The sequence below is a fragment of the Nicotiana tomentosiformis genome, chromosome 4 (genome assembly GCF_000390325.3).
Source record: "Nicotiana tomentosiformis chromosome 4, ASM39032v3, whole genome shotgun sequence".
NCBI lineage: Eukaryota > Viridiplantae > Streptophyta > Magnoliopsida > Solanales > Solanaceae > Nicotiana > Nicotiana tomentosiformis.
In genome coordinates this window covers 25,941,295-26,013,383 of record NC_090815.1, presented here as the reverse complement: position 1 = coordinate 26,013,383, position 72,089 = coordinate 25,941,295, and the positions used below count along the sequence as shown (strand labels likewise).

General features: G+C 36.1%; 3 protein-coding genes across 5 annotated transcripts; 2 read left to right on the top strand and 1 right to left on the bottom strand.

The window, feature by feature from the left end:
- The first annotated feature begins 11,839 nt into the window (after positions 1 to 11,839).
- On the top strand, positions 11,840 to 13,125 carry LOC138910613 (uncharacterized). Its single transcript, XM_070201845.1, has one exon. The coding sequence runs from the start codon at positions 11,840 to 11,842 to the stop codon at positions 13,091 to 13,093; it is 1,254 nt and encodes a 417-aa protein (XP_070057946.1). The 3' UTR covers positions 13,094 to 13,125.
- A 5,266-nt stretch (positions 13,126 to 18,391) lies between these two features.
- LOC138910611 (uncharacterized) lies at positions 18,392 to 19,679 on the bottom strand. The gene has a single exon (XM_070201844.1). It carries the CDS (start codon positions 19,643 to 19,645, stop codon positions 18,392 to 18,394), a length of 1,254 nt encoding a protein of 417 aa, XP_070057945.1. The 5' UTR covers positions 19,646 to 19,679.
- A 20,112-nt stretch (positions 19,680 to 39,791) lies between these two features.
- LOC138910610 (uncharacterized) lies at positions 39,792 to 40,762 on the top strand. Of its 3 annotated transcripts, none has more exons than XR_011415744.1 (4): positions 39,792 to 39,992; positions 40,072 to 40,168; positions 40,236 to 40,330; positions 40,415 to 40,762. XR_011415744.1 is itself a non-coding variant. In XM_070201843.1 (4 exons), exons 1-4 carry the CDS (start codon positions 39,954 to 39,956, stop codon positions 40,655 to 40,657), a joined length of 474 nt encoding a protein of 157 aa, XP_070057944.1. In that variant the 5' UTR covers positions 39,792 to 39,953; the 3' UTR covers positions 40,658 to 40,762. The 3 variants fall into 3 exon arrangements, 1 of the variants encoding a protein (XP_070057944.1); XM_070201843.1 differs by having other exon boundaries at positions 40,072 to 40,164; positions 40,232 to 40,330; XR_011415743.1 differs by lacking the exon at positions 40,236 to 40,330 and having other exon boundaries at positions 40,072 to 40,164.
- Positions 40,763 to 72,089: the final 31,327 nt, after the last annotated feature.

The window sequence follows — 72,089 nt, the reverse complement described above, 5'->3', positions numbered from 1 at the left end:
TGTGCTACTTGTTGCGAGGGATACGTACACACGAGGTGTAACGACCCAGCCGGTCGTTTCTAGTGGTATAACCCTGTTTCCCCATTTCTGCTTCTTTTTATGCAATTCAGCTATATTGTGTTATACCGTGTTAGTTGGTTCGGGTCCGAAGTGGTTTCAGAGTGAATTAAGACACTTAGTCTTTTTGGGATAAGCTTAAGTTAGAAAAGTCAACCGGATGTTGACTTATGTGTAAACAGTCTCGGATTTAAATTTTGATGATTCTGTTAGCTCCGTTAGGTGATTTTGGCCTTAGGAGCTCGTCCGGAATGTGATTTGTAGGTCTGTAGTGGAATTAGGCTTGAATTAGCGAAAGTTGGAAATTTGGCGATTTCGGTCGGTAGTGGAAAATTTGATATCTGGATCGGAATGAATTTACGGAAGTTGGAGTATGTTCGTGGTGTCATTTCAGACTTGTGTGCAACATTTGAGGTCATTCGGACGTGGTTTGGTTGGTTTCGGCATCGGTTGTCGAATTTGGAATTTTAGAAGTTCTTAGGCTTGAATCTGAGGGTAATTTGGTATTTTGATGTTGGTTTGAGTGTTTTGAAGACCCCCACTTGCTCGTTCCTCAAGCATCGGGAGTTGATTCTTGAGGAGGCCCACAGCTCGCGGTATTCCATCCATCTGGGTATCACAAAGATGTACCGGGATTTTAGGCAGCACTATTGGTGGAGGCGGATGATGAAGGATATAGTTGGGCTTGTAGCTCGGTGTCTCAACTGTCAGCAGGTTAAGTATGAACATCAGAGATCGGGTGGCTTGCTTCAGAGGTTAGAGACCCTAGAGTGGAAGTGGGAGCGAATCACCATTGACTTCGTAGTTGGGCTCACATGGACTCCGAGGAAGTTCGATGCTATTTGGGTGATTGTGGATCGGCTGACCAAGTCCGCGCACTTCATTCCTATTGGTACTACTTACACTCCAGAGCGGTTGGCTGAGATTTATATTCGCGAGATTGTTCGCCTGCATGGTGTTCCAGTTTCCATCATCTTGGATAGAGTTACTCAGTTCACATTGCAGTTTTGGAGGGACATGCAGCGAGAGTTGGTTACTCAGGTTGAGTTAAGCACAGTTTTTCACCCTCAGACGGAAGGACAAACTAAGCGCACTATTCAGATATTGGAGTACATGTTGCACGCTTGTGTTATTGACTTTGGGGGTTCATGGGACCGGTTTTTGCCGCTCGCGGAGTTTGCATATAACAACAGTTATCAGTCGAGCATTCAGATGGCTCCGTACGAGGCTTTATATGGGAGAATGTGTAGATCTCCAGTAGGATGATTTTAGCCGGGTGAGGCAAGGCTCTTGGGTACAGACTTGGTCCAGGATGCATTAGATAAGGTGATATTTATTCAGGAGCGTCTTCGCACGGCGCAGTCTAGGCAGAAGAGCTATGCAGACAGAAAGGTCTGTGATGTGTCTTTTGTGGTTGGGGAGAAGGTTTTGCTGAAGGTATCACCCATGAAGGGTGTTATGACGTTTGTGAAGAGGAGAGAGTTGAGCCCCCGGTTCATTGGGCCTTTTGAGGTTCTTCAGAGGATAGGGGAGGTGGCTTATAATCTTGCCATGCCACCCAGCTTGTCGGGTGTGCACCCAGTGTTTCATGTTTCCATGCTCCGGAAGTATATTGGATATTCGTCCCATGTTTTGGACTTCAGCACGGTTCAGGTGGAGGGTGATATGACTTATGATGTGAAGCTGATGGCCATTTTGGATCGGCAGGTTTGAAAGTTGAGGTCAAAGGACATAGCTTCAGTGGAGAGGTCAGCCTGTGGAGGAGGCCACCTAGGAGACCGAGCAGGAGATGCGGAGAAGATATCCACACCTATTTGAGAATCTAGGTATGTTTTAAGACCCGTTCGAGGACGAACATTTATTTAAAAGGGGGAGGGTGTAACGACATGGCCGTTCGTTTCGAGAGTTATAGTCCCGTTTACCCCATTTCTGCTTCTTTTTATGTAATTCAGCTATATTTTGTTATACCGGGTTAGTTGGTTCGGGTCCGGAATGGTTTCGGAGTGAATTGAGACACTTGGTCTCTTTGGGAAAAGCTTAAGTTGGAAAAGTCAACCAGATGTTGACTTATGTGTAAAAGGTCTTGGATTCGAATTTAGATGATTTTGTTAGCTCTGTTAGGTGATTTTGGACTTAGAAGCGCGTCCGGAATGTGATTTGGAGGTCCATAATGGAATTAGGCTTGAATTGGCGAAAGTTGGAAATTTGGCGATTTTGGTCGGCACTGGAAAATTTGATATCGAGGTCGAAATGAATTTTCAGAAGTTTTAGTAGGTTCGTGGTGTCATTTTAGACTTTTGTGCATAATTTGAGGTCATTCGGACGTGGTTTGGTTGGTTTTGGCATCGGTTATCGAATTTGGATGTTCAGAAGTTCCTAGGCTTGAATCCAAAGGTAATTTGGTGTTTTGATGTTGTTTTGAGTGTTTCTAAGGTTCGACTAGGTTTGTATGTTGATATATGACTTGTTAGTATAGTTGGTTGAGGTCCCGAGGGCCTCGAATATGTTTTGGGTGGTTAACAGATCAATTATTGGTGTTGGGAGTTTGCTAGTTTCTGAAGCTGCTGGTGTTTTCCGCACCTGCGGAAGGGGAGCCGCAGGTGCGAGGTCGTAGGCGCGCGTGGGAGTTCGTAGGTGCAGACAGTGATGAGGTAGGCTGGGTCCACAGGTGCATAGGAGAGGTCGCATCTGCGAGTCCGCAGATGTGGATAGGTGCCCGCAAAAGCGGAAGTGAGGAGGTCAGACAGTGGCCGCAGGTGCGAGGTCATATCCGCACATGCGTGGTCGCAGATGCAGATACGGAGCGCAGGTGCGAACTTGGGGGTTTTAATGATTTTCAGCAGGTGCAGAGGTTCTTTCGCAGATGTGGCACCGCAGATGCGGCACCGCAGGTTCTCATATTTAGCCGCAAGTGCGAAAGACCTGGGCAGAAACTATAAATAGATAACTTCGCGAATTTTGGTTCATTTCCACCATTTTCAAGTCGGTTTTTGGAGCTTTTGGAGTGATTTTGAAGGGATATTCAAGGGTTTTCAGTGAGGTAAATTGCTTGGTCTCTATTACTCCTATCTATAGTGTTTTCCCTATTGTATTATCATCTAATTAGTGGAATTTAGAGGTGAAAATAGGAGGTTAGGGCTTGGGATTTTGGAGAGTTTAATTTAAGGATTTGAGGGACCAAATGATGTCGGAGTTTGATAATTTTTGTATGTATGGACTCGTGAGTCAATGAGCTTTCAAGTTTTATAACTTTTTTCGGATTTCGAGGCGTTGGCCCGGGGGACGGGTTTGAGCCAATTTCGAGTTTTGAGTTTAATTTGGTAATTTTTCTTGTGGAATTCATTCCTTTAGCGTATTCGGAGCATTTGAAGGCCGAATCGAGGCGCAAGAGCATAGCGGAATACAGATTTGCTCGATCTGAGGTAAGTAACGGTCTTAAATATGGTCTTGAGGGTATGAAACCCCGAGAAATTCATATGATGCTGATATTAGAGGTGACGCATACGTTGGGTGACGAGCGTGTGAGCATGCACCGAGTGGGATTGAGACTTGGTCCGTCCCGGTAGACTGTAAAGTCAAATACACTTTGTTATTACCTGTTCACTCTTGTTTTCGAGTTATTGACTGTCTAAACATGTTAGAAACCATGCTTAGGTTATATGGAAACCCTGTTGGGACCCGCAGTGGTCGTGAACTTGTTGTATTGACTGTTAAATTATTGTCTTGTACTCAGTCATTGTTTTCTTATGCATTTTGTCCCAGCTCTCTCCCATGATTTGATTTATACTTGTTATAGTCTTTGTTTGGATTGTTGTTGTGATAATTGTGATGCTGGAAAGGCTAGTGACTAATAAAGGGCCTGAGTGCCGGGTTGAGAGCTGCGTGAGATATGTTGGATCGGACTGCGCACCGCAGTAAATGTTGGATCGGGATGCACGTCGCAACAAGCCTTCGGTCCATGATATTGGATCGGGCTGTACGCCATAGCAGTACTTGGATCGGGCTGCACGTCGCAGCAATATATGGATCGGGCTACACGCCGCAACAGTATTGGGTCGGGCTGCACGCTGCAGTAATATAGCGCTTGGGCTGTAGTAGCCCCTCCGGAGTCTGTACACCCCCAGTGAGCGCAGGTACCTTTGATTGTGAGTATTGAGGCTGAGAGCCGAGTGATTGAGCTGTTATATATAGATGATTAGCAGTAGTCCTGTGAGGTTGTACTTGCTCTTATTTTGTTGTATCACTTCATTGCTATTTGTTATTGTTGTGAAATTTTCTAGAGGGCTTATATTGTTGTACCTGAGCTCGAAATGTTTTGAGTTAAAACACCGAATTGAAAGCATGCCTACTTTTCTTACTGAAATGAACTGCATTTGTGTAGCTCATCACTGCTTCTCAGTTCCTTATTTAATTTTGTTACTTACTAAGTTGGAAGTGCTAACATTACTCACTGCACCTTGTGTGCAGATTCAGGTAAGCCCGTTCGCAGAGATCGTTGAGTCCGTGCACTTGTGGTTGTCGGAGACATACGAGGTAGCTGCCAACGTCTGCAGCCCTTGATTCTCCTCTATCATTATCTTTTCTTTCTGTTTGGGTATTATTGGAACATTGTAAACTCTGATTCTAGTCTGATTTAGATGCTCATGACTTAGTGAAACCCCAATGTCGGGTTATTTTTCCGCACTTATGTTTAATTGGATTTTACCCCGCATTTATGAGAAATTTTGGTTATTTTAAATGTCGTAATTCATTTCTGTTAAATTTTAAAAGTGTTTTGAAAAAGTCGGCTTACCTAGTACCACGATAGGCACCATCACGACGGGTTAGGTTTTGGGTCATGGCACGAGGTGACGAGAGTACGTGCATAGTTAGATTTATGTTATGTCCGGGTAGACTTAGGTTTCCGTCATGCTATAACTGTACTATTTGAGTTATCTCTTGCCTATTAAATTCCTTTATTTTATGTTGCGACTTGAGACTAGACTTGTGTAGAGTGATAGACTTGGCATTGTAGAGATTCGACGGGCTTCATGATTAGCCGCAAAACAATTGTACTCCTTTTACGAATTTCTCCCGCGTTATGCGTTTTCGTCGAAAGGTTTCCCTTAAAAGTTATAACTTACATGTCTATTCGTGAGTGGGGTCAAGGACCCGTCAAAGGTTCCTATTCTAATGGTATCAAGTCGTTTGCCTCGGCAAGATAGATATATCTATAGTTCGTGACGTTCGACCCTCGGTTGTACGCACATTATGATGGATCGGGCCGTACGGTTCAGCAAGATTATGTATCACACTCTCATGGGAGCGGGTCGTTCGCCTCGGAAATATAATAGATGTATCTATGGTTCGGAAATATTATGATGATTCGGGTCGTACGCCTCGGCATTTCTATAAAATACTCTTATGAAATTGTGCGTAATAATAAGAAGGTAGTATATCTGTGAGTTTTTCTGATTTGAACTGTGGCGACCTATCTGGTGAGGTCCATTATATATACTCCGATTTAGGAGGTAACTACTAGATGAGAGTTTGAGTTATTGGTGAGAGGAGAACTTTACCACATATTTATGCTTGATATATCGTTTATATTCTTTGACTCACATCTGTTTACTTCTATTGGATCTGTCTTATTGGACCACTAGTAAGTGTTGATATCGACCCCTTGTCACCACTTCTCTAGGGTTAGGCTAGATACTTACTGGGTACGCATTGATTTACATACTCATGCTACATTTGCTGCACTTTTTGTGCAGACACATATATGTCTGATGGTCTTTTGGGCACCAAGACACGGCTATTGCGGGAACTTTACCATGAGTTGCATTTCATGTTACGATCCGCAGTCTGTAGAGTCTCCATCAGAGTTATTTATATTCTCATGCCTAATTTGTATTCCGGACAGATATTGTATTTTATTATATTCCCTAGTTGATTCTCTTGCACTTGTGACATCGGGTTTTGGTGGATCCTACGAATTATCCATTATTGTAGTTCGTGTAAATATTGCCATTTATCCTGTAAATTCTATTTCATACTATTTAATTCATGGAAATTATGATTTCAAAATACTAAAATGAGTAATTAAGGGATCAATCACTGTTGACTTGCCTAACGGCGGTGTTAGGCGTCATCACGACCTTTAATGGATTTTGGACCGTGACAAAATGTAAAAAAGGTTTTTAAAACATTTCAAATATAATTTATGGACATATTTTTGTAGAAACCTAAGAGGGACCAATGTAATAAATAGTTAAAGAGGGAAAGAAATTGGCCTTCAAAAGATGACTGCACGCGTGTACCAAGAGAAGTGCTAATTAGCTTAGGTTATTTTCGTGCATGTGCACCAAGTATTATTAGGTAGACCTAGAATTTGAGAATAGCAGGGCACCTAGTTTCACTAGAAAGAGGGGAAAAGAAAAATGGAAAAAAACAGCATTGTTAATGTTGGGTTTCGATCTTGTGTCAGAAAGTGAAGGCAAAGAGCATACTCTTTGCTAAACAAACACAGCCATCCACCATTTGCCTTTTTGGGGCACAATAAAATTATATAACGGGTCCTTAATGCACATACAAATATGTATACACAATTATTACCGATATTAACGAGTTTCAGTTACCCCTCTATCATCAATGGTAGTCCGCCCCTTATTATAAAAAGCAATTCAAGAACGTGGAATGCTGGAATAATAAAAGACTAATATAAAAGAATACCAAAGAACCCAAGATATAGAATATATAGAATATATATTAGAAAGCTTAAAAGAAATAATTAGACTAATTCCATTACAAAAAGAATATTATGAAAAAGCTTTTACATCTGACTGAATTATAAATGAAATTAAATAAAAATAGAAAGGACCGTAAAAATGGTATCAGAGCTATAGATTAAAAATGAACAAAGAAGAATTTGCCATAGACGAAAAAACATATGAAAATCAAGATGGATTGAAAATAAAAATAATATTTTCAAATTTAGGCAGAAGATATAAAAAAAAATGGGAGACCAATTATACCTAATGATAGAAAAAGAAACAGCAAGATTAGAAGATAGCTTAACAGCTATGACGAGAATAAGTAAAGAAAATGAAGAAATTGATAAGAAAAAAGAAATAGAAATTATTAAAAATCAAGCAAACAGGGAAATACAACAATTAGAAGAAACTAAAAACACAAAAATTATAGCATTAGAAAAAGAATTAAACATGTTAAAAGCACTATATGAAAACAAGCAAAGAGAGAAAAATAAAGAAATAGAATTAACAGATGAGATAAATAAATTTAAACAAATATTACAACCAGAAGAAATTCCCAGAATTGATGAAATAGATAGAATTGAAGAAATAGATAACAATATAAATGACCAAAAGTCAGAATCAAGTGAAATAAGTGAAACATATACAGAACTTTTAGAAAATATAGAAAAAATAAAAAATGTAGAAATAAATACAGGAGATGTAAATATGGAAGAAAAACCTAGTACATCAGGTGTAAAAAATCCAAAGGGATTAAACCCAAATTATTATACGGTTAACTATGAACAATATGATGGAAACAATACACTATGGGATAGTAGACTAAATAGAAAATGGACACCAAAACCAATATCTGAACAATATAATTTCTTAGATTTAGATTGCGTAGCAGATATAAATAAAACAATCCAACTATGGATAGGATATGTATCTAAACAATTGGTAGATAATAAAATAGAAATGGCAGAAACACCAGGATATATAGAAAGAACACTCATAGGAACAGTAAAATTATGGTTGCACAATTTAACAAAAGAAAGTATAGATACCTTAAGAAGTAATAAAAAATTTAATGGTGAAATAGCAACAATAAATATAGAAATATTATATAAATATGAAATAGCCATAAGAAACGAATTTAGTAGTATGACTACAGAAATTGAAGAACAAAATAAGAAAAAACAAATAAATAGAAACCTAATAACAAAATTAGCAATATGTAATATGTGCTATATAGACGAATATACTTGTGCATTTAGAGAATATTATTATAAAGGAACATATAATACAGAAGAAGGCAAAGAAATAAGAAGATTATATTTCACAAAATTACCAGAACCTTTTAATTTTAAAATAATAAAAGACTGGAATGAAGCAGGAGTAATAGATACTTTAGGAGCTAGGATAAAATTTCTACAACAATGGTTTGTACAGTTATGTGAAAAATATAAAGAAGAAACAAAAATAGAAAGAATATTAATAAAAAACTTAAGATGTTGTAAAAATAAAACAGCACCACAATTTGGATGTACAGATACAGATAAATATAATAAAAAATGGAAAACAAAGAAATATAATAAATATAAGTCAAAATATAAAAATAAAAAACCAAGAAAAAGATATTATGTAAAAAATTATCAGGCTAAAAGACCATTTAGACCAAAAAAGAAACTAACAGAATGTACTTGTTATAACTGTGGAAAATTAGGACATATAGCTAAAGACTGTAAAGCACCTAGGAACTTAAAGAAAAAACAAATAACTGAAATCATAATTAATGATGAAGAATATATGCAGATGGAATATATAGATTATGAACTAGATAGTGAAGATAGTGTATATGAAATATCAGATATAGAAGATGAAATAGAAGATGAAATAACTAAAGAAGATGATGAAACCTAATGACTGAAAAAGAAATAGAAGTAATAACACGAGAAGAATATAAAGATGAAGAATCCTCAGAACAAAAAATTATATTTGATAATAATATATTTGAACAAATAAAAGGAAAAGAATTAGACCTCAGTGTCGAAAAAATATTTGAAGTACCTACAATAAAAAATTGGTTCAAAAGACAAAAAGAAGAATATTACGTGGTTAGCCAAAAAGAACATATAATTGACTGTAAATATACAAAAGGAAAAGCCAAAATACCAATAATAAACAAAAGAATAATAAATAAAGAAATACAAGATATAAAGGCAAAAAACTCAATTAAATATGTACACTTAGGAGGAACTGAAATACTAATAAAAGCATGTTTTAGGGAAGGAATAGATACCCCTATAGAAATATATTTAGCAGATGATAGAATAATTCAACCTATAGAAAAAAGCATAATAAGTGCAATAAAAGGAAATCTCATATATCAAAAATTCAAATTCATAATAAGTGCCAATTATTCAATAGCAATAAACGATAAGAATATAGACAAATCATTAGTATTATACTGGAAAATGTCAGGAATAGAATTAACACCTGGAAGTAAGATATTTACAGCTAGATGTAAAAATCTATACGTCTTAACAACAAAACATAAAATAGCAGCAAAAAATAAAATTAATAAAATCAAAATAGAAAACCCGTTTGAAAGAATAGTTACAGTTATTGACAATAATGAATATAGCTATAAAGAGATTGACATGGAAGAAGATTTAGAAATAGTAAAAGAAAGATTAAGTACATCAAGTATACCAAACCAATTAACTTATGAAACACCAACATCATCAAGAATAAGTACATCAAGAAGAGAATATATAATCCCAAAAAATTTAATAAGAAACACAAAAGAAAAAATAAATACATACCACTACTATATAACTGGAATCATGGAACAAAGAAAATATCAAATATTGATAAATACAGGACAAGAAGAAAACTATATTACAAGAGAATTAGTAACATAAACTGAAATAATAACTCCTGAACAATTATGCCCTGAATTACCTAAAGAATTAATAATAAATGAAGAAATAACAGAAAAAGAAATAATTATTGGAGGAATACCTCTAATAATACAATTTAAAATATATCAAGAAAACGAAAATGAAAATATTACACTAGGAATAAAATGGTTAGAAAAGGTAAAACCATACAGTCTAGGAGATAAGCAATTAACCATAACATACAAAGATAAGAAAATAATAATAAAAAGAACAGAAGAATGAAAATATATATACTCGCAAAAGTCATAGTAGAAGGATATTATAATAGATACTATACACCAATGATAGATACAGGGGAAGAAGCTAATATATGTAAATATAATTGTTTACCAACGGATAAATGGAAAAAATTAAAAACACCTATGGTAGTAACAGGATTTAATAATGAAGGTAGTATGATTAACTACAAAGCCAAGAATATAAAAATACAAATATGGGATAAAATATTAACTATAGAAGAAATATATAACTTTGAATTCACTACGAAAGATATGTTACTAGGAATGCCATTTTTAGACAAATTATACCCACACATAATAACAAGAACACACTGGTGGTTTACCACACCATGTAAAAATAAAGTAGGAGCAAAAAGAGTAAATAATAAACAACGAAAAACTACAGAATGGATACGAGAAAATGAAAAAATCACACAAAAATTAGAAAATATAAGTAAAAATACAACTACTCAATTAGAAATTATCATATTTACAATAGACAAAGTAAAAATAATCCAGAATGAATTAGAAAAATTATATAATGATAACCCTCTAAAAGGATGGAATAAACATAAGACAAAAATAAAAATAGAATTAATAGAAGAAAATAGTATAATAACACAAAAACCCTTAAAATATAACTTTGATGATTTAGCAGAATTTAAAATGCATATAAAAGAATTATTAGATAACAAGTATATACAAGAAAGTAATAGTAAACATACAAGTCCAGCATTTATAGTAAATAAACATAGTGAACAAAAAAGAGGAAAAAGCAGAATGGTTATTAATTACCAAAATTTAAATGCAAAAACTAAAACATATAATTACCCAATACCTAACAAGATATTAAAAATTAGACAAATCCAAGGATATAATTACTTTAGTAAATTTGACTGCAAATCAGGATTTTACCATCTAAAACTAGAAGATGAATCTAAAAAACTAACAGCATTTACAGTACCACAAGGATTTTATGAATGGAATGTTTTACCATTTGGATATAAAAATGCACCAGGAAGATACCAACATTTTATGGATAATTATTTTAACCAACTAGAGAATTGTATAGTATATATAGATGATATATTACTATATTCAAGAACACAAGATGAACATATAAAATTATTAGAAAAATTCATACATATTATAGAAAACTCTGGTATAAGCTTAAGCAAAACCAAAGCAGAAATTATGAAGAATCAGATAGAATTTTTAGGAATACAAATAGATAAAAATGGAATAAAAATGCAAACACACATAGTACAAAAAATAATCAATCTTGATGAAAACATAGATACAAAAAAGAAATTACAATCATTTTTAGGATTAGTAAACCAAGTAAGAGAATATATACCTAAATTAGCAGAAAACCTAAAACCTTTACAGAAAAAACTAAAAAAGGATGTAGAATATGGGTTCGATGAAAAAAATAAGGAACAAATAAGGAAGATTAAAATATTGTGTAAGAAACTACCAAAATTATACTTCCCAGATGAAAATAAGAAATTTACTTATATTGTAGAAACAGATTCGAGTAATCATAGTTATGGAGGAGTTCTTAAATATAAATATGATAAAGAAAAAATAGAACATCATTGCAGGTATTATTCAGGATCTTATACCGAACCACAAGAAAAATGGAAAATAAATAGAAAAGAATTATTTGCATTATATAAATGTTTATTAGCATTTGAACCATATATAGTTTACAACAGATTTATTGTAAGAACAGATAATACCCAAGTAAAATGGTGGATAACCAGAAAAGTACAAGATTCAATTACAACAAAAGAAATACGAAGACTGGTATTAAATATATTAAACTTTACATTTACAATTAAAATAATCACTACTAACAAGAATGTTGTTGCAGATTACTTGTCAAGACAAAGCTACCCAAACCGACCCAGATAATACAATGAAAAATCTACTCTTAGCCATGACTACACTTTGTAAGAAAGTGAAAAGTATGGATGAAGAGATACAGATAATAAGAAAAACAGCTAGTAGTCAGCAGCATGACTCAAAAAATGCGGAGATAAGACGATCGGAAGTCTCTAAAATTCCAGAGCTAGAAGGTGACGTTGAGAAACACCTAAAAACTCATAACAGTTTGTTAAATACAGTTGCAGGAAGCAGCACAACTAGCAGTTCATCTGCAAAGAAGAAGGAAGAAATTAAACCTAGATACACAAACATAAATATGAACAATTTATTTTCAAAACCATTCGTACAGAAAAATATCCAAAATACCCAGAACGAAATATTCCTACCACCACAGATAAATACCTACAAAGAAAGTCTGAACCAAGCCAAAAAGACATACAACCATATAACCCGTACATATATAGACAACATACACAAAATACAAAACTTTTTAAACAAAAACCCAAGATCCCAAACTACCCAGAATCCAAATGAAGATTATATTACCCATTATCTAACAGGATACAATAAATTAATAGCACTACCAAATACAAGTGCAAAACTAATAGCCACCTGCTACAATTATGGATTACTAGATACTGTATATATACAAACAGGACAGGAGATAGCTACCATACCGGAGCTACACAGAGCATTTATGCAATACAAAAGAATAACTAAAGGAACATTATTCTATATACGATTTTATTCAGCCACAACAGAGATATTATATGAAGAGATAAAGCCTATCATACAAGTTATCAAGATCGGACTGACAAGGGAAATGCTAGTACCAGAAAAAATAGAAGAACAAGAAGAGATAGAAAAAATAAATATTCCAGACTTTTATGCAAATAAAAGGATTATTGGAATATCCACTATACTAAATGAGCTAGCAAACAACTACCTAAATCAGAATGCTATTTGGAGTTATTATTCAAGAGAACAGACAATGATATATTCAAATTGCAGAGAGATACGAGAAGCAGATATGGAAGAATTAAGACAATGGGTCTTAAGTCTTTTAAAGCCAGAACAACCTACAACTACAAGAGCTATAAGGACGAATTTCATTTCTCCAGAACTGTTAACAAGATATTGCAAGCTAATCAGTCACAAATATCCAGACCACATATGCTCAAAATGCAAAGGAGAAGATAACATTGTTCCAGACGTACAACTGGAATAATCGAGAAGAAGACGACAAACTAAACGACAAAAACTATGGCAGACAAGATAAAGTAAAAGATTTAGATTCTTTTCTTTTTTATATAATGTTATTTTGTTTTTTTGTAAAAGTCGTAAAGTAAATAGTCCTTTACTTTACTAATAGTAAGAGTCAGTTTCATGAACAGTAAAGGTCGTTCATGAATAGTAAGAGTCATTTTGTAATCTTTAAATAGCCTTTCGATTATGAATAAAAAACGGGCTACATCTTCAGGCCAAGGAATTCTCTCTTCTCTTTCTCTTCTCTTACTAAATATACTTAAAGATAAAATACAGGAAAGCTATGGATCAACAAGAAGATATGAAAGCTATGGATCAACAAGGAGATATCAAGAACTTACAAAAATAGGTATGTCACATTATAATCATGAGTAGCTAAATTATTATATTCCTGATAATCTTTTACATGTAAATTATAATTATCCATCATATAATAGTACTGTTATAGAAATCATCTTGAGTAAGTTTGCCATGAAAATATGCTAAGAATAAGTAAGCCCAGACTATGCATCCTAAGGTTGAAACCGGTAGGCAGAGAGGCCGTTTAGGGGAGTAAACAAAGTTGAAGCGCTGTTAGGGTAACTGATTGAAGCAGAAAATCATGGTAGTGACCAGAAAAGATGATTAAAATAACTTATTATAATATGATGAATAAGGATAATAGACATAGAGATTAAAAGGAATATGTTTAGCAAATCATATGATAAAATGAACACTTACTTAATAGATGATAATCTTAGTTATAAAATACTTATACTATATATACTAAAAAATATTGACAATGATGTAAGAAGAATAATTTATGAGAAATTACTTAATTTTGAAATAATAGAAATAATGGATCAAAATTGGACAGAACTAATTATACCAGAAATAGATTTATATGAATTAGATTTATATTTTGATAACACATGATGAATAATATATACCTACAATATTGGCAACAAACTACCGACAGTATAAAATTACTAACAAATCTAGTATTACAGAATTAAATAATGATATACTTTACTAACAAATCTAGTTATATATACTTTCTTAAGGTATATGAAATATCAGATATAGAAGATGAAATAACTAAAGAAGATGATGAAACCTAATGACTGAAAAAGAAATAGAAGCAATAACACGAGAAGAATATAAAGACGAAGAATCCTCAGAATAAAAAATTATATTTGATAATAATATATTTGAACAAATAAAAGGAAAAGAATTAGACCTCAGTGTCGAAAAAATATTTGAAGTACCTACAATAAAAAATTGGTTCAAAAGACAAAAAGAAGAATATTACGTGGTTAGCCAAAAAGAACATATAATTGACTGTAAGTATACAAAAAAAAAGCCAAAATACCAATAATAAACAAAAGAATAATAAATAAAGAAATACAAGACATAAAGGCAAAAAACCCAATTAAATATGTACACTTAGGAGGAACTGAAATACTAATAAAAGCATGTTTTAGGGAAGGAATAGATACCCCTATAGAAATATATTTAGCAGATGATAGAATAATTCAACCTATAGAAAAAAGCATAATAAGTGCAATAAAAGGAAATCTCATATATCAAAAATTCAAATTCATAATAAGTGCCAATTATTCAATAGCAATAAACGATAAGAATAAAGACAAATCATTAGTATTATACTGAAAAATGTCAGAAATAGAATTAACACCTGGAAATAAGATATTTACAGCTAGATGTAAAAATCTATACGTCTTAACAACAAAACATAAAATAGCAGCAAAAAATAAAATTAATAAAATCAAAATAGAAAACCCATTTGAAAGAATAGTTACAGTTATTGACAATAATGAATATAGCTATAAAGAGATTGACATGGAAGAAGATTTAGAAATAGTAAAAGAAAGATTAAGTACATCAAGTATACCAAACCAATTAACTTATGAAACACCAACATCATCAAGAATAAGTACATCAAGAAGAGAATATATAATCCCAAAAAATTTAATAAGAAACACAAAAGAAAAAATAAATACATGCCACTACTATATAACTGGAATCATGGAACAAAGAAAATATCAAATATTAATAAATACAGGACAAGAAGAAAACTATATTACAAGAGAATTAGTAACAGAAACTGAAATAATAACTACTGAACAATTATGTTTAATATATTTAATACTAGTCTTCGTATTTCTTTTGTTGTAATTGAATCTTGTACTTTTCTGGTTATCCACCATTTTACTTGGGTATTATCTGTTCTTACAATAAATCTGTTGTAAACTATATATGGTTCAAATGCTAATAAACATTTATATAATGCAAATAATTCTTTTCTATTTATTTTTCATTTTTCTTGTGGTTCAGTATAAGATCCTGAATAATACCTGCAATGATGTTCTATTTTTTCTTTATCATATTTATATTTAAGAACTCCTCCATAACTATGATTACTCGAATCTGTTTCTACAATATAAGTAAATTTCTTATTTTCATCTGGGAAGTATAATTTTGGTAGTTTCTTACACAATATTTTAATCTTCCTTATTTGTTCCTTATCTTTTTCATCGAACCCATATTCTACATCCTTTTTTAGTTTTTTCTGTAAAGGTTTTAGGTTTTCTGCTAATTTAGGTATATATTCTCTTACTTGGTTTACTAATCCTAAAAATGATTGCAATTTCTTTTTTGTATCTATGTTTTCATCAAGATTGATTATTTTTTGTACTATGTGTTTGCATTTTTATTCCATTTTTATCTATTTGTATTCCTAAAAATTCTATCTGATTCTTCATAATTTCTGCTTTGATTTTGCTTAAGCTTATACCAGAGTTTTCTATAATATGTATGAATTTTTCTAATAATTTTATATGTTCATCTTGTGTTCTTGAATATAGTAATATATCATCTATATATACTATACAATTCTCTAGTTGGTTAAAATAATTATCCATAAAATGTTGGTATCTTCCTGGTGCATTTTTATATCCAAATGGTAAAACATTCCATTCATAAAATCCTTGTGGCACTGTAAATGCTATTAGTTTTTTAGATTCATCTTCTAGTTTTAGATGGTAAAATCCTCAACTGAAGGATCAACTTTACTAAAGTAATTATATCCTTGGATTTGTCTAATTTTTAATATCTTGTTAGGTATTGGGTAATTATATATTTTAGTTTTTGCATTTAAATTTTGGTAATTAATAACCATTCTGCTTTTTCCTCTTTTTTGTTCACTATGTTTATTTACTATAAATGCTGGACTTGTATGTTTACTATTACTTTCTTGTATATACTTGTTATCTAATAATTCTTTTATATGCATTTTAAATTCTGCTAAATCATCAAAGTTATATTTTAAGGATTTTTGTGTTATTATACTATTTTCTTCTATTAATTCTATTTTTATTTTTGTCTTATGTTTATTCCATCCTTTTAGAGGGTTATCATTATATAATTTTTCTAATTCATTCTGGATTATTTTTACTTTGTCTATTGTAAATATGATAATTTCTAATTGAGTAGTTGTATTTTTACTTATATTTTCTAATTTTTGTGTGATTTTTTCATTTCCTCGTATCCATTCTGTAGTTTTTCGTTGTTTATTATTTACTCTTTTTGCTCCTACTTTATTTTTACATGGTGTGGTAAACCACCAGTGTGTTCTTGCTATTATGTGTGGGTATAATTTGTCTAAAAATGGCATTCCTAGTAACATATCTTTCGTAGTGAATTCAAAGTTATATATTTCCCAGATGAAAAAGATAAGAAATTTATTTATATTGTAGAAACAGATTCGAGTAATCATAGTTATGGAGGAGTTCTTAAATATAAATATGATAAAGAAAAAATAGAACATCATTGCAGGTATTATTCAGGATCTTATACAGAACCACAAGAAAAATGGGAAATAAATAGATTCTAATTTTGCTGTTTCTTTTTCTATCATTAGGTATAATTGGTCTCCTATTTTTTTATATCTTCTGCCTAAATTTGAAAATATTATTTTTATTTTCAATCCATCTTGGTCTTCATATGTTTTTTCGTCTATAGCAAATTCTTCTTTGTTTATTTTTAATCTATAGCTCTGATACCATTTTTACTTTCCTTTCTATTTTTATTTAATTTCATTTATAATTTAGTCAGATGTAAAAGCTTTTTCATAATATTCTTTTTGTAGTGAAATTAGTCTAATTATTTCTTTTAAGCTTTCTAATATATATTCTATATATTCTATATCTTGGGTTCTTTGGTATTCTTCTATATTAGTTTTTACTAGATTTGTTAGTAATTTTATACTGTCGGTAGTTTGTTGCCAATATTGTAGGTATATATTATTCATCATGTGTTATCGAAATATAAATCTAGTTCATATAAATCTATTTCTGGTATAATTAATTCTGTCCAATTTTGGTCCATTATTTCTGTTATTTCAAAGGTGAGTAATTTTTCATAGATTATTCTTCTTACATCATTATTAATATCTTTCAGTATATATAGTATAAGTATTTTATAACTAAGATCGTCATCTATTAAGTAAGTGTTCATTTTATCATATGATTTGCTAAACATATTCCTTTTAATCTCTATGTCTATTATCCTTATTCATCATATTATAATAAGATATTTTAATCATCTTTTCTGGTCACTACCATGATTTTCTGCTTCAATCAGTTACCCTAACAGCGCTTCAACTTTGTTTACTCCCCTAAACGGCCTCTCTGCCTACCGGTTTCAACCTTAGGATGCATAGTCTGGGCTTACTTATTCTTAGCATATTTTCATGGCAAACTTACTCAAGATGATTTCTATAACAGTACTATTATATGATGGATAATTATAATTTACATGTAAGAGATTATCAGGAATATAATAATTTAGCTACTCATGATTATAATGTGACATACCTGTTTTTGTAAGTTCTTGATATCTCCTTGTTGATCCATAGCTTTCATATCTTCTTGTTGATCCATAGCTTTCCTGTATTTTATCTTTAAGTATATTTAGTAAGAGAAGAGAAAGAGAAGAGAGAATTCCTTGGCCTGAAGATGTAGCCTGTTTTTTATTCATAATCGAAAGGCTATTTAAAGATTACAAAATGACTCTTACTATTCATGAACGACCTTTACTGTTCATGAAACTGACTCTTACTATTAATAAAGTAAAGGACTATTTACTTTACGACTTTTACAAAAAACAAAATAACATTATTTTAAAAAGAAAAGAATCTAAATCTTTTACTTTATCTTGTGTGCCATAGTTTTTGTCGTCTAGTTTGTCGTCTTCTTCTCGATTATTCCAGTTGTACGTCTGGAACAATGTTATCTTCTCCTTTGCATTTTGAGCATATGTGGTCTGGATATTTGTGACTGATTAGCTTGCAATATCTTGTTAACAGTTCTGGAGAAATGAAATTCGTCCTTATAGCTCTTGTAGTTGTAGGTTGTTCTGGCTTTAAAAGACTTAAGACCCATTGTCTTAATTCTTCCATATCTGCTTCTCGTATCTCTCTGCAATTTGAATATATCATTGTTTGTTCTCTTGAATAATAACTCAAAATAGCATTCTGATTTAGGTAGTTGTTTGCTAGCTCATTTAGTATAGTGGATATTCCAATAATCCTTTTATTTGCATAAAAGTCTGGAATATTTATTTTTTCTATCTCTTCTTGTTCTTCTATTTTTTCTGGTACTAGCATTTCCCTTGTCAGTCCGATCTTGATAACTTGTATGATAGGCTTTATCTCTTCATATAATATCTCTGCTGTGGCTGAATAAAATCGTATATAGAATAATGTTCCTTTAGTTATTCTTTTGTATTGCATAAATGCTCTGTGTAGCTCCGGTATGGTAGCTATCTCCTGTCCTGTTTGTGTATATACAGTATCTAGTAATCCATAATTGTAGCAGGTGGCTATTAGTTTTGCACTTGTATTTGGTAGTGCTATTAATTTATTGTATCCTGTTAGATAATGGGTAATATAATCTTCATTTGGATTCTGGGTAGTTTGGGATCTTGGGTTTTTGTTTAAAAAGTTTTGTATTTTGTGTATGTTGTCTATATATGTACGGGTTATATGGTTGTATGTCTTTTTGGCTTGGTTCAGACTTTCTTTGTAGGTATTTATCTGTGGTGGTAGGAATATTTCGTTCTGGGTATTTTGGATATTTTTCTGTACGAATGGTTTTGAAAATAAATTGTTCATATTTATGTTTGTGTATCTAGGTTTAATTTCTTCCTTCTTCTTTGCAGATGAACTGCTAGTTGTGCTGCTTCCTGCAACTGTATTTAACAAACTGTTATGAGTTTTTAGGTGTTTCTCAACGTCACCTTCTAGCTCTGGAATTTTAGAGACTTCCGATCGTCTTATCTCCGCATTTTTTGAGTCATGCTGCTGACTACTAGCTGTTTTTCTTATTATCTGTATCTCTTCATCCATACTTTTCACTTTCTTACAAAGTGTAGTCATGGCTAAGAGTAGATTTTTCATTGTATTATCTGGGTCGGTTTGGGTAGCTTTGTCTTGACAAGTAATCTGCAACAACATTCTTGTTAGTAGTGATTATTTCAATTGTAAATGTAAAGTTTAATATATTTAATACCAGTTTTCGTATTTCTTTTGTTGTAACTGAATCTTGTACTTTTCTGGTTATCCACCATTTTACTTGGGTATTATCTATTCTTACAATAAATCTGTTGTAAACTATATATGGTTCAAATGCTAATAAACAATTATATAATGCAAATAATTCTTTTCTATTTATTTCTCATTTTTCTTGTGGCTCAGTATAAGATCCTGAATAATACCTGCAATGATGTTCTATTTTTTCTTTATCATATTTATATTTAAGAACTCCTCCATAACTATGATTACTCGAATCTGTTTCTACAATATAAGTAAATTTCTTATTTTCATCTGGGAAGTATAATTTTGGTAGTTTCTTACACAATATTTTAATCTTCCTTATTTGTTCCTTATCTTTTTCATCGAACCCATATTTTATATCCTTTTTTAGTTTTTTCTGTAAAGGTTTTAGGTTTTCTGCTAATTTAGGTATATATTCTCTTACTTGGTTTACTAATCCTAAAAATGATTGTAATTTCTTTTTTGTATCTATGTTTTCATCAAGATTGATTATTTTTTGTACTATGTGTGTTTGCATTTTTATTCCATTTTTATCTATTTGTATTCCTAAAAATTCTATCTGATTCTTCATAATTTCTGCTTTGGTTTTGCTTAAGCTTATACCAGAGTTTTCTATAATATGTATGAATTTTTCTAATAATTTTATATGTTCATCTTGTGTTCTTGAATATAGTAATATATCATCTATATATACTATACAATTCTCTAGTTGGTTAAAATAATTATCCATAAAATGTTGGTATCTTCCTGGTGCATTTTTATATCCAAATGGTAAAACATTCCATTCATAAAATCCTTGTGGTACTGTAAATGCTGTTAGTTTTTTAGATTCATCTTCTAGTTTTAGATGGTAAAATCCTGATTTACAATCGAATTTACTAAAATAATTATATCCTTGGATTTGTCTTATTTTTAATATCTTGTTAGGTATTGGGTAATTATATGTTTTAGTTTTTGCATTTAAATTTCGGTAATCTATAACCATTCTGCTTTTTCCTCTTTTTTGTTCACTATGTTTATTTACTATAAATGCTGGACTTGTATGTTTACTATTACTTTCTTGTATATACTTGTTATCTAATAATTCTTTTATATGCATTTTAAATTCTGCTAAATCATCAAAGTTATATTTTAAGGGTTTTTGTGTTATTATACTATTTTCTTCTATTAATTCTATTTTTATTTTTGTCTTATGTTTATTCCATCCTTTTAGAGGGTTATCATTATATAATTTTTCTAATTCATTCTGGATTATTTTTACTTTGTCTATTGTAAATATGATAATTTCTAATTGAGTAGTTGTTTTTTTACTTATATTTTCTAATTTTTGTGTGATTTTTTCATTTCCTCGTATCCATTCTGTAGTTTTTCGTTGTTTATTATTTACTCTTTTTGCTCCTACTTTATTTTTACATGGTGTGGTAAACCACCAGTGTGTTCTTGTTATTATGTATGAGTATAATTTGTCTAAAAATGGCATTCCTAGTAACATATCTTTCGTAGTGAATTCAAAGTTATATATTTCTTCTATAGTTAATATTTTATCCCATATTTGTATTTTTATATTCTTGGCTTTGTAGTTAATCATACTACCTTCATTATTAAATCCTGTTACTACCATAGGTGTTTTTAATTTTTTCCATTTATCCGTTGGTAAACAATTATATTTACATATATTAGCTTCTTCCCCTGTATCTATCATTGGTGTATAGTATCTATTATAATATCCTTCTACTATGACTTTTGCGAGTATATATATTTTCATTCTTCTGTTCTTTTTATTATTATTTTCTTATCTTTGTATGTTATGGTTAATTGCTTATCTCCTAGACTGTATGGTTTTACCTTTTCTAACCATTTTATTCCTAGTGTAATATTTTCATTTTCGTTTTCTTGATATATTTTAAATTGTATTATTAGAGGTATTCCTCCAATAATTATTTCTTTTTCTGTTATTTCTTCATTTATTATTAATTCTTTAGGTAATTCAGGGCATAATTGTTCAGGAGTTATTATTTCAGTTTCTGTTACTAATTCTCTTGTAATATAGTTTTCTTCTTGTCCTGTATTTATCAATATTTGATATTTTCTTTGTTCCATGATTCCAGTTATATAGTAGTGGTATGTATTTATTTTTTCTTTTGTGTTTCTTATTAAATTTTTTGGGATTATATATTCTCTTCTTGATGTACTTATTCTTGATGATGTTGGTGTTTCATAAGTTAATTGGTTTGGTATACTTGATGTACTTAATCTTTCTTTTACTATTTCTAAATCTTCTTCCATGTCAATCTCTTTATAGCTATATTCATTATTGTCAATAACTGTAACTATTCTTTCAAACGGGTTTTCTATTTTGATTTTATTAATTTTATTTTTTGCTGCTATTTTATGTTTTGTTGTTAAGACGTATAGATTTTTACATCTAGCTGTAAATATCTTACTTCCAGGTGTTAATTCTATTCCTGACATTTTCCAGTATAATACTAATGATTTGTCTATATTCTTATCGTTTATTGCTATTGAATAATTGGCACTTATTATGAATTTGAATTTTTGATATATGAGATTTCCTTTTATTGCACTTATTATGCTTTTTTCTATAGGTTGAATTATTCTATCATCTGCTAAATATATTTCTATAGGGGTATCTATTCCTTCCCTAAAACATGCTTTTATTAGTATTTCAGTTCCTCCTAAGTGTACATATTTAATTGGGTTTTTTGCCTTTATATCTTGTATTTCTTTATTTATTATTCTTTTATTTATTATTGGTATTTTGGCTTTTCCTTTTGTATATTTACAGTCAATTATATGTTCTTTTTGACTAACCACGTAATATTCTTCTTTTTGTCTTTTGAACCAATTTTTTATTGTAGGTACTTCAAATATTTTTTCGACACTGAGGTCTAATTCTTTTCCTTTTATTTGTTCAAATATATTATTATCAAATATAATTTTTTGTTCTGAGGATTCTTCATCTTTATATTCTTCTCGTGTTATTACTTCTATTTCTTTTTCAGTCATTAGGTCTCATCATCTTCTTTAGTTATTTCATCTTCTATTTTATCTTCTATATCTGATATTGCATATACACTATCTTCACTATCTAGTTCATAATCTATATATTCCATCTGCATATATTCTTCATCATCAATTATGATTTCGGTTATTTGCTTTTTCTTTAGGTTCCTAGGTGCTTTACAGTCTTTAGCTATATGTCCTAATTTTTCACAGTTATAACAAGTACATTCTGTTAGTTTCTTTTTTGGTCTAAATGGTCTTTTAGCTTGATAATTTTTTACATAATATCTTTTTCTTGGTTTTTTACTTTTATATTTTGTTCTATATTTATTATATTTCTTTGTTTTCCATTTTTTATTATATGTATCTGTACATCCAAATTGTGGTGCTGTTTTATTTTTACAACATCTTAAGTTTTTTATTAATATTTTTTCTATTTTTGTTTCTTCTTTATATTTTTCACATAATTGTGCAAACCATTGTTGTAGAAATTTTATCCTAGCTCCTAAAGTATCTGTTAATCCTGCTTCATTCCAATCTTTTATTATTTTAGAATTAAAAGGTTCTGGTAATTTTGTGAAATATAATTTTCTTATTTCTTTGCCTTCTTCTGTATTATATGTTCCTTTATAATAATATTCTCTAAATGCACAAGTATATTCGTCTATATAGCACATATTACATATTGCTAATTTTGTTATTAGGTTTCTATTTATTTGTTTTTCCTTATTTTGTTCTTCAATTTCTGTAGTCATGCTACTAAATTCGTTTCTTATGGCTATTTCATATTTATATAATATTTCTATATTTGTTGTTGCTATTTCACCATTAAATTTTTTATTACTTCTTAAGGTATCTATACTTTCTTTTGTTAAATTGTGCAACCATAATTTTACTGTTCCTATGAGTGTTCTTTCTATATATCCTGGTGTTTCTGCCATTTCTATTTTATTATCTACCAATTGTTTAGATACATATCCTATCCATAGTTGGATTGTTTTATTTATATCTGCTACGCAATCTAAATCTAAGAAATTATATTGTTTAGATATTGGTTTTGGTGTCCATTTTCTATTTAGTCTACTATCCCATAGTGTATTGTTTCTATCATATTGTTCATAGTTAACTGTATAATAATTTGGGTTTAATCCCTTTGGATTTTTTACACCTGATGTACTAGGTTTTTCTTCCATATTTATATCTCCTGTATTTATTTCTATATTTTTTATTTTTTCTATATTTTCTAAAAGTTCTGTATATGTTTCACTTATTTCACTTGATTCTGACTTTTGGTCATTAGGCTTTTGTAGAATAAATCTTTCTCTTAATAGATTTTTTCGTATTCTTCAATCTTCGGAGAATATTGTGGAAATTTCACAAATAATCATATAACTATGACTTTTTTTATCAAAGTCATATAACTTTATTTTCTCACACAAAAACTATAAAACTACGATTTTTTTCACCAAAGTCATATAACTATGTTTTCTCACACAAATATTATACAACTTTTATTAACTCACACAAAAATCATAGTGATCGAAAAATATAATTTTTCAGTAGTATTTTTTTTATTTTTTTTTTATTTTCAATAAATCCTTCAAAACACGATACTTCTATCTTCTTCTTTTTTTAAGATTTTTATTCAAATTGATGTATTTCAAGTGCTATCTAATTATACCTTTTATTTCTTTATTTTTTTGTCAGAATCTCATGCATTCCGAACTAAGTTTTTTATGGGAAGAATTCACTTTTAGTATTATTTTAACTTATGTATAGGGATATTGGGTCAGGTTAGGTTGGTTCATTCCTGTTTTAAAGAAAAAATATAAAATTAACCGGTCGAAACTAATTGCATTTGCTAGCCAAAATATATATAGAATGTGTATATTATATGTATATAATACACACACATATATAAAAAAAATATTATATCGGTTATTATTTTTGGAAGCAGCTAAAACTATATTCATATTTCTCCTATTTTAATTGGGTAATTATTTATTAGAAAAAATAAAAAATAAAAAAACATAAAATAAGAAAATACTACAGACAAATTTATTTTCCGACCACTATGATTTTTGTGTGAGTTAGTGAAAGTTTTATGATTTTTGTGTGAGAAAACAAAGTTATGACTTTAGTGAAAAAGAGTCGTAGTTATATGATTTTTGTGTGAAAAAATAAAGTTATATAACTTTGGTGAAAATAATTCATAGTTATATGACCATTGTGAAATTTAACCAGAATACTGACAAAGAGAATGACATACTTATTAGGTCGCATGATGAGATTCTAAAGAGTAACCGCAATATTAGAGGAAGTTTTTCATTGATTCCTTTGACCAGAGACTGCTAACTACTTGTATTTTTAACTAAGAATTCTGTTTACCCGAAAAATCAGATAACGTTAAATTTATGTATGGTTCTAAGGATACGTGATACACTTTGATACAAAGATTGCAATACAAGTATTCTTGACTATGAGAATGGGAATGATGAACAGAAAGAAGGAGTAAGATGAAGTAAAACAAGCGCAAGGAGATATCTTTGTATATGAGAAAAGATCTTTTCTCCTAATTTATCCAGTGTCCACATAGCTTACAAGGATCCTTTCTTTTATAATAGAGGGTCATTACTTTATTTATAAAAAAATAATAAATAAAATATATAGTAGAGGACCCATGATGATTTGTCTCTTTCTCGATTCCCGCCAAGATTCTCTCTCTTGGTGCGGTTGTAACGGCTCTTGTCTGTGAGCTCGATACTAGCTCAAACTCGATACTGGCTCGAATTCGTTACTGGGTCGGCCCTTCGGTCTTGGTTTGAGTTCGACCTTCGGGATGGGCGTGGTGCATTTTCGACCTCGAAGCAACGCCCTGCGGATAGATTTGGTCACGGGCTCGATACGATTATCAAGCCGACTCCTCGAGCAGCCTTTGGACACGAGGCTCGTTTGTACTTTCTTCGGAACTCACTCCCAAAATTCTACTCCGGTTTCTTGTCACTCAAACTCGATTGAACGTAGAAAAGCCTAAATCTATTTTGACTGTATACAGATAGTCCCTTCGATTCTCATGAAGTTTGCGGTGAGAATCGATATGATTTTCGACGGTTCGATCGGGTAACAAGCTGACATTTTATCAGGGATCGATTATGACGTATGTGATAGTTGTCCCATCGATTTAGCCTTTCAAGGTATTTAATGCTTGTCAGATGGTGGTCAGCCACCTCTGATATTAAACCATCATGATGCTAGCCTATAAATAACCTGTCCATATAACATTTACCACTTTTACGCCTTCACTCTTCCAAATTCTCTTATCTTTTCTCCCTCTTTCGTTGCTTTAGAGCCATCTACACCAGAGTTTTGGTGCCATCAATTTTTCACTTTCCTTAGCCTTTCTTCCTCTCATATCAATGGCCAAAACTTCGAAAACTGTACCTCAGAAGGAGAAAGCTTCTTCTTCAGTTACATGATCTCGTGGGTCGGTTGTCCCATCATATTTTGGAATATCATGCATTTTGAACTTTTGAGGAATTGGCAGAGGAGCCGCACTCGGCTTCCAAGGTTGCTGCGAATACTTATCAATATCCACACCTTTTATTACGGGAGGTACGCCTGGTATTTGCTTTGTGCTATCGTTCTGCTCTTTCAACTATTTCTGCAAAGTTAGTACCAAACTTTGTAAATCTAAGTTATTAGGTATACATGACCTCCCGTCGTGGGATTCATTAGGATCTCCTCCATCCAGAATTATCGAGCCCCGAGCGTGGGTTTTATAAAGTCGTTGTATTGGCTGGTGGAGGGGTTTGCGACGTGTTAGGAAACCCCCTAACAAAGGCTTGAAGAGCATTATTCACGTGTTCTACAATCAACTGCTTTAGAACGTCTTGTTCTATGGTTTGTTCATCACCTTGTTGATCATTAGCGTGTGACGTGGATTTCTCAGGTGATCCTCCTCGGGACTGGCGAGGAGATTCTGTTGGAGAGTGATGTGGTGGTGTTCCCTTTTGAAGGTTCAGTTGGTTATTGTCGTTACTGTAATGACCCAATCGGTCGTTTTGAACATTTTACTTCGCTCGGTAGTTTACGGGTGCGAGTAGCTCCGTATGATGTATTTTGACTTGTGTGAATCGTCTGTTTAGTTTCCAGGTTATTCGGGACAGATTTAGAAGAATGATACTCAACTAGGGAAATTTAAAATTGAAAGAGTTGACCAAGTTTGACTTTTAGCATTTGACCTCGGATTGGAATTTTGATGGTTCCGTTAGCTCCATTGGGTGAGTTTGGACTTAGGAGCACGTGCACATTGTGATTTGGAGGTCCGTGGTTGATATTTGGCTTGAAATGGCGAAAGTTGGAATTTTGAAAAGTTTGACCGGGAGTGGACTTTTTGATATCGGGGACGGATTCTGATTCCAGAGTTAGAGCAGGTCCATAATGTCGAATCTGACTTGTGTGCAAAATTTGAGGCCAATCGAACGTGATTTGATAGGTTTCGGCATCGGTTGTGAAAGTTTGAAGTTTCAAAGTTTATTGAATTTGAATTAAGGGGTGATTCGTCATTCCGATATTGTTATGTGTGTTTTGAGGCCTCGAGTAGGTCGGTGTTATGTTATGGGACTTGCTGACATGTTTGGACGGGGTCCCGAGGGGCTCGGGCGTGTTTCAGATTGATTTTGGATCATTTTCCTTCATATTTACATTGTTGTTTCTGCAGAATTCTGGGCTTCTGGTCTCGTTAATTGCGATCGCGGAGTATAAAATGCGATCACGTAGGGTTGTTGGATGACTGAGTAGGATTGTTCATCGCGTTCGCGAGTCCAGAGTCGCGTTAGCGGAGGTTGAGCCTGGTGATGCATTTGTGTAGTAGGACGAAAGGCCTGAGGATGTCAGGCATTTGTTCTTCGCGATCGCGAAATGTGGTATGCGATCGCATAACTGTAGGAGCTTGTTCATTGCGTACGCGTCTGTGGTGCTATGTACGCGGAAGAGAAATTTCAGCTGGTGAGCATTTGTTCTATGTGAACGCGTGGAATTGTCCGCGTTCGCGAAATGTAATAGCTGGGCAGATTATATTAAATCTCATTTCGGGGGTTTCGGCCATTTTATCATTTTAGGAGCTATGGAGCTCGGACTGAGGAGATTCTTGAAGCAATTTTCACCATATGAGTTGGGGTAAGTGTTCTCTATTCGGTTTTGGTTACATTTCATGAATCTATCTTCGTTTTTGGTAATTGGATTGTGAATTTTAAAGAAGAAATTGGGGGTTTTGGCCTAAAGATTCATAATATGAATTTTTGAGTTTTGAACATCGAATTGGAGTCAGATTTGAGTGAAACTAGTGTGGTTGGAATCGTAATTAAATGGGTTATAGGATTTTGTAAATTTTTTGGGTTTCGAGGTGCGGGCCCGGGTTGGGCTTTTGGCCGATTTTGGGCTCTTGATTCAAGATTTGATCTTTTTCGATCGAGATTGGTTCCTTTAGCATTGTTTGATGTACTTGAGTTGTTTTCGGTTAGTTTCGAGCCGTTCGGAGGTCGGAACGCGCGGGATGGAATCTTTGAAGCATCGTTTGGATTGCTCAGCATTGCTATTGGCTTGTTCGAGGTAAGTAACTCTTATAATCTTAGTGTTGAGGGTATGAAACCCCATAATACGTTTTATGTGATTGGTATTGAGGTGACACACATGCTAGGTGACGGGCGTGTGGGCGTGCACCATGTGAATTGGGACTATGTTGTTTCCATGGAACTGTATAGTGATCCTACTTTGTTGATATCCGTGTTTTCACCATGTGATAAAGTAGTTAAGTTGTCAATCATGCTAAATATCATGTTTAGGCTTTATGCTGATATTGTAGGGACCCATAGTGGTCATTTCTTGCTGTCATCTCACTGATTTCATTGATATATTGTACTCAGTCATATTCGTGCAATCATATCATATCTCAGTCTCAGTTTTTGTTTATTGATACATCATATCATTGTTGTCGGGCTTGTTCTTTGCGTACGCGTCTGTGGTGCTATGTTCGCGGAAGAGAAATTTTAGTTGGTGAGCATTTGTTCTATGTGAACGCGTGGAATTGTCTGCGTTTGTGAAGTGTAATAGTTGGGCAGATTATATTAAATCTCATTTCGGGAGTTTCGACCATATTATCATATTGGGAGCTATGGAGCTTGGACTGACGCGATTCTTGAAGCAATTTTCACCATATGAATTGGGTTAAGTGTTCTCTACTCGGTTTTGGTTATATTTCATGAATCTATCTTCGTATTTGGTAATTGGATTGTGAATTTTAAAGAAGAAATTGGGGGTTTTGGCCTAAAATTTCATAATATGAATTTTTGAGTTTTGAATATCTAATTGGAGTCGGATTTGAGTGAAACTAGTGTGGTTGGACTCATAATTGAATGGGTTGTAGGATTTTGTAAATTTTTCGGGTTCTGAGGTGCGGGCCCGGGTTGGGCTTTTGGCTGATTTTGGGCTTTTGATTCAAGATTTGATCTTTTTCGATCGGGATTGGTTGCTTTAGCTTTGTTTGATGTACTTGAGTTGTTTTTGGTTAGTTTCGAGCCGTTCGGAGGTCGGAATGTGCGGGATGGCATCTTTGGAGCATCGCTTGGCTTGCTCGGCATTGGTATTGGCTTGTTCGAGGAAAGTAACTCTTCTAATCTTAGTGCCGAGGGTATGAAACCCCGTAATACATGTTATGTGATTAGTATTGAGGTGACGCACATGCTAGGTAACGGGCGTGTGGGCGTGCACCATGTGAATTGGGAGTCTGTTGTTTCCATGGCACTGTATAGTGGTCCTACTTTGTTGATATCTGTGTTTTCACCATGTGATAAAGTAGTTAAACTGTCAATCATGCTAAATATCATGTTTAGGCTTTATGCTGATATTGTAGGGACCCATAGTGGTCGTTTCCTGTTGTCATCTCACTGATTTCATTGATATATTGTACTCAGTCATATTCATGCATTCATATCATATCTCAGTCTCAGTTTTTGTTTATTGATACATCATAGCATTGTTGTCGGGCTAGTTTCACAGCATTGTGAGCCCGTGAGTGAGACTGGAGATTGATGACCGAGTGAGGCCGAGAGCCTGAGTGGGAGTTACATTTTGGGATAGGGTTGCACGCCGCAACATATGAAATTGATTATATTCTATATGGATCGTGTTACATGACGCAACAAGCCTTTGGGGTATATATATATATATATATTATCGGATCGGGTTGCACGCCGCAATAATTTTGGATCGGGTTGCACGCCGCAACAATATTGGATCGGGCTGCACGCCGCAATAATATAGCGCTTGGGCTGAAGGAGCCCCTCCAAAGTCTACACACCCCAGTGAGCACATTCGACTATATATATATATATATATGTGGATCGAGCTGCACGCCACAACGGGTATGGTACATCGCTGAGTGTTTGAGTGTGCTGATCATAGTGAGAGAGAATGCGAGACAGTGAGATTGAGTACTCTGAGAGTGTGAGTACATGAGCTCATCATCGAGATGCATTGCGTTTGACATGCGTACTTGAGATACATGCATAGAGGTGCATTTCCTTCTGCTACCCAATTTTGGGGACATTTATGATTTTATATATATCTTGACATGTAGGCATAGAGAAGTACTTTCATCATGTTATCTGAAAAATGAAACATCATACTATTTGTTGAAAGGAGTTTTGGGAAAATCACAGTATTTAAAGCTTACTCGTATATCGGCTTTTCAGTAAAAGATTTGGATTTTCACTGAGATACTTTAAAAGAAATGCCTATTTTTTTGGAACTGTAAACGAATTGAGCCTTTTTTTTTTCTAAAATTCTTCTTTTGTTATGGTACTGTGATGTTATGAACTGTTGTGGAATATTGGTATTGGACCCGACGTTTTTGTTAGCTCATCACTACTTTCAACCTAAGTTTAGGTTTGTTACTGATTAAGTACATGGTTCGGTTGTACTCATACTACACTTTTGCACCTTGCGTGCAGATGTTGGTTGCTGATGTTGCTGTGTTCGATGGGAGCTGGATTGAAGATGTACATGCGTCCCGGTTGTAGCTGCCTCTGGTTCGCGATAGCTTTTTATTTGTAAAACTCTGTTTATGTACTATTCAAACAGACTATGTATTTATTTCATTTCCGCTTTGTAAACTCTATTCTTAGAAGCTCATGATTTGTACTACCAGTTCTTGGGGATTGTATTAGATTCAGATAATTTCTTTACTTAATTGCTTTATTAATTGTTATTGGAATTGGTTAGTGGTTAGCTAGCTTACCTAGCGGGTTGGGTTAGGTGTCATCACGACTAGTTGGATTTTAGGTTATGACAAAGTGGTATCAGAGCTCTAGGTTCATAGGTTCTACAAGTCTTAAGAAAGTGTCTAGTAGAGTCTTGCGGATCTTTATGATGATGTCCATACCTATCTTCGAGAGGCTACAGGACATTTAGGATATACTTACCATCTTTCATTCCTTATCGTGCGGCATTGATTCAACTTGAAGCGTGACTCTTTGAATTCCTTCTACACATTCATATGTGTATGCGAGCACTCTGTATCAGTTGTGCAACACCATCTTGTGATTCTATGAACGGCGTGTGAGATATGATTTCTGTGTGCTGATGATGGGCCAGTCTGGAGGATTGGAGGCCAAGTTTTGACTGTAGCATGAGCACAGAGATTTGGATTATGTGAGCATGTGCTTTTGGGACATATACGTCTAGTAGTGTTCCTCTGAGTGGAATTTGTGGCTCGATGAGCGGCAAAATGGCTATGTGGTGAGTATGATATGACTGGGAGATGTGTTCGGATCGTTCAAATGTGATGAGAAGAGTTTACTTGAGAGGTAGCAAGGACTATGGGGTGTTTGATCTCTGTGTTGATTTGGCATATAGTCTCGAGTTATGAGTGTGTTGAGGGAATCTCTCATGTTGTTTAGTTGTGGAGTAAAGTAGATTCTCATGTCTTGTTGATGAGTTCAGAATCAGGAAGATTAAGTGATTGTGTAGTAGTTGTGACTGTGGAAGGCTATAGAGAGATGTTAGTTTGAGGCAGAGCAGGTAGGTTATCTCCTGCGAGGTGTCCTGAGGTTGTGTTGTCCTTATGATGTTTTGTAGAGAGTTCTCTATTACCAGAGAATTATATGTGTTGCATTTTGAGTTTGGATCGCTTGTGGAAGTTGGCTTGACTATTACAAGGGTGAATGTGAGATTTGCAGATAATGTGAAGTATTAGATGGGTTGCGTTACAGGAGCTCAGGAAGGATTTGGTTGAATCTCACTGCGGTATTATGGCAGTAATAGAATATGGGTATTGTGAGTTATGTGTTTTGATCTATGTCATTGAGCCAAGTAGGGGAGTCTGCTATCGACAAGTTGATTGCACGATTATGTTTTGTATTGGTTTTGGTTCAAGGTATACCGGTGAATCAGCTATGACTGCAGGAGTTGAGGTCGAGGATGACTCGAGTAAAGGAATTTCTGGATACATGTTGTATTACGCTCTATGGGTATATGTTACGCGCGAAGGATGTAGGATACATGGAGTAGGAATTTGATCGATTGCTTATGAGTGTGGACTACTCCCTTGGGTGTTGGTATACTAATGGGGCACATGTCGTTCGGTCTGTTTGGTCGGTTCAATTGAGATTTAAGCAAAGTGGATGACTCTCGAGAATGGTTCTAATGGATTCAAGATTTATATATGGCTAGAAACTGGGAGTTGCATTGGATGGTGTCGAGACTTGTGGCATTTTATATCATTGTGGATTGTGCATTTCAGTATCAAGAAGGTGAAGGAAACAATTTTAGGTTCACATAAGGTCTCTTTTGAGTGGGTGTCTCGGTTGTGGTGCCTTGGAGTGCGTAAGAGGGGATTTAGCGGCTTATGGGCCTTAGGGTGTTATCGTTTTATACTAGGGTCTCTTGTGTGGTGAATTTTGGTTAGGGATCGCGGTGTTCTAGCAAAGAGAAGTATCAATTTGAAGGCAATTTGGAAAGGACTTGGAGAAATAGGACAGCTTGGTAGTAGGTTGGGTTAGCACAGTAATGGGTATGATCGGTTATTTGGGTACTTATGATGTGGCTAGTCTCTACAGGTGTTTTGTCGCAATTCTCTTGGGTTTTGGCGACCTGCATGGCTGGGTTTGAGTTAGAGAGATTCGATTCTGGTAACTTGGTTGTGTGCAAATGGGTTTCGAAGAGTTCTCAATGGATTTTACCATGGTTCGAGGGGTATATTGCCTACCAGCATGAGGAATATGTTGCGTATTGGAATTTCTTCGGGATGAGATCAAATGGAAGGTTTCTGACTGATCGGGTATGTATTCTGCTTGTGACTCAGAGTTTATTATGAGATTTTTGTACTCTTTGTAGGATGGCATAGTAGACGCGGTGTATTGCGTGGGATTGAGAATTTCTTGTGCAAGGTCACAGTTCAGTTTTGAAGGGAAGGACATAAATTCGTAGGCAGCATGGACGGATTCAGATGACTAGGAAAATGATATTACTAATCGGTATGACGTGATGAGAGTATACATTTTAGAATGGGCTAGGTGTTTTGATTTATGGGCACTTCATTCTTATTACGGCACTCTCCTGGTTGATCGACTATTGATATTTAAATTTTTCCAGGTGGCACGGAAAATTTTTAGAAGTATTCCTCGTGGGATGATCGTGTATGAGAGATGTCTTAGATATTCGGGCGGTGGAGATGGAATCAGAAATGGTGATTCGTGTGTTCTATGGATTTGGAGACTAGGAGTTCTCAGGAGCAGATTATTTCATGGTTGTGAACTGTGAGGTTGTAGTCGAAGCTAGCCAATTGATGGTATATGTTATGATTCAATCATTGTGGACTTTCGGAGGGTTATTTATATATTTGTGGGTGGACGGAGTTGATTTGGGGGTCCATTGGTAGGCCTAATTAGTATGTGTATTCTACACCCAGCCAGATTGGTGGGCTCCATACTGCTATTGTTGAGGGATGTGCCATTCGGTTGTTGTTGAGCTTATTCATGTTCTAGAATTTTCTATGAGTTACTCTTCTATGCTACGAGGAGTTGTGATTCGTTGATGTTAGGCACACATGGTGCGTTTCTGTTGTGGTCTTATAGCGGAATTTGAGCGAGATGAGTAGTTGGGTATTGCATGATTGATTGCGTATTGGTTATGTCCTTTCGAGTTTTGGGTGGCATTATGTCATTGGCTTCTCCATGGTTATGGTAATGCACTTTGAGTACTTGATGTCAGATTGCTCATGGTTATTGATTTTGAGCATAGTGGCTGAGGTATTTCATATGGACCAGTATTTGGATAGGGTCACTCATTGCAGCAGAGTTATGGTTATATGGAAATATGATCCTTTGTGTTAGAGTTGTGTGTTATGGTTCTATGGTGTGTGATGGGTTTAAGCATTTCGTTGTGGTGGTACTTGTTGAGCTTGCCGGATGGTTCTCTCGTTTGAGTCATTTTCCATGATTGAGTACATTTGGAATGTTGCTATTTGGTGTACGGATTGCATGGGTTGTGGTTGTAGATTGTATTGATGTTTCATATCACTAGAGTGGTCGTGTTGGATTAGATGAGGTCATTGGGCCTAGGATGGATACTATCGGATTTGATTACAGCATGTTTGGAAGGAAAATATCGAAAGTCGGCTTAGAATTGGCTATAGTTCTGGTCGAATGAGAGAGAGTGCCATGACTGGTTGATCTGATGAATGGTTACGAGTTTTGCATGTTTCTTTCAACATCGGTAGTGTACGAAGGTTTTAGAGCGAGGCTTTGTTTGATATGAGGTCTATTACCGTTATTGGGTTGTTTTGAGCAGCTACTGTGATTTAAAATTTTTGCTGTGAGTATTTGAGTTATGTGGTACATCATGTGATTACATCTTGGGTTCTAGATATGGCTTGATACAGCTTGTTCAGACTTATACAGTGTGTAGATACGAGATTTTGATCTTATAGAAATTGTGGATGTTGAAAATTGGATTCTAAGGTTTATGGACTAGGTTGAATTAAGAACTATAGATATGTTGTGTTGTCGGGCCTATATGGGATAGGATGATATGAGATCACCCCCGGGTCTATGCATGGCAAGGTTATACGGCGGTTTGATGGTTTTGAGAACAACTCTGGATACGTTCGAGGACGAATGTATGTTTAAGTGGCGGAGGATGTAATGACCTGACCGGTCGTTTTGAGTATTTCACTTTGCTTGGTAGTTTAGGGGCGTGAGTAGCTCCGTATGATATATTTTGACTTGTGTGAATCGTCGGTTTGGTTTTCAGGTTATTCGGGACTGATTTGAAAGAATAATTCTCAACTAGGGAGCTTTAAATTTGAAAGAGTTGACCAAGTTTGACTTTTTAGCATTTGACCTCGGATTGAAATTTTGATGGTTCTGTTAGCTCCTTTGGGTGATTTTGGACCTATGAGTGCGTCCGGATTGTGATTTGGAGGTCCGTGGTTGATTTTTTGCTTAAAATGGCGAAAGTTGGAATTTTGGAATGTTTGACCGGGAGTGGACTTTTTGATATCGGGGTCGGATTCCGATTCAAGAAGTTGGAGCAGGTCCGTAATGTTAAATGTGACGTGTGTGCAAAACTTGAGGTCAATCGGACGTAATTTGATAGGTTTCGACATCGGTTGTGGAAGTTTGAAGTTTCAAAGTTCATTGAATTTGAATTGAGGGGTGATTCGTCGTTCTGATGTTGTTATGTGTGTTTTGAGTCCTCGAGTAGGTCCTTGTAATGTTATGGGACTTGTTGGCATGTTTTGACGGGGTCCTGAGGTGCTCGGGCATGTTTCGAATTGATTTCGGATCATTTTCCTTCATATTTGCATTGGTTGTTCTGCAGAATTCTAGGCTTCTGGTTTCCTTAATTGTGATCGCGGAGTATAGAATGCGATCGCGTAGGGTTGTTGGATGAGTGAGTAGGATTGTTCATCGCGTTCGTGAGTCCAGAGTCGCGTGCGCAGAGGTTGAAGCATTTGTTCAGTGCGTTCGCGAGCCTGGTGATGCGTTCGTGTAGTAAGAAGGAAGGCCTGAGGATGTCAGGCATTTGTTCTTCGCGATCACAAAATGTGGTATGCGATCACGTAGCTCTAGGAGTTTGTTCATCGCGTTCGCGTCTGGGGTGATGCGTTCGCGGAAGAGAAATTTCAGTTGGTGAGCATTTGTTCTATGCGAACACGTGGAATTGTCTGCGTTTGCGAAGTGTATAGCTGGGCAGATTATATTAAATCTCATTTCGGGAGTTTCGACCATTTTATCATATTGGGAGCTATGGAGCTTGGACTGACGCGATTCTTGAAGCAATTTTCACCATATGAATTGGGTTAAGTGTTCTCTACTCGGTTTTGGTTATATTTCATGAATCTATCTTCGTTTTTGGTAATTGGATTGTGAATTTTAAAGAAGAAATTGGGGGTTTTGGCCTAAAATTTCATAATATGAATTTTTGAGTTTTGAATATCGAATTGGAGTCGAATTTGAGTTAAACTAGTGTGGTTGGACTCATAATTGAATGGGTTGTAGGATTTTGTAAATTTTTTGGGTTCCGAGGTGCGGGCCTGGGTTGGGCTTTTGGCCGATTTTGGGCTTTTGATTCAAGATTTGATCTTTTTCGATCGGGATTGGTTGCTTTAGCTTTGTTTGATGTACTTGAGTTGTTTTTGGTTAGTTTCGAGCCGTTCGGAGGTCGGAATGTGCGGGATGGCATCTTTGGAGCATCGCTTGGCTTGCTCGGCATTGGTATTGGCTTGTTCGAGGTAAGTAACTCTTCTAATCTTAGTGCCGAGGGTATGAAACCCCGTAATACGTGTTATGTGATTAGTATTGAGGTGACGCACATGCTAGGTAACGGGCGTGTGGGCGTGCACCATGTGAATTGGGAGTCTGTTGTTTCCATGGCACTGTATAATGGTCCTACTTTGTTGATATCTGTGTTTTCACCATGTGATAAAGTAGTTAAACTGTCAATCATGCTAAATATCATGTTTAGGCTTTATGCTGATATTGTAGGGACCCATAGTGGTCGTTTCTTGCTGCCATCTCACTGATTTCATTGATATATTGTACTCAATCATATTCGTGCAATCATATCATATCTCAGTCTCAGTTGTTGTTTATTGATACATCGTATCATTGTTGTTGGGCTATTTTCATGGCATTGTGAGCCAATGAGTGAGATTGGAGAGACTGATGACTGAGTGAGGCCGAGGGCCTGAGTGAGAGTTACATTTTGGGATCGGGCTACACTCCGCAACATAAGATATTGATTATATTTTATATGGATCTGGTTGCACGCCGCAACAATCCTTCGGGCTATATATATATATATATATTTTATCGGATCGGGTTGCACGCTGCAACAATATTGGATCGGGTTGCACGCCGCAATAATATTGGATCGGGTTGCACGCCGCAGCAATAAAGCGCTTGGGCTGAAGGAGCCTCTCTGGAGTCTGCACACCCCCAGTGAGCGCAGTCGACTATATATATATATATATATGTGGATCGAGCTGTACGCCGCAGCGGTTATGGTACAACGGTGAGTGTTTTAGTGTGCTGAGCATAGTGAGAGAGAATGCGAGACAGTAAGATTGATTACTCTGAGAGTATGAGTACATGAGCTCATCATCGAGATGCATTGCATTTGACATGCATATTTGAGATACATGCATAGAGGTGTATTTCCTTCTACTACCCAGTTTTGGGGACATTTATGATTTTACCTGTATCTTGACATGTAGGCATAGAGAAGTACTTTCCTCATGCTATCTGAAAAATGAAACATGTCATTATTTGTTGAAAGGTGTTTTGGGAAAAATCACAGTTTGTAAAACTTACTCGTATATCGGCTTTTCGGTAAAAGATTTGGATTTTCACTAAGATACTTGAAAAGAAATGCCTATTTTTCTGGAACTGTGAATGAACTGAGCCTTTTATTTCTGAAATTCTTCTTTTGTTATGGTACTGTATTGTTATGAACTGTTGTGGAATATTGGTGTTTGACCCGACCTTTCTGTTAGCTCATCACTACTTTAAACCTAAGGTTAAGTTTGTTACAGATTGAGTATATGGAGTCGGTTGTACTCATACTATACTTCTGCACCTTGCGTGCAGATGTTGGTTGCTGATGTTGTTGTGTTCGATGGGAGCTGGATTGAAGATGTACCTGCGTCCCGGTTGCAGCTGCCTCTTGTTCGCGGTAGCTTTTGATCTGTAAAACGCTGTTTATGTACTATTCAAACAGACTATGTATTTATTTCATTTCCGCTTTGTAAACTCTATTCTTAGAAGCTCATGATTTGTTCTACCAGTTCTTGGGGATTGTATTAGATTCAGATAATTTCTTTACTTAATTACTTTATTAATTGTTATTGGAATTGATTAGTGGTTAATTGGCTTACCTAGCGGGTTGGGTTAGGATCCATCACGACTAGTTGAATTTTTGGTTGTGACAGTTAGCAGTTGACATAATTTAGTTGTGAGAAAGAAGGATTTGGAAAGTAAAAAGATTATCAGATTCCCGGCAACGGAACCAATTTGTTTAACCAAAAAATAGGATCTTTGGTCAAAGCCCATATTAGAAGAAATCGGGCTACTGATCACCAAATAATACCTTACTTCCTCAACAATCCGCTTGAAAAGAAATAAAAATAGCAATGTGAATTAGTAAAAAAGAGATAAGGAATGGAATGATAATCTATCCATCAAATTACGTAGAAGGCTTTTTGAAGCAAGAAAATGTAAGTATATTTCAATAGTGCTCGGAACTTATCCTTACAAGTGAGATTCTATATCCTTATATAGGAGTATCCAATTATAACGTTTCTCATATTTATGACGAATTCATTATGAGCATTATTGGTATTAATTGCTCGTTATGGTTGATAATCATGACTGACACATTCGTAACTGTAAAGGCCTTGTAACGACTTTGATTCTCTTTCCTTATATACTACCGGTTCATGAATCTTCCTTCTTTTTGGTCCTCGCGCCTCTTCAACAGTTGTTTAGGCTCCGTCATTCGTTCTTTACTGTCTCGTGGGTGTTTACTCCGCATCTTCCTTGCTCCATTATTTTCATTAATGGAATATGCTAGTTGTCACTTCACCATTGTTCCACGTATCATACTTTGTCAGCTCAGTAAGATTCCACGTGTGACACCTTTTCTCCACCAATATAAGGTTGTTTAGACGTAATAAATTCTACAGTATTTTTTATAAAATTCAAAGCTTTGTCGAGTAATTAACTGATTTTTGAAATAACAACCTTTTGAGTTGTGGAGATGCAAATCAATCAACTTCGGTAATCTCCCTTGTCTACAAAGAAGAGGCAAGTAATGATCTGTGTTAAAGTAAAAATCAATTTGCAATATATGATATTGTGGAAAAATAAGCATCTATTGGCTTCAAGAACTTTCCTTTGATATGGTTCTTACTATGAGTAATGCAATGAAAATTGAAAAATAGCAAGTATTAACCTTTCAAATTATAAGATGATTGTAAGGTTGAATAAGATTTACAATTGGTTATGGATATGCTTATTGAATGCTGGAGGGATGGGAGAATGCTAGATATATACTTGAAATAAAAAGACCAATGGTCTGAGAACTAAGATGCATATCTACTTTACATATGATATCTGAAATGCTACACCATATATATCTCTCTCTCATATAGTATGGCATGGTATCTGGCACTTCCTCTTTTTGGCTTAATTGCCTGGGTTTGGGAACTTTAGCATCTAAATGAAACATTGGAGTTATGCAGCTCTCACATTTCTTGTCTCTGTGCATACACACTTTTATTTTCTCTCTAAATGTAACTATTACAGAGGTTAGGTTCGTTGATGAAACTTAGAGATATTAACTGAACCTAGTACGTGTTATAGACTTTGAATATGCCATAATGTAGACTACATCCATTTTTTTTTTGTTTACATGAAAAATTTTACTTTCTTGATTAATGATTTTGCAAAATATTTTAGGACAAATTTGACAGTGATGACATGAATCATCAAAGAGATCATGTCGTAAATCATATGAAAAAGTTATGGACCAATGGGAGAGGATCATTGCACAGGTATGTCAAGTTTAAGCCATTGCATGAAGCACTAAAAGATGTCCCGGATGAGGTGGACAAGAGTGATTGGGAATGGTTTGTCAAGGAACATTTTTAAGTGAAAAAATTAAGGTAAGACTTCATAACTACTTTTAACTTCTTATTTTTGCAAGTAACAGTTCATAGTTTCAATGGTTTGTTCTTAATATAGGAAACAAGTATTAGAAACTCGATCAATAAGTATAAGTTGAGAATGCCTCATCGTACGCGTAGCAAGCCGATTAGAGAAATTATTTACGAACTGGTAAGTGCACAGTGCAATCCTATAAAGAAACCTCATCTTTGTTTGACTTGTTTATTTAAATGTGAAGGGAGGCAAAGACGGTAATCCACCGAACATGGCGATCGTCTTCTCTGAGACTCACAAGAAAAATGACATGCTTGTAGAACCTGAAGTTAGTAAAAAATATGTATGTTTATTAATGAATTTTCTTTTACAACCTTCATTTTATTTTGATGTATTTTGTTATTTTAATTTTTCTTTTATTTTATAGGTTGAGATACCAGAACTGGTAGAATGTGAGCCATCTCTTACGAATATCGAGGTAGTGGAAAGGTGCTTCGGACCTCAAAACAAGAGTCGCGTGGTTGGATTAGGGGGTGGTATAACCACTAAAAAGTTGAAAGGTGGTAGCTCCTCAAAAGCTGCAATACTGGCTGAGGTAAATGCAACTCGAAAAGAAAAAGAATCACTACAGACCGAGATGAATGCAACTAAAAAACAAAAGAATCACTAGAAATACGTATGGACGACATAGATTCTAAGTATGCACATATTATAAGCTTACTGACTGATCAACCTTCATTAGCACCATCTTCAAGTCAACAAAGTACAAGCTGAAATATTTATCAGGTGCGTAAGATTCCTACCAACTATGACCGGATGAATATCCTTAAATGAATTTAGTTTAATAAAGTACTGACCTTGACATATGTACAGTTACTCTAATATTGAAATCCAATTAGATATGTGCATCTCAGATTAATTGTATGAACGTATAACATTATATGTGCTTGGCAAGCTAAAATATGCAAATTCATGTGGACCAAATTCATAGTTTAGTATGTTTTTACTATCTTGTGTATTAAACAAGCTATATGTGGTGATTTTTAGTTGTGCAATTGAAACATGAGGAGACAAGTTGTTACATATTTTCTGGGTGAACATTTTTGATATGATCTTCTAAGATAGAGAATTTAAATAAGACAAGGTTTTACACCTTTGTTAGCTACTGGAAGGTGGCTAATTATTATGCTTATACTTCTTCTTTTTTCTATTTTTGGAAGACATTGATTTATACTACTTATTTTCTAGTAGCGTTCGGAGAAAACTTACCAACAATTCTTCCACTTGGTAGCTTGGGAAGTCCAAATAATAATACGAAAGGACACATCAGTAAAGCTTCTAAGCATATCACAGTCAAAAGGTATTGGCCAGTCGTTTCAATAAAACCATATAGGGAACCTTTTAACTTTCTATCCCAAGTCTTTCCAGTTCTTTAGTTAGTTGCTTTGATAATTGATCGAGCAGCTTCTATCCTATTTACATGCTAAGCTTGAACACATAATATTATAGATCTCAATTTCTCTGCATTGGTAGGTGTTTAGCATGAGGATCTGATCTAACCTAATCAAGGAGAAACAATCTAAATGAAGTAAATAACGACACTCTATGGTAATAAGATACTTTGTTCCTTGGTAGTGCGATAGCCTAATAATAGTTAGCATCTACATGAACCTAAGATGCTAGAGTGAGAGAAATGTGTGTGTGGATAGAGAAAAAGGGAAGATATGAGGTAGTAGAAGGTAATTGTTATATGGTAACTACAGTAACTCTCACCTGCAAAAGCAGGGAAATCGCGACAAAAGTCTGGTTTGGTCTGCAGAAGCAGAGTGCAACTCATGAAAGTTATGGTACTGGTGGTAGTAGTTGGTGGAATGTTTAGACTGGTGGCAGATTTGGTGGAATCCTGATGTATTCATGTTGAACATGTGTGATATAGGTGTTCACACGTTAAAAACATTCTTTGAAATATCTAAAATTAACAAAAGACTGCATATTGTTGTGAAATACTTAAAAATCTTAAATTAGTTACATATACTCATGTCAGGAGAAGAGATTTTCTATAGAGTCTTGATCCGTCTATTTTCATGACTGAGATCTCATAAGGTCCATACATGTTTACACTGCACAAACGTCTCAACTGTTGCATACCAACGAGTTTATTAGTTCGAAATTTACTGAACACCCTCGGTACATGAATTTCTTAGAAGTTCAATTTTTTTTAACTGACAATATATAATTTTTTTACACCATTATGCTTCATCAATTTTTTTTTTTGTTGCACCATTATGTTAATTTACATGTAACCATAGGTAACTGTTTAAAACAAGCATGATCTTACAACCTGAAAAGTAGAGTAAATAACTTGCAATAAGAGGTCGAATTACACTTGATACTGTTATCATTTTTTACACTGTGAGTATATATATCTTAGACCGTACTATTATTTTCCCTCAAGAACTACCTCTTCACCCACTTTTGTGGCACTAAATGTTAGTCCAGTATCAATCATTTGAATTTGATTTGCTTGTCTTTGTTCATAGACTAAGTGCAGAACAATCACACACTTCCTTTTTCTACTTTCTTATCTGCTTGCACTATTATCGCATCAGCTGATCAGCCCAACCAACCATTATGCAGTGCACATGTTCTTCCTTTCTATATCAGCATCCATTTAGCATATGTTATATGGCTGAAATTATATTACCTTAATAATATGCATATTCATCAAATACAAAGCAGATAAAACTATAAAAATTTGCAGTCTTCCTAGCAGTTGTTCTCAGAATTTGAAGGGTTTAATAGATGGCTTTCTATGGCTACAATGGTGATGCTGGTGAGTGCCACTTGACTCCTTATTTCAATGCCACTTATGATTATGATGCTTTTCCAATTCAGTCTTCAATATCATATTCTTCCTATGGCTATAGCAACTCAGAGAAAATTGAGAAGAGTACTAGTTACAATTACTACTACACTAAAATGCATCCACAATTAAGTTACTTTGTGCACAATTCTACTGAGCCAAAACTTATCCAATATGAAAAGGCTGCTAATTCTTTGGAGACAAGATATATAATCTCTTATTCAACTAAAGAACATGATGACACTCTTTTTGAAGAATATGATCCAACCCCTTATGGTGGTGGCTATGACATGGCTCAAACCAATAATTCAATCCTAAGTGTTTCTTTCTTGTTAAAGATAATTAGTTTTTTCTAAGGTGCTTCCTAAACATGATTGTGCAAAAGGAGGGAACAGTAATACGTTTTTGTATTATATCATTTGCTCCCAATGTTGTGGCTATTATACAGTTGGCGAGCATTTGTAATAGGTTTCATGATACTTTTAATGTTGGATTTAGTAATGTTGTTGTAAGAAGCACTAATTGTTCATAGTATTTTAAGATTCTCTTGGCTTCGTGGTTTTACATATTACTGTGTGTAGCAACTTACCAATATTAAATCTTATTTTCTTACTCAACTAATGTGAACCTTTTTTAATAGACAAAGGGCCTGACGTTTGAAGAATCTTCCATAAAGATAGTTCCGAGCAAGTTGAAGAAGCTAGAATTGTTGAAGAACAAGGAAAATCTATTTGGTTTTATTAGGAGTTGTCGTCACATGTACAAACTACTATTTTACTTTCTCTTTAACTTTTTGTTTTCTTTAAGGAATTGATTAGTTCTCTATAATTAAGAAAGATGTTTTATGCCAATATTGACTTCATTCTTTGTATGATTTCAAATGTGTGTAATATATTTATTACTTAAAATTTCACATCAGCAAAGAGAAATTTTGGTTTTTAAAAAGTATATCGTTGAAAGTACATACAATTAACGAATGAAATTCCGGTCGCCAAACACTAACAACGACCAAAAATTAGTTACTGTTAGTGAAGCTTTTACCGACTGGACGACATATAACGATGGGAAAACCCCCTCGCTAATGTTGGTATAATGGTTGGATTCCTTGCCATCGTTAAAAGAGTTTTTAAGACGGGATCAAAATCCAGCCGTTTACCTTTAACGACGGAGGCACTAACGACCGGCGACGACCGATTTTTACCCCATCGTAATTGACTTATAATGGCCGGATTTGAAATTTTAACGACCTAATTTTCCATCTCTAAAGACCTATTTTCCTGTAGTGATCATCTTGTGAAGTGCTTTGTATTTAAGGACAAAGTTATAGACTTGGCCCGTGAAAAGAAGATCGTGCTCGAAGATGAGAAGGCGAGTGCGAACAAAGTCTCTATCACCTTTGACTCATTCAGTCTAGATGAGCTAGGTAGTTTAAATGAAATTGAAGATGAAGAATTACTGGAGAATAACAAAGTCAAAGTAGATCATCATGATGATGATGAAGGTTGAACGTTGGTGACTCATCGTAGGCGCCACAAAAGGAGCCAACGAAAAGAGTCAATAGAACAACCAACAAGGTAAATGATGGTGAAAAGACCAAGGAGATGGAATCGAGTTAAGCATTTGAAGAAAGCAAAAGTGGAGGTGCACCACCCTCAAAAGCCACGACATCTAGTGACCTTTGAGGAGTTCTTACCAAGTTGGTTCCACACGAAGATTTCCCATGAGGGTATTCATGCCTCTTGTTACCATGTTGACAAAGGGAAAAAAAGGGTGATGACCTACCATTGGCACCATCTTCAGAAAAGCTCATCGAGTCCATTCCTTAAGAAGTTAATGCTTGTGAGGAAAACGTTATGTTCACAAATGACGATCTTCTACTAGGTTACACTTCTCACAACCGCCCATTATACCTGGTTAGCTATATGCGCGATGAAAGAGTAAATTGAATTTTGGTTGATGGAGGATCCTCAGTGAACATCTTACCAATTTGCACTGCGAAAGAATTTGGCATTCCCATGAACGAACTCTCGGGAAGTCGTGTGATGATTCAAGGATTCAACCAAGGGGGCAAAGAGCCATAGGCGCGATCGGGTTGGGCCTCACCATTGAAGATATGTAATCAAGTGCATGGCTGCATGTGATCGATGCACAAACTTCATACAACGTCTTACTTGGAATGCCGTGGATACATGAGAATAAAGTGGTTCCATCTGCTTACCATTAATGTTTGAAGTACTATGAAGGTAAAGTCGAGAAGAAGATAGTTGTTGATGACGAGCCATTCACCAAGGCTGAGTCACACTTAGCCGATGCAAAGTTCTACTTGAAGAACCTTATTGTGAAAGAGCTAAAAGTTGATGATGCATGAATGGCAAGAATGACGAGCCTATGACTAAGAGAGCTGAGGTGGTTGCCGACAAAACCAAGGTTGTTGCTGAGGAGGTATACCGTAACTCAAATAAGTCTCATGGAGGGAACACTGTGTCTTATGACAAGAAAGTAACTCCTGCCCTCCGTTATGTCCCTAAAAAGAAGGAAGAGAAGGGAGAATCAACCAAACTCCAAACCAATATGCTAAGGGAGTTAACGCTTCCGATCAAACCAATTGAGGTAGTAAAGTTACCCTCAACACTACTCGCAGAGTTTGTGACCCAAAATCATTTGCAAAATGTAGCACTCTCTACGAAGCGTATAGATAAAGGCTTTGATACTAATGCTTACAGGTTATTTGCAAAAGCTGGATACAATCCCAATGAGCCATCAAATTTAGGGAAGCTCCCATTAGAAGCTGATGTGAGGCAACCACGTGAAGGTGTAGGATACAAGCAACTCTCACTAGTGTGTGTATCTCCATAAGAAGGGCGAGCAACAATTATATCACTATAGAAGATGAATCTGCCACTTCTAACAAGCCTTCTATCTTTGATTGACTTGGAAAAGCAACTGTGAGGACTTCAGTATTTGAGATTGGGTCCACTAAAGAAGGGGAACAAGTTCCAGAGAAATTATCAAAGCATAAGAACACCCGCTTTGCCCAGAATCCAGAAAATCTATAATGATTTTCTGTAATAACCCGACCGGTCCTTTCGAGCATTTGCACTTCGCTCGATAGTTTGAGGGCATGAGTAGCTCCGTATAACGTATTATGACTTAAGTGAATCATCGATTTTGGTTTTCAGGTTATTCAGAATCGATTTGGAAGAATGAACTTCATGATTGAAGCTTTAAGTTGGAAGAGTTGACCAAGTTTGACTTTTGTGCATTTGACCGCAGATCGGAGTTTTAGTGGTTTCGTTAGGTTCGGATGGTGATTGTGAACTTGGCAATTTGGAGTTTTGGAATGTTCATAAGTTTGACAGGGAGTTAACTTTGGTGATATCGGGTTCAGATTTTGGTTTCGGGAGTTGGAATAATTTCGTTATGTCATTTAAAACTTGTGTGTAAAATATGAGGTCATTCCGAGTTGATTTGATATGGTTCGTCACGAGTTTTGGAAGTTGAAAGTTCAAAAGTTTATTAAGTTTGATTTGAGGTACGATTCTTCATTTTATGTTGTTTGATGTGATTTGAAGCTTTGAATAAGTTCGTATCGTGTTTTAAAACTTATTGGTATGATTGAATGGGGTCCCGAGGGCTCGGGTGTGTTTTGGATCATTGGTTGAGAAACTAGTTAAGTTAAAGATTTGGAGTTTTACCATGGTCAATATCGGGTGAAGATGACCTCTTTACAGTGTTTTGCGAGCGCGATCATGTTCGTAGCGTGTTTTATGATTGAAACGCATATATGCTTTGTGTCCGAGAGGTTCCGAATGTGTTTTGGGTGCTAAAACGAAATTCTTTCGTTGTTGATATTTTTGTGTAAAATAATTACGAAAATGTCATTTTTTTTATCCATTAAATTTTCAGACTTTATTTAAAACTTCAAAACATCATATCTCCCTCATTTTAAGGCAAATTTGGGTGATTCAAAAGCCTAACTTGACTGAATTTCACAAGGAATCCATTGGAGGCATCAAAGACGAGTTTCGAGATCATTTGGCACACCAAACAAGGTAGAACAGCTGGACCAAAAAATATTTAATATCGAGGATTTGTTCATTTGGTCATATTTTAAGTTGGGGAGCTCGGATTTGGGCAATTGTTTAGGCGATTTTCACCATATGAATTAGAGGGGCTCCTAATGATGAGGATTTATGATGGGATCGGGTTGCACGCCACAGCATATTTTATTGATTTATGACATGGTTGGCTTGTTATAGCGCTTGGGCTGAAGGAGCCCCTCCGGAGTCTGTACACACCCCCAGTGAGCGCATGTACCTACTGAGTGCGAGTGCCGAGCGATTGGAAGGATTTAGTGACTGGGAGGACTGATAATCAAAATATGATAATAATATTATTTTTGGTTGGGAGATCTTTAGCACCGATGTACCACTATTCACAATATCACCGTTCACAATACCAATGTTCACAATACCAATGCCACCGTACTTTTAGCACGGAGTCCGTTCACGACCCGATCGGCTAGGCCATCTCATTGGAGACATCAACCACAGTCACTATCAATATCAATACCATTGTAATTTTAAAACAGAGTCCGATCACGACCAGATCGGCTAGGACATCTCATTACATTTAGAAACAATGTCTAGGTTATATGGTTATCCTGTTGGGACCCACTGAGGTCATTTCTGTTGTTGAGTTATTTGCTTACGTTGCAAGTACATACTCAGTCATACGCATTCATTTTCATAACATATCGCAGTCTATGTTACCATTTAATGATACATCACATCATCATGTTGAGCTGATTTTCATGACATTGTGAGCCCGAGAGACTGGAGAGATTGATAACTGAGTGAGGTCGGGGGCCTAATGGTGAGAATTTATGATGGGATCGGGTTGTACGCCGCAGCATATTGTATTGATTTATGCCATGGTTGGCTTGTTATAGCGCTTGGGCTGAAGGAGCCCCTCCGGAGTCTGTACACACCCCCAGATTGGGAGGACTGATAATCAAACTATGATAATAATATTATTTTTTGATGGGAGATCTTTAGCACCGATGTACCACTGTTCACAGCATCACCATTCACAATACCAATCTTCATAATACCAATATTCACAATACCAATGCCATCGTAATTTAAGAACGGAGTCCGATCACGACCCGATCGGCTAGGCCATCTCATTAGAGACATCAACCACAATCACAATTTCAATTATAATTTCCAGCACAATCACCACCATGTATGCGGCATGGTGTCCGATCACGACCCGATCAGCTAGGCTGTCTCAGCACAATGTCGTGTGGATCGACATCATCATTTTCTATCAATCAATCTCATCACAAATAAGAGGAATAATTTTATTACATCGATCTCATCCCAAATAAGAGGAATAGTTTTATCACATCAATCTCATCCCAAATAAGGGGAATACTTTTATCACATCAATCTCATCCTAAATAAGGGGAATAATTCACAAATATAGCATAGGTACAAATGTATTTACCTCATCATCTTTCATATTGTATGAATCTCCACTAGTATTTTCAACTAATAACAACAACAATATTTTTTTGGCTATTTTGGCCATTCACAAGATTCTTTATTCAAGGTACGGTAGCCATATTTGATATTCCAAACTTTCATTTCTTCCCTCATGTATCATCATCAAAAATATCAACAAATAGAATATTCCGAAGATCATAACTATAAGTTCATTATAAATGAACAATTTAAGCATAATAGATTTCTTTCTGAGAAATGGAGTAAACTAATTGGCAATTGATGCGCAAGTTAAAATCATCAACAAGTAACACACCATTCATTCTTGAAATACTTTTTCCCAAAAAGGGCAATACACAATTTCCACTCACGAATATATAAGAATGCAAAACACATTGAAAATACTCACAAGGCAAAGCATTTGTTAAAACAACCACATATGGGCATGACTTGAGTACATAAGCTTTTAGGCAATTCTATTTTTGAAATAATTTTGAAACAGTTGTGTCACGATCCAAATTCCCACCACAGGCGTCGTGATGGCACTTAGTCTTTAAGACTAGGTAAGCCGACTATAATAACAATTCAAGCCATTTTATTTACATATAATTTAATACAAATGTCAAAACCAACACCGAAAATAATTACAAACAACTTCCCAAGACTGGTGATACTGAGTCACGAACTCTAACTGAATACATGAAATGATATCAAGGATCGAATACTCAATACTGTTTGATTAATATTTAATAGTACAATAAAAATAGAAAGACTCCAAGGGACTGCGACGACCAAGCAATTCTGCCTTGAATCCTTGCGATCGCACTCTAACTATATCCAAGTCCGATAGCTCCAAGACCTGGCTCTGCACGAAAATGTGCAGAAGTGCAGTATGAGTACACCACAGTCGGTACCCAGTAAGTATCAAGACTAACCTCAGTGGAGTAGTGACGAGGTACAGTCAAGATACTCACTAATCTAATAACCTGTGCAATATAGTATACAAAAATAATAGAAAAAGAAATAACAATAATGGCAACACTAATAAACCAGTGATATACACAGTAGGGCAACAAGAACACCATTAATATTGCTCAACAAATAATAAATACAAGTACACCCAATTAATCAAGTCCTTAAAATATAAATCTTCACGATATAATGCTTTCCAATAAATATATTTCGGATATACTCCCTTCATATAAATATCTTTTAAATATAATAATTTAAAATAAATCTCTTTCAAATATAATTCCTTCAAATAAATATTTTTTAAATATAATTCTTTCAAATAAATCTCTTTCAAATATAATTTCTTCAAATAAATATCTTTCGCATAAACGTCACCCTGTGACACCTCGTTTCAAAATCATAAAATACGGGTCTCAGCCCACTTTCATATTTTCACGGCACCTCGTGCCCACATTTCATTTCATATTCCGCCTGGAAATAGCCACTTGCTCCCAATTTCAACATACATCAGACTATTATCAAGTTTACCAAAATAACAAGACAAATTGCACAAGATATAAAAATAAACATAAGAAAAATCACAACATCACATAAAAATTACCAACGCAATAACTCACATCATCATATATCATCCCTGACAATAGCCACCCTTATCTCTCCTATAGCTACCCATATCACTCCTATAATAGCCTCCCTTATCCCTCTGCCCTGACAATATCAATAGCCACCATTATCGCTCCTATAGTCACCCTTATCGCTCCGTATAATAGCTACCCTTATCACTCCGCCCAGACAATATCCCAACACACATAACCACAGTGAAATGCCACACTTATCACTCTGCCCAGACAATATCCAACCACATAACCACGGTGAAATGCCACCCTTATACCCACATAATATCAACAGTGAAATGCCACCCTTATCTTCTCATAATAATAACTCAAATCACACAACAATTTGCATGGAATATTATCACGACAACACAACACAATCAATTCCTATCACAATTTTCCCAACAACCACAACCAATTCCAATGATATAGTAAAGTGAATACATTTCTCAAAAATAGCCCCAAGGCTCCACACAACATATATAAAACCTCAAAAACAATCAACAGAGATATAAAATACTCAGTATAGGGCAACGCCTTCATTAATCCAAATTCTTGATAATTATATTAACGCCTCAGTTTAAGCTTAGTTCATTAATTATTTGAAGATGGAAAATCCATAATATAATTATTTCTAGGAAATATCAAATCAACAAAATCACAGAATTTACATAAATATTCAAGTAACAATCACACCAAATTGTCATAAAAAATAAATTCAACAAACAAGGATTTAGGCATGGCAAATAGATAATTTAATTAATGCCAACAATTATCCAATTTACTACACAATAATGCCTAAGAATTTAAACCAATAAAATTTGCACATATAAGCCCGAGTATGTACTCGTCACCTCACGTACACGGCTTTTTATATTTCTCAAATGGCACATAAGACTCGATGTATAAGAGGTAATTTCCCCCACTCAAGGTTAGGCAAGATACTTACTTTTTTGAAGTTAGACCGATATTCCAAAATTGCCTTCTTGCTTGAATTGACCTCCGGACAGCTCAAATCTATCCAAATTAATTCAATTCAATCAATACTAATTATAGGAAATAATTCCATATGAAAATACTAATTTTCCAACAAAATACGAAATTTAACTCAAAAATTGCCCTTGGGGCCCACGTCTCGGAATCCGACAAAACTCATAAAATCCGACAACCCATTCAATTACGAGTCCATCCATACCATATTTATCAAATTTTGATAACAACTCGACCTCCAAATATAAAATTTTCGTTTTTGAAATGTTTTGCAAAAATCTTGATTTCTTCCATTTAAATTTGAATAAATGATAAATATAACCATGGATTTATGAAATATAATCACTTTTGGATATAGGACATTTATCCAAGTCGAAGTCGTGAAGAAATCTTCAAAATCGCCCAAGAACCGTGCTCCAAAAATCCAAAACGAAATGAAGGAAATGACCATTTTTGGTCCTTAAGTCTCTACTCATCCGTCACTAAAAGTCCATTTTCCGTCATTTTTCGTCAATAAAAGTCCATACCAGAACTTGCTTGTACCAACAGTTATTATTGTCACTAAAAGGCTCTAACTCCATCAAACGAACTCGGAATTCGACGATTCTTATTCCTGTGAGTCTCAAATAATAATACGAACCTAGTCATTTAATCAAAACTCAATTCGGGGCTCATTTGCTTAATGCGATACCAATTTTGCTCGTTAAATAATTAACTCATGTTTCGCGCTAAAAACCCAACCGCGACTTGATGAAATTAGACCAGGCTTTCTAGATCACTCCTATAATTTATTATCAAAATCCCAGAAGTCTCGAAATCGAATTTCAATCTCTATAACTAAAAATGAACCTTTGGATCATTACATGCTTATGCTGAAAATATCAAACTCTTCCAAAACTCTTCCCCAATAGCCTGTAGTGTATCAACCATAACTTCTCGTACTCAACTCCAACTGCCAAACGGTTTAACTTTCTGCACCCTAGATACAAAGGCTACAACTTTTATGTTTTTCTCATCGCCCAGCTCCTTATAGATTGCGAGATATAAGCTCCCAAAGTCAGCCTTGTGCAGCAGAAATTTCTGGCGATGCACACTGCTGTAGCCAAAATCTGCAGTACGAGCTTCAGCCAATCAATCATAACTCTTTGTACACATGTCCAAATAATGAAAGGTTTATCATTCTGGAAACTAGAATCAAAGGGCTACAACTTTCATGTTTTGATAATTTTCAGATTCTTTATAGATTTCCAGATATAAGCTTCCAACATCAGCTCTGCGCATCATAAATTTCGCACATTGCTGTAAAAAAAAAAAACAGCAGATAAAAATGATCCAAAACCACTCTGAAACTCAACCGAGGCCCTATGGAATTCAATCCAATACACCAACAAGTCCTAAAATATCATACGAACTTAGTTGAAACCTCAAATCACATAAAACAACGCTAAAACCACGAATCATGCCCCAATTCAAGCTTAAGGAACTTAAGAATTCCCAACTTCTACATTCGATGGCGAAATCTATCAAATCAATTCTGATTGACCTCAAATTTTGCACACAAGTCATAAATAACATAACGGATCTATGAAAATTTTCATAACTGGATTGCGACTCCGATATCAAAAAGTCAACTCCCCGGTCAAACTTCCCAAAAATTCAACTTTCACCATTTCAAGCAAATATTCACTACGAACTTCCAAAACGTTTTCCTGACACGCTACTAAGTCCAAAATCACCATACGGAGCTATTGGAATCATCAAAACTCTATTTCGGGGTCGTTTACACATAATTCACCATCCGGTCAATTATTTCAACTTAAGCTTCCAAAACAAGAATTGTTCTTTTAATTAAATCCTAAATCATCCGAAAACCAAACTTGACCACCCTCGCAAGTCATAATACACATTTCAAAGCTGCTCGAGACCTTAAGCCACCGAACGGAACGTAAATTCTTAAAACGACAAGTCGGGTCGTTACATCCTCCCCCTCTTAAAGCATACGTTCGTCCTCGAACGTGCCTAGAATTATTCTAAGGACATTAAATTTCTGAGTGTATTATTACACACATACTCGCGGGTAATTCTACGTCACCACAATTTAGCATGGGTCCGACAACACCATCTCAGTTGATATTATTTCTTTTATCATCATTTATAAACATTAAAGCCAACTTCTTACACTCCAATTAATTTCAAAAGGCATTATTATCACATCAACGCACGATATTAGTTTCAACCAGCTATATCAACCCGTGCCTACGCACACATCAACGTATGCCCATAACCACATCTCTGGTCATAATAGTTGTTTATAATTAATTCCAGCATCCTCAATTAATCTCATATGAACTAAAATCTCATTTCAAATTTTCGCAACACTGACAGCAACACGCGAGGCATGAAGACCTCATAATTATTTATCCGAATCAACAAGTCGCATTTAACACCACCTGCTCAAATCCTATTTTTATTTATTTATTTATTGTATCTTACTTTTCTTTTTAGTTTGTTAATACCATATTTTTAATGTCACGACCCAAATACCTAACCTGTCGTGATGGCGCCTATCGTGGAACTATGCAAGTTGACATTCTCAATATGCTTTCAATATATGACAGAAAGGAGCTAAAGCAATTAAATTAAGTGAAGGTTTACATAATAAAAGGGTAAAAACCCAAAAATACAAGTGCGGAATGATAGCCCAACATCGGGGTGTCACTAAGTCATGAGCATCTAACAACCAATCTAGAAACAGAGTCTACTACAGTATGTGCCAAATGCCAATACAAGAGAGAAGAGATAATAAGAAAGGAGAAACAAGGACTGCGGACGCCAGCAGCTACCTCGTAAGTCTCCGATAATCATCTCGCGCACGAACTCAGCGACTAGCAGAACCATACACACCTGGATCTGCACATGAAGTGCAGGGTGTAGCATCAGTACAACCAACTCAGCAAGTAACAGAATTAAATAAGGAACTGAGAAGCAGTGACGAGCTATAAAAATACAGATCATTTCAAAAGTTTTCAGTAAAGAGTGAACACACTTTCAAATCCGGTGGTATAAGTCAAATCAGTTCGAGCTCAAGTAAAACAGATATGAGTCTTCAAGAAATTTCATAACAACAACAAGTAGCAACATATGTGCATCAATAAATAAAAGCAAGTACAGCCTCTGAAGGCAATAATCACTCAGCTTATACTCTCGGCTCTCAGCCCTCAGTACACACTCTCAATAGGTACATGCGCTCACTGGAGGTGTGTAGACTCTAGAGGGGCTCTTTTCAGCCCAAGCGCTATATCACTGCGGCGTGCAGCCAGACCCAATCATATAAGTAGCCATAAGGCTCGTTGCGGCGTGCAACCCGATCTACAGTCCAAAAATAGCCATAAGGCTCGTTGCGGCGTGCAACCCGATCCATATACCTTCACATAGTTCACAGCTCAGCACTCAGGCCCAATCTCAGTCACTAACTTCTCTAGCCCCTCGGGCTCGCAGAATATCATAATAATCAGCCCAAATAGAGAATACAACAATGTCAACAAGAAATGAGAGAGGACAGAGATATAACACACAAGTAAGACTGTGACTTAGTACAAGACAATAATTAGCAGTCAATTCAACAAGTATACGACCACTGCGGGTCCCAACAGTGATATCATATGGCCTAAGTATGGTGTCTAACATGAAAGACAGTCAATTGCTCAAAGGCAAGGATGAACAAGTAATAACAATGGCTATTCGACTTTACAGTCTCACGGGATGGACCAAGTCACGATCCCTCATGGTGCATGCTTACACGCTCGTCACCTAGCATGTGCGTCACCTCTAAACACTCACCTCATACCAATTCTCGGGGTTTCATACCCTCAATATCGGATTTAAGACAGTTACTTACCTCAAACGTGCAAAATCCTACTCCGCAATGCTTTTGCCCCTCGAATAAATCTCCAAACGCTCCGAATCTAGCCACAAGCAGTAAGATATAATTAATATAAGCCAAAAGAATCAATCCCACAAGAAAAATACGAAATTATAAGCCAAAATCCAAAATAGGCTCAAACCGGCCCGCGGGCCCACATCTCGAAATCCAACAAAAGTCACAAAATATGAACACCCATCCACTCACGAGTCCAACCATACAAGAATTACTCGAACACAACCTCAAATCACCTTCCAAAATTCGAAATTTTAGCCTATGAAGTTTCTACCATTTCCCCCCAAATTTACAACTCAAACCCCTAATTAGATGATGAAAATAGCAATAGATTCATGAAATATAGTCCAATTCGAGTTAGAATCACTTATCCCAACAATCTTCTTAAAGAGACCTCGAAAACTCGCCTCACACCGAGCTCTCGAAGTCCCAAAATTGAAATGGGAATCAAACCCTCGAAGTTTCATTTTCTGTCGAGTTCTTCCACACCTGCAGACCTTCTGTCGCATCTGTGACGCCGCACCTGCGAAAATTCCATCGCAGGTGCGAAAATAACTAAAAGGGCCGGGTCCGCATCTGCATGCAAGTAGTTGCACCTGCGTGTGCGCACCTGCGAACAAAAGTCCGCTTCTGCGATCCTCTCCTCCATCTCAATTTACGCATCTGCGGAGCTTCAGGCGCATCTGCGGGCTCGCAGATGCGGAAACACCCTCGCACCTGCGACCCCTGGCCATCTCCTCAACTCCCGTTTCTGCGCCCCTTCCTCCGCACATGCGAGTACACACCTGCGGCCTCTCCACCACAAGTGCGAAACTACTAGATATCAGAAGGCTTCACCAAATTTCATAACTCCAAATCTCAACCCGCGAAGCATCTGAAACACACCCGAGGCCCTCGGGAACTCAGCCAAACATACCAACATGTCATATAACCCCATGCGAACTTATTCGAACCTTCGAATTAATCAAAACAACATCAAAACATCAATTACACTCGGATTCAAGCCTAAAGAACTTCTAAACTTCTGAATTCCACAAACGACGCCGAAACCTACCAAACCATGTCCGATTGAACTCAAATTTTGTACACAAGTCATATTTAAAATTACGGATCTACTCCAACTTTTGGAATCGAAATCCGACCCCGATATCAAAAAGTTAACCCCCTGGTCAAACTTCCCAAAAACTTTGACTTTTTCCATTTCAAGCCTAAATTAGCTATAGATTTCAAATTCACAGTCCGGACACGCTCCTAAGTCCAAAATTACCCGACGGAGCTAACAGAACCAACAAAACTCCATTCCGGAGTCGTCTTCACACAATTCCGACTACGGTAAAAAAATCCCGAGACTTAAGCTTCCGTTTTAGGGACTAAGTGTCCCAGAACACTCTGAAACCAAAAACAAGACCTCCCAGCAAGTCACTTAAGGAGAAACAGATACGGGAAAAATAGTAAATAGGGGATCAGGCTAATACACTCAAAACGATCGACCGGGTCGTTACATCCCTCCCCTCTTAAAACAATCGTTCGTCCTTGAACGAGCATAAAGACATACCTGAAGTGGTGAAAAGATGAGGATAACGGCTGCGCATATCATGCTCGGTCTCCCAAGTCACTCCTCGACTGGCTAACCCCTCCACTGAACTTTCACAGAAGCAATATTCTTCAACCTCAGCTTTCGAACTTGCCTATCTAAGATCGCCACCAGCTCCTCAACATACGATAAATCCTTGTCCAACTGGACTGTTCTGAAATCCAATACGTGAGATGGATCGCCATGATACTTTTGGAGCATAGAAACATGGAATACTAGATGAACTCCTGTTAGACTGGAAGGCAAGGCAAGCTTATAAGCAACCTCCCCAACACGTCGTAATACCTCAAATGGATCGATAAATCTCGGGCTCAGCTTGGCCTTCTTTACGAACCTCATAACACCCTTCATGGGTGACACCCAGAGCAAGACCCGCTCTTCAACCATGAATGCAACATCGCGACCCTTCCGGTCCGCATAACTCTTCTGTCTGGACTGGACTGTGCGTATTCTATCCTGAATCACCCTAACGTTCTCCAGAGCATCCTGGACCAAGTCTGTACCTAATAATCTAGCCTCGCCTAGCTCGAACCAACCCACTGGATACCTACACTGCCTTCCATACAGAGCCTCATACGGTGCCATCTAGATGCTCGACTGATAACTGTTGTTGTAAGGAAACTCCGCTAATGGTAAGAACTGATCCCACGAACCCAAAAAATCCATCACACACGCACGAAATATATCCTCTAATATCTGAATAGTGTGCTCGGATTGTCCGTCCGTCTGAGGGTGAAATGTTATGCTTAACTCCACTCGAGTACCCAACTCATGTTGTACGGCCATCCAAAACCGTGATGTAAACTGCGTACCCCGGTCAGAAATGATAGATACCGGTACGCCATGAAGCCTGACGATCTCGCGGATATACACTCGAGCCAGCTGCTCGGAAGAATAGGTAGTCGAATGAAATGAGCTGACTTGGTCAGCCGGTCTACAATCACCCAAACTGCATCAAACTTCCGCTGAGTCCGTGGAAGCCCAACAATGTAATCTATAGTGATCCACTGCCATTTCCACTCCAGAATCACTAACTTCTGAAGCAACCAACCTGGTCGCTGCCTTATATAATGTGGTTTCACTTGTATGGGTTGTTTAATTGATAGAAACTGATGAGTTGATAAAATTGAGATATTCGAGTTGTTAGAGATTCTTTGATTATTATGTGATTATTCATTGCCTCGTACATTTACTCTTTTGTTGTAGAAATTCGTGTAAATCTTGGTTGTTGATTGAAATTGTTTGGGGAGCGAATTGCACGCCGCAACGAAAATTGAAAGGTAATGCATTGAAATGGTAGAATAAAAATGGATTATAATATTGACAGATGATGATATGGTGGGATCGAGTTGCGCGCCGCAACAGATTATATATGTGGTATTTGTTTGTGATTGTTGGATTTGCCTCGGTATTTTGAGATGAGTTTATGAGACTTGTTATTCTAGCTTCTCTGGTACTTGGATTTTGAGTTCTTTTTTATGAGTTAACTGATTTAGTTCCATTTCTTGTTTTTCCTATTATTATTATTATTATTATTGCATACAGGTTATTGTAAGTGACCCACCTTAGCCTCATCACTAATTCATCGCGGTTAAACTCGGTACTTACAGAGTACACGGGGTTGGTCCCAACAACGCTGAGTGAGATTGCTCGGATCCAGTTATCGGTGGAGAATTGAGGTATAGTTGCACGGTGTCCGTAACCCTGAAGTCCCCTTCTATGTCCTCTTTACTATTTATTTTATCCCAAACAGTTGTGTTTTATTTAGACTATTAAATGTAGTACTCTAGACACTCATGTATTCGTGACACCAGTTTCTGAGATTGTATTTGGATTACGTCATTTATCAGTTTATCACTTTATTTCAGGTTATTCAATTTTGCTGTTATCATTTGATTTGAATTGTTTAAAATACTTAATAAATAGATAACGTTGGCTTGCCTAGAAAGTGAAATGATAGGCACCACTATGATCCTGAGGGTGGGAATTTCGGGTCGTGACACATATATAGGCATAGAGATGTATTTTTCTCATGCTAACTGGGAAATGAAATGTCTTATCTGTTGTTGCAAGCGTGGAAAAAATCACAATTCTCTGAAAAAATCACAATTCTCTTATCTGTTGTTATACTTGTAAAGCATGTCTAAATTTCCGTATTTTTGTGATCAATCTGAATATGGTATCTTATGTTTATTTACTATCACTGCATTATTTTATCTTGTGTTATTATTGGTTACTGGAGTCGGACATTGACCTTCTTCCGAGTTCATTACTGCTTTCAACTCGAGGTTAGGTTTGTTACTTATTGAGTACATGAAGTCGGTTGTACTAATACTATACTTCTGCACCTTGCGTCCAGATATTGGAGTTGATGCTGCTGTGTATGACGGGATATGGCACTGAAGACACACCTTCTTTTCCGATATAGTTGCCACTTGTTCTTAGTAGTTTTAGATTTGAAATCTGTTTATGTACAATTTCAAACAGATGTTGTATTTATTTCCATACCAGCTTTGTAAATCTAATTCTTAGTGGCTCGTGACTTGTACTACCAGTTCTTTAGATGTTGTATGAGTATTTCAGTTAATTCATTATTGATCTCTTATTATTCTCATTTGGTGTGTTGACTGTTAGTTGGCTTACTTAGCGAGTTGGGCTAGGTGCCATCACGACCGGTAGATTTTAGGTCGCGACATAATTCTATATTCTCATTTTATTTTTAACAATACTCCCATATAGGAATGACATGTTTAAGACAATAATATACAAGGGATAATTTTTTATAAGCCCACAATTTTCAAAAAAATAAATTTAATCCATTGTGCATCAACAGAGGTCAAACAATTCAATTGTAGGCATATCTTTCTCTTAGTGAAAATTGCGTTTACTCTACCTTATCCCCTCCTCCCTCGTCCGAATTTCTCTGTCTCAAGTCGATCTGTTATTTGTAAAACTCGTGTTTGGCCTACGCTTCGTTATCTTCCTAAAGCTTTTGTAGGGTACTGCAATGGGAAAGGACAGAAGTCCTAATGCGTTCTTCTTCAGTAAATGTGATGACCCAACCGGTCATTTTGACTTTTAGAACCCCGTTCCTCTAAAAAAAACTTCCGGAATATTTTTTTAATAATTTATGAATTGTGGGAATGGTTTTTTTAGAATTTGGAAGTGATCGGGTTTTAATCGGAACAATTGGTTCCTTAGTTTGGCTTTAAAATGCTAAGTTTGACTTCGGTCAATATTTTGAGAAATCGACCCCGAAATCTGGATTTGACGGTTCCAATAGCTCCGTAAGGTGATTTTGGACTTAGGAGCGTGTTCGTAATTTTATTTGGAAGTTCGTAGTTAAATTAGGCTTGGAATGGCTAAAATGGAGATTTAAGTTAGAAAATTTGACCGGGGAGTTGACTTTTTGATACCGGAGTCAGAACTCAGTTCTGAAAATTTTCATAGGTCCGTTATGTCATTTATGAATTGTGTAAAAAATTTGAGGTCAATCGGATTTGGTTTGATAGGTTTCGGTACCAAATGTAGAAGTTGAAACTTTTAAGTTTCATTAAGCTTGAATTGGAGTATGATTCATGGTTTTAGTGTTGTTTGATGAGATTTGAGGTTTTGACTAAGTTCGTATAATGTTTTAGGACTTGTTGGTATATTTGGTTGAGGTCCCGAGGGGCTCGGGTGAGTTCCGGACGGCTAACAGATCATTTTTGGCTTTTAGGAGATTGCTGATAGCTGCTGGTATTTTCTTCTGATATCCTTATCCGCGATCGCGTAGGTCCGTCTGAGATCGCGTAGGGTAATTTGGACAGAGGTGAATTTGTTCTATGCAATCGCATGACTTGGGTTGCGATCGCGTAGGCTTAATTGGGCAACTAGAAATTTGTTCAATGCAATCGCGTGGGAACGACCCCGATCGTGTAGGTTTGAGCGAGCTGGACAATGTGAACGCGTGACTAAGGCCGCATTCGCGAAGAGGAACGGAGGGAGGAGCTGGGCCACGCGCGCCTAGTGCTTCGCGATCGCGTGAGAAGGTTCGCGATCGCGTAGGTTTGCGGAGTCAGCGCTTCGCGATCGCGTGAGACTTTCTGCGATCACATAGAGTTAATTTTGGCAGTGTTGAAATTGTACTTCGCGACCGCGTGGGGAAGTTCGCGATCGCGTAGAAAAAATCACTGGGCAGAGAGTTTAAGTTCTGAAAATGGGACTTCATCCCATTTTCCATTTTTACCGATTTGGAGCTCGGATTGAGGCGATTTTTGGGAGATTTTCAGAGAAATCAAGGGGGTAAGTGTTCTTAACTCAATATTGGTTAAATTACCCGAATCCATCACTGTTTTTATCATTTAATTGGTGAATTAAGTTGGAAAAGTTTGAAAACCCTCTTGGATAGATTTGATGATTTGAGGGCCGAATTGTTATCGAAATTTAGTAATTTTGGCATGGGTAGACTCGTGGTTAAATGAGCGTTCATATTTCGTAACTTCGCAGGATTCCGAGACGTGGGCCCCACAGACGATTTTTGAATTAATTTCGGATTTTTATTGAAAAATATAGTATTTTCTTATGAAATTGATTCCTGTAATTTTTAGTGATTGTATCGAATTATTCTAGTTAGATTCGAGCCATACAGAGTTGGATAATCGAGGAAAAGGCCTACTAGTGGATTAAATTGGAGCAAGTTGAGGTATGTCTCTTGTCTAATCTTGTGAGGAAAAAATTACCCCATAGGTGATTAAATTAATAATTGTTGCTAATTGTGGAGGGGCTACGTACGACGAGAGTCCGTACGTAGCTACTATCTATGCTAAAGTTTGGGTAGTTAGGACTCAAAGCATGAATTATGTGCGTAAATTGTATCCTTTATTTAATTAAATTATTTGAAATATATTGTGAATTGTTAGGGAAAGATAGCAAAAGATGGAAATCTCATATATGCAATTTTCTGTTTAAATTAATTAATTATTAAAAGAAATTATTCATCCTCTCGAATTAATCTATAATAAATATACTCTCCTTCCGGAGGTACATAAGAGAATATCCTCCTTTCTTGTGGAGCAGGCTGAATGCCTCAGCAGTATAGATGCATCTATGGATCGCACCACACGTCCCTCGGCAGTGTACACGGGACTCTGGATCGGGCCATAAGACCTCGGCACAAAATCGTGCCTAATAATAATAATAATTACACGGTACCTTGATATTTTAATTGCAGCTTGTGAATTTAATTAATAGATTGGAAATTATTGCATTTGAAGGGATTTTAATTATTTTCGCTGGTTAAATAAAATAATTGTTAACTCTATGAATCATGTTGATTTAGATACTTCTATTTTTATGTCAATTATTATTATTGACCCTTAGTGAGTGTCAAAGTCGACCATCTCGTCTCTACCTCTTCGAGATTAGGCTTGATATTTACTAGGTACACATTGTTTACGTACTCATACTACACTTGCTGCACTTTTTGTGTAGAACCTGAGACATGTGCTATCGTTGGACCTATCGGCGTGCACCCGCGTTATCCAGAGGCCTAGTGGTGAGCTACTTTTTGAGCCGTTCTGCAGCAACTAATGCTTCTTCTAGGGATTTTATTCTATCTATTTCCTTTCAGACAATATTTATAATTTTGTATAATCTACTAGATGCTCATACACTTGTGACACCAGGTCTTGGCACACACACTAGTAGAGTACACGAAAATTTGCGTGCATGTCTTAAATCACTATACAGAACTATTCCCAAACTCAGAATTCCGAACGGACTTCAATTACTAAAAATCCTACTCCAAACCAAATTAAAAAATTTTAAACCTTCAAATAGTTGATATTTAGTATTAAGCATCAAAACGCTCCCGGGTTATCCAAAACCCGATTCGGACATACGCCCAAGTCCAAAATCATCATACGAACCTATTGGAACCATCAAATCCCAATTTCGGGATCATTTTCTCAAAATGTTGACCGAAGTTAAAGTTGTCCATTTAAAGCTAACTTAAGGAACCAAGTGTTCTGATTTCAACTCACACACTTCCAAATCCCGAACCAACCATCCCCGCAAGTCATAAATCATTAAAAACACATACGGGAAACTCAATGCCCAAGGGGTAATTCCCCCACTCGAGATTAGGCAAGATACTTACCTTTTAGAAGTTAGGTCGATATTCAAAAACCTTCTTACATGAATTGACCTCCGGACACCTCAAATCTAACAAAATTTATTCAATTCAGTGAATACTAATTATAGAAATTAATTCCATATGAAAATACTAATTGTCCAACAAAATCCGAAATTTAACTCAAAAATTGCCCGTGGGGCTCACGTATCGGAATCTGATGAAACTTACAAAATCCGACAACCCATTCAATTACGAGTCCATCCATACCAATTTTATCAAATTCCGATATCGGATTGACCTTCAAATCTTCATTTTATATTTTTGGAAGATTTTATAAAAATCTGATTTTTCTTCCACAAATTTACGGATTCATGATGTAAATGAGTATGGAATCATGAAATATAATCAATATAGAATAAGGAACGTTTACCTCCAATGTTTACATGTGAAAATCGCTCAAAAATCGCCCAAACCGAGCTCCCCAACTCTATTTTTGTCAAAAACTGTCGAAACCCTCGTTTATAGGGCCTCAGCTATTTCGGGCACCACAGGTAGCATGGGACACTGCCTGTGGCGCTATTTACAGTACCTTTAAACATCCTAGCGATAGGGCTAGAGCCCCACGCTTCCCTGGGCACTAATGGCAAAGGAAAATTGTTCCTGACACGGAAATGGGCATAACCTTCTCACACGATGTCCGAATTCGACGATTCTTTTTGCTATGGATCAAATATTTCAATACGGATCTAATGCTTCAATCAAAACTGAATTTGGAGCTCATATGCTGAATATGATACCACTTATTCTTGAAGAATTGATGTCGAAATATAGCAAATCAAGTCTGATTGACCTCAAATTTTGCACACAAGTCATAATACATCACATGAAATTATTCAAGACTTTAAATAGTAGAAAGGAGGGTAATAACTCAAATTGAAAAGTGGGGCCGTTACACATACTCATCCAAAGCAGCTGCACAAGTGAATAGAAAAACCTAAATGATCAATCTCAAAACATAGAGGTAGCACACTCCAACTGCTTGTACTTAGCGGAATGATCAATGATATAAGAGCAGAGAAACTAAACCTGCAAAGCATTCAATGGGACATCACCAACATAAATTGCAGCAACAACATTACTTATCAGAGCAACAACATTAGCGGTGAGCTGAAACTGGGTGAATTTCTGGATGTACATGGATCTTCCCCGAGGAACACCCTGCATTTGGTAGGAGAAAGAACAATTGAATTAACATTAACATGCATTGGTTTGGAAAAAAATTGAACTTCAACATGCATCAATAAAAAATACAAATGGGTTTGAGAAATTAAATCAGATAAAATAGATTGACCTCCAAACTGCTGAAGGCAATTTAAACTTATAGAGGAAGACTTTTATTCGGAGATAGAAAAACTCGTTAGCACGGAATTTTTAAGACAAGTTCTAAAAAGGTAAGAACCTTTTCATTCTAAAACCACTATAGACACGCATATCAAAGTAATAAAAGTTCATTTGTGTTATGTAGCTACTGTTCATAGTGTTCTTCGGCTACTTATTTACTTGGTTGCAACCGAGCCTGTCTTGAGGGCTTGACCGAGGTCAATTTTCGGTGTTCATCCTAAAGCTATGCTTAATTGCCCATCAAGTTTGGTTTGATCATTTTGTTTCTCTTTACTTTAATTATTTTCTGTTCATAGAACATTCTGGTTAAATTAAATCACGTATCCTTTAAACCGCGTACAAATTCAATTGTTACTCATTTTAAGGGTAAACAGTTTAGCGCCCACTGTGGGTCTAAGCATAATAGTCGTGATTTAATATGAATCTACATAACACACCCTATTTTACACTTGCTCTTTGAAGTTTGATTTCAGGTTAATCTAAAAATGTCAAAATCTCAGTCTGCTCACTTGAACGTTGACATCGAGTCAGGCCACCACGTTGAACACAATAATGTGGTACCCAATAATTTTCACGACCCGAAATTTCCACCTTCGGGACTGCGATGACGCCTAACATTTCATTTGCTAGGCAAGCCAACGTTAAAATAATCTTAACCATTTTTAAATAAATTAAATTAAACGGAAGTCAATTACTGAAATAAAGTGCGAAATACCATAACCACCGAATCATCAAAATACATCCCCGAATCTGGTGTCACAAGTGCACGAGCTACTAGAATAATACAAATAAAGGGTTTGAATAAAATTTAAGCTGTTTGAAAGATAATACATAGCTAAGATAAAGTAGAAAGGGACTTTAGAACTGCGGACGCTATACAGTTATATCTCAAGTCTCCTCTAGGTAGCTGAATCCGAGCAAGTCTATGGTACGCCATTGGGACCAAGTCCAAAATCTGCACAAGAAGTGCAGAATGTAGTATGAGTACAACCGATCCCATATACCCCGGAAGTGTTGTGCCTAACCTCGACGAAGTAGTGACCAGGCTATGACAAGACACACACGTAAACAACATGTACACGTATATACAAATACGAAGCAACAATAACACAATAAATAACAATTTATAAATTTGGGAGGGAACATGCGAAGAGGGATGATATAATAATTTCAACAGGAGAAGTGTCACGTAGCAGCCAATTAATTCATCAACAATAAAATGAGCAACTGATAATATTAAAATGTCACGGCACCACCCTTCGTGCTTTTACTCTCATTCTTCCGATAAATTAATAAATAAGTAATAAGATTGGCACGACATCACCCTTCGTTCTTTTGCTCCCTTTCTTGCCATAAATTGACAAATAAATAAAAATAATTGGCACGGCATCACCCTTCGTGCTTTAACTCTCTTTGAATATGGCACGACATCACCCTTCATGATTTTACACTCTTTCTCACCATGAAAAGGATAATATAAATAATATAAATAGCACGGCATCACCCTTCGTGCTTTTACACTCTTCCACAATATTCAATAATAATTAAATCACTAATAATTTCATTTATTGATCAAATAGTCAATAATAAACTTAAGCAGGAATATCATAATTTAATATGCAATTATTCAAAATGAACAAATTCCCCCAGCATGCTTTGATTCAAGCCACAACGCATAAGTACTCCTCACCTCACACATACATTGTACCCACACATTAAATCAAGTAGCAAATAGACAAACAAGTCCTACTCCCTTAAGTCAAGGATAACCACGACACTTACCTCGATTTGCAACTAACTCAAGATTCCAATACACAGTTTCCTCACAAATTAGTGTTCGAAAGCTTAAAATCTAGTTACAAACAATTCAATATACTCAACACGATTCGTAGCAATTAATTCCACATGAAATTACTAATTTTCTTAATTGCAATCCGAAATTCATCTAAAATATCAATAGTGAGGCCCACTTCTCGAATCTCTAAAACAACTTACGAAATCCGAACACCCATTCCGAGATGAGTCCAACCATACAAAAATTATCAAATTCCGATGTCAAATGGGCCATCAAATCCTAAATTTTCGTTTTTGGAAAGTTTTGCAAAAATCCCAATTTCCTCCATCTAAATTCGAAATAAATGATGAATATAGACATGAATTTATGAAATATAATCACTTTCGTTTATTGAACACTTACCCAAGTCAAAGTCATGAAAATTTCCTCTGAAATTGCCCAAATCTGAGACTAAAAACTCAAATGAGTAAAAAGGGCTAAATCCCAATTTTATGGGTTCTGTCCAAGCCTTTTCGCATCTGCGGGCACAAGTGCCGCATCTGCGAGCTCGTATTTGAGAGAAAAATTCTCGTATTTGCAAAGTGAGGCTTTTAGGTGAAATTCCACATATCCGGACACCAATGTCGCACCTGCGAGATTGCAGAAGCGACCAAATGACCAAAGAAGCGGTCTCTTCCGCAGAAGCGCTTGGGTTTTCACAGAAGCGGCGCGCATCTGCGCCTTATTTTTTCACAGAAGCGAAGGAGCTGGCCAGTGCCCAGTTCGCAGAAGCGGTTGCGCATTTGCGGCTCCTTATTCGTAGGTGCGGAACACCAAAATGAGACGTGCATATTTTTACAAAAATGATCTGAAACAGGCCTGAAACTCACCTGAGCCACTCGGGATCTCATCCAATTATGCTAACCAGTCCCGTAACATAATACAGACTTACTCGGGGTCTCAAATCACACCAAAAAACATCGAAATTACAAATCACACCTCGATTCGGACTTTAGAGTTTCAAGCTTTTCCATTTACAAATCTCGTGCCGAAACGTATAATGAATCCGGAATGACGTCAAATTTGGAACACAAGTCATAAATGACATAACCAAGCTATTCAAATTTCTAGAATCACGTTTCGACCCCGATATCAAATAAGTAAAATCCGCGGTCAAACTCTGGAATCTATAAGCTTTCACAATTCAGATTTTCAACAAATGGCAATAACTCAAGCTAGGGACCTCCAAATTAAATTTCGGGCATACGCCCAAGTGCTAAATCATGATACGAATCTACCGGAACTATCAAAATACTAATATGGGCCTGTTTGCTCAAAACATTGACCTAAGTCAACTCAAATGAGTTTTGAAGCACTATTTCGCATTTTTATCAATTTTTACATAAATACTTTTTGGAAAAATTTAGGGACTGTGCACACAAGTCGAGGAAAGATGAATTGTGTTATTTGAGGTTTAAGAACACATAAAATATTATTCAATTTAAAGATGACATGTCGGGTCATCATATTTCTCACCTCTAAAACAAACGTTCGTCCTCGAATGGAATTAGAAAAAGTACATGGGCTGGTGAAAAGGTGTGGATATCTACTCCACATGTCCGACTCAGACTCCTAGGTAGATGCTTCAACTGGCTGACCTCTCCATTGCACTCGAACTGATGGATAAGATCTTAGACCTTAACTGTCGGACCTGTCGGGCTAGAACAACTACCGGCTCCTCTTCATAAGTCAATTCCTTGTCCAGGCACCAGCTGTGCCCATTGTGATTCCAGGCTTTCAGAAGGCTCTGGCCCAGATATTGACTGTTTGCACTAGCCTGGCTTAGGCGGTTTCAGTTTCAGCTGTGTCAGCCACTTCTTAGGCTGGGGGAGGTGCATAGACTCCCGCCACCCGTACTCCAGAGCAGGTGGTTCAGGGACTTCAAACACCGGGGGTACGACCAACCCAGCCGGTTGCAGTTTGTTAGGCCCAGGTAGGTCCCACAATGAGTGACGAGGAGCAAAAGAGACTAGAGATGTTTGGGAGACTCAAGCTTCTATCATTCAATGGGGATGAGTCAGAGGATGCTTAGGACTTCTTGGACAGGTGCCAACGGATTCTCTGCACGACGGGTATTATAGAGACTAGTGGGGTCTCATTTAATACTTTTCATCTATCGGGGCCAGCCTTCAGATGGTGGGAGACCTATGAGCGGAGCAGTCCAGCCGATGTTACACCACTTACACGGCATGAGTTCTCCGTTCTCTTCTTGGAGAGGTTTGTACCACCGACATGCGAGGAAGAGTTGCATAGGCAGTTTGAGCAGCTACACCAGGAGGGTATGTCTGTGACCCAGTATGAGATGAGATTTTCAGAGTTGGCTCGTCACGCAATCTGGTTGGTTCCCACAGAGAAGGAGAGGATTAGGAGGTCCATTGTTGGCCTCAACTATGGACTGTGCTTTGTTATAACTCGGGAGATTGCATTAGGTTCTATGTTCGATGAGGTGGTTGAGATCGCTAGGCGGCTAGAGCAGGTCCATAGTCAGGAGTGTGAGGAGAGGGAGGACAAGAGGCCTCGTGGTTTGGGTGGCTTCAGCGGTGTTTCCTCTGGAGGGCAGTCCTACCATAGCAGGGGTCATCTTTATAGGCCCGCTCAGATGGCTCATCCGATTCATCTTGGTACATAAGCTAGCCATGGTTTTTACGGTGCTCCTCCGGGTCAGCCATCTCAGTGTCCTCCCAACTCAGAGTTCATCTCGTGCTCCATCTGTTCAGGGTTTATCTCTGCCAGGTTCTTCTAATAATTATTCTGGTTCTCGGGTTCCGATTCAGTCCCCACCACCATCGGGGAGTTGCTTCGAGTGTAGGGAATTTGGTCATGTGTGGAGGCAGTGTCCTCATTGCTTGGGAGGTCCAATTCAGCAGAGGGGTCAGGCTATAACTTCCGCACCAGTTACTTGACCACCTGTCTAGCCAGCTCAGGGTGGGGCTTAGGCAGCTGGAAGTCGCCCTAGAGGGGAAAGCCGATCAGGTGGCGGTCAGGCTCGATTCTATGCTATCCCTTCCAGGCCAGAGGCCGTTGCTTCAGACGCAGTGATTATATGTATTGTTTCAGTGTGCCACAGGGATGCTTCCACATTATTTGACCCTAGTTCTACTTATTCATATGTATCATCCTATTTTACTCGTTACTTCGATATGCCCCGTGAGTCCTTAGTTTATCCTATTCATGTATCTATGCCGGTGGGCAATACTGTTGTTGTAGATCGTGTGTATCGGTCGTGTGTGGTAACCATTAGCGTTTTAAAGACTAGAGTCGATCTCTTATTGCTTAATATGGTTTATTTTGATGTGATTCTGGGTATGGATTGGTTGTCCCCATGCCATGCTATTCTGGATTATCACGCTAAAATTGTGACGTTGGCGATACCGGGGTTTACCAAGTCCCTAAGACTAGGTGCCATCACGATACCAAACGGAGGGAAAAATTGGGTCGTGACATTTTAGAGATCGTACATTTGATCTCTTTGTGCATATTCCAGGAGTTTATGGAATTGCTGAGACCGTCTTTGAGGGATATATGTAGCCCTATTTATAGGCAATAATTAGGGTTTGGGTGGAGTAGCCACCAAGTAACCCTAATAGAATCCTAATATTTCAAGAGTCGTCTTGAATTTAGGATTTATCTTGATCTGTTAAAAATTTTAGTGTGTACAAATGCCCCCTACTTCAAGGTTTGTCGAGGTTTAGTCTTGCTGAAACAATGAAGACGAGACTTGAAGTACCCGACCATTACAACAAATAATCTTGAAACTTGAAGTTTTTGATATGCAGGAGGAAGAGATGAAGGGCAGGTCCCACTGGGCGTGCCATTTTTTTGCAGTAAATTTGTGCAGAAAAATAAAACTGCAATCACAAACAACTATAAAGAAAAAGATTTTATTGATAAACATTGCGGGTTACAGCTCTGTTTATCCCTTCATTCTTTCCTCCAATTTATTATCCGTAATTCGAGGCCATAGCAGCGTATTTCTCGAATGTAGAATGATATGCATCTCCTTGATGTATTTGGTGATCAAGAAGCATGTAGCAACACTCCATTTGGATCTTGAATGTTGCTAGAACTTTGTCAAAGACATATTTGACATGTCTTTGATATCTTAATGAATATTCCAAGGGTTTTATGAAATTTCGAAGATCGTATATTTGATCTATTTGTGAATATTCCAGGAGTTTATGGAATTGCTGAGACCATCTTTGAAGGACATATGTAGTCTTATTTATAGGCATGAATTAGGGTTTGGGTGGAGTAGACACCTAGTAACCCTAATAGACTCCTAATATTTCAAGAGTCGTCTTGAATTTAGGATTTATGTTGATCTGTTAAAATTTTAATGTCTACAAATGCCCCTTACTTCAAGGTTTGTGGAGGTGTAGGCTTGCTGAAATAATGAAGACGAGACTTGAAGTACTCGACCATCATAACAAATAATCTTGAAACTTGAAGGTTTTGATATGCAGGAGGAAGAGATAAAGGGCAGGTCCAACTGGGCGTGCCGTTTTGTTTGCAATAAATTTGTGCAGAAAAATAAAACAGCAATAAACAACAACTAAAAGAAACAGATTTTATTGATAAACATTGCGGGTTACAACTCTGTTTATCCCTTGATTCTTCCCTCCGATTTGTTATCCGTAATTCTAGGCCATAGTAGCGTATTTCTCGAACGTAGGATGATATGCATCTCCTTGAGGTATTTGATGATCAAGAAGCATGTAGCAACACTCCATTTGGATCTTGAATGTTGCTGGAACAACTCTACTGGTAGAATGGCCAGGAGTCTCCTTCCACTCAAATCGAGGCAACTCCGGCATGGCTAAGGTCACCATATTACTTAATGAATATTCTAAGAGTTTTATGAAATTTCGAAGATCGTATATTTGATCTATTTGTGAATATTCCAGGAGTTTATGGAATTGCTGAGACCATCTTTAAAGGACATATGTAGTCTTATTTATAGGCATGAATTATGGTTTGGGTGGAGTAGCCACCTAGTAACCCTAATAGACTCCTAATATTTCAAGAATCGTCTTCAATTTAGGATTTATCTTGATCTGTTAAAATTTCAGTGTCTACAAATGCCCTCTATTTCAAGGTTTGTCGAGGTGTAGGCTTGCTGAATCAATGAAGACGAGACTTGAAGTACCCGACCATCACAAAAAATAATCTTGAAACTTGAAGTTTTTCATATGCAGGAGGAAGAGATTAAAGGCAAGTCCCACTTGGCGTGTCATTTTGTTTGCAACAAATTTGTGCAGAAAAATAAAACTGCAATCACAAACAACTATAAAGAAAAAGATTTTAAATATAAACATTGCGGGTTAGAAATCTGTTTATCCATTCATTCTTCCCTCCGATTTATTATCCGTAATTCGAGGCCATAACAGCGTATTTCTCGAACGTAGGATGATATGCATCTCCTTGATTTATTTGGTGATCAAGAAGCATGTAGCAACACTCCATTTGGATCTTGAATGTTGCTAGAACTTTGTCAAAGACATATTTGACATGTCTTTGATATCTTAATGAATATTCCAAGAGTTTTATGAAATTTCGAAGATCGTATATTTGATCTATTTGTGAATATTCCAGGAGTTTATGGAATTGCTGAGACCATCTTTGAAGGACATATGTAGTCTTATTTATAGGCATGAATTAGGGTTTGGGTGGAGTAGCCACCTAGTAACCCTAATAGACTCCTAATATTTCAAGACTCGTCTTGAATTTAGGATTTATCTTGATCTGTTAAAATTTTAATGTCTACAAATGCCCCCTACTTCAAGGTTTGTGGAGGTGTAGGCTTGCTGAAATAATGAAGACGAGACTTGAAGTACTCGACCATCATAACAAATAATCTTGAAACTTGATGTTTTTGATATGCAGGAGGAAGAGATAAAGGGCAGGTCCAACTGGGCGTGCCGTTTTGTTTGCAATAAATTTGTGCAGAAAAGTAAAACTACAATCACAACAACTAAAAGAAACAGATTTTATTGATAAACATTGCGGGTTACAACTCTGTTTATCCCTTGATTCTTCCCTCCGGTTTGTTATCCGTAATTCGAGGCCATAGTAGCGTATTTATCGAACGTAGGATGATATGCATCTCATTGATGTATTTGGTGATCAAGAAGCATGTAGCAACACTCCATTTGGATCTTGAATGTTGCTAGTACTTTGTCAAAGACATATTTGACATGTCTTTGATATCTTAATGAATATTCCAAGGGTTTTATGAAATTTCGAAGATCGTATATTTGATTTATTTGTGAATATTC

Bases quoted from the DNA above. Each gene is read 5' to 3' on its own strand.
- LOC138910610 (XM_070201843.1), top strand. From the start codon at position 39,954: ATGGTTTGTCAAGGAACATTTTTAAGTGAAAAAATTAAG. The intron at 40,165-40,231 runs GTAAGTGCACAG...TTAAATGTGAAG, and splicing joins GAGAAATTATTTACGAACTG to GGAGGCAAAGACGGTAATCC. The intron at 40,331-40,414 runs GTATGTTTATTA...TTTATTTTATAG, and splicing joins CTGAAGTTAGTAAAAAATAT to GTTGAGATACCAGAACTGGT.
- LOC138910611 (XM_070201844.1), bottom strand. From the start codon at position 19,645: ATGTTGTTGCAGATTACTTGTCAAGACAAAGCTACCCAAACCGACCCA.
- LOC138910613 (XM_070201845.1), top strand. From the start codon at position 11,840: ATGTTGTTGCAGATTACTTGTCAAGACAAAGCTACCCAAACCGACCCA.